Raw genomic sequence first — 72,089 nt, forward strand, 5'->3', positions numbered from 1 at the left:
AGAATATTAAGTATAACCTAAGGTTTGATTAAAGTGACTGATATTAAGGGTTATATTTATTATATTATAAGGTTTAGACATCAACCAATAGGATTTTAAGCACATGTTATGAATGGTGATTAAGGATTAAGTATTTTTTAGGATTAAATCTAATAAGGAGTAATGTTTGAATGTTATAGGGTCAGTCAGCAGCTTTGAGTACGTTGAGGGCTTAGTCAAGGCTGTTTACTCCATTCAAACTTAGCTAAAAATGTGTAATTTCGTGTTTAAATATTCAGCGTGTGCCGATATATCGCAGCTATAGGGGGCGATATATCGCAGCACGCAGATACGGAAAACACGAATCGATGCACGGTCGCCTTGGGCATACTGGCCCAGGCGATATATCGCCTACAGGGGGCGATATATCGCCTCCTTCAGCATATGTTCAATTGTTTTTGAATTCTTTTCCTTTCAGCCATTCAAACTTCTTCATAAGTCCAGCATCTTTTGAACGAGTCTTCAGCCTCTGCTGAACGATTATTCAAATGATTTTCACCTAAAAAGCCATTATTTTTATTCAAGTAAAATCAAGATCTTTTCATCTCCAAACTCTATAAATAGGACCTAGTACCCAGCCATTATTCACCTTTTGCTCTAAGTTCAGAAGCTGCTAGTGTTAAGTGAGTGTGAGAGTGTAAACACCTGGTTTGGGAAAACTATAAGCTTAAACATCATAAGCTTATCAAACACTTTGGGAAGTGAGTTCTATAGTATTTCGGTGGAGGTTAGATTGATCTTGCAAATCTTTGAGGTAACCAAAACTCTAGTTCCTTTCTGTATTATGTTTCCTTTCTCTTAGTCTTCTACTCAATTTCCTAACCTCATTCTTATTTTGGTTAGGGAATCCAAGTTCTTAAGCACTTAAGTTGTGGTAAGCATATTTTCTTTTAATGGTTTAGTCTTCCTATTCTCTTTCATTTCATCTCCTTTCTTTAGACTCACTCTTGTTCATTATGGTTTTAGGAGTGTTCCAAAAAGTCCCAACTCAGTCCATTTTATCCCGGTAACTTTGGTAAGGAAAATAGGCTAGAATCTATATGTTTATGTTTATGTTATCTTATGTGTTATGTTATGATATGTTATGAATGTGTTATGAATTTGCTATGCATGTGTTTGTTGTAGGCTTGGGCTTATGCCCTATTTGACTAACAAGACCCCAAAAAGATTGTGGGCATATGCCTATTTAGCTGGTAGGACCCCACTAATCTAATGGGCATAAGCTTGTTTAGTCTATGGGACCCCAAGTAATAATGGCCATTATAATAAGTGAATTATGTGTTATGATATGTCTTTACGTTATTATGAAATTATGTTTATGTTTATGACTATGTGTTAGATTTTTCCTTGCTGGGCATTAGGCTCATTCCTTTCTATTTATGTGCAGGAAATAAGCTTTAGAGGTGGAAAGATTCGTGACGCTTAGAGGATGTGTATCGATGGTGAATGGAGTCAAGGGGCCGAGCGTTATTCGATTCGAGGATGTAGTCTTGTTTATGTTTTTTTTATGGTTTTAAATGTATTTTTCCGCATTTTCTATGTAACTCTTTTTAGGTTTTAAGTTATTTTTTGTTTTAAAGACAATGGGTACCCATATCCTACTTATTTTATGAAAGTAAACTTTGTTTCTACAAGTTTCTGATAAATTATGGTATTTTCGCAAAAATGTAAGTTTTATGTATAGTTTCGTTAATGGTCCAAGAAGTCTAGAGTAGTGGGTCATTACAATACCTGCACCAAAGGAACCAACACAAGCAATAAGACTAAATGGCCATGCAGGATAAAAGAATAAAAGTAAAAGGATTACAAGTAGAGTACCCGGGCTACAACTACTGGTCGTAGCATTATTTACTGAACTACCTAGTTCCTGGAAGAAATCTGAGTTTAAAGAGGGAGCATTCCTAAAGTTGCCATCCCCATCGAATAGATGAGAGGGAATTGGCAAATGATTTAAAAGCGAGATTATTGTACCGTTTTCGTCCGACGAATCGTCAGAAAGTTCGGTAGGCTCAGCAGCCTTTTGTTTTCCTTTGCCCTCGGGGACCAAGGGTTTCTCTGCTCGATGAGGGACGGCAGGTTCCCTGATCGTAACCCCAGTTGGTCTTCTCTGCAGAGGAGACGCCTGGGGTTGCTGCTTGGGTTCCACTTCGGCTTGGACTTCGCCCGCCGAAGGTTCACTCGTCGTGGGTTGGGAACTCCAGAGGCCAACCAGCCTAAGGTTAACCTCAGTAACTAAATTTTTGACACTCTTATCAGCATTTGGCATGCTCGCTAAGAGTGTTGCCCTTGACTCCATCTCTGGAGTGGGGATTGGACGTAACCATGGGCCTGGAACATAGCGGAAATGTCAAGACATTGTGACAGAAAAGCACTAAGTGAAGAAGCTAGTGACAAAAAACCAAATTTTTACCTCCTCGGGTGAAGGCCAGGTTGTCTGCGACTAAGTCAGGAGTAAGGAAGTATTCATGGTGGTACCTCCCCGCTAGGGCTGTGCAGAAACGATCCGATCCAATACCAAACCGACCGATCCAATGTCAACCGACCGCTAAAAATTGGATATCCAATTATGAATGGATTGGATCGGATGACATTTTTAAAAATCCAATATTGGATCAGTCGGTTCTTGGATGACATGTAAATCCAATGGATCCAACCGACCGATCCAATCCAATAATGATCCAATACCATCCAATTAATATTCATATAAAAAATATATTATATATTTTTTTTAAAGTTAAAATATATTATATTTTATTACATTTACTGTTTACATATATTATATTTGATGTACTAAACTTTTTATTTAATTATGATTTATTATTGTAATTTTATGTTGGATTCCTACAAATTATTAAGACTTATGTTTTTAATTTTATATTAGATTTGTGTTGTAAACTTCTAAATCATAAAATATTTTTATTATTTGAATGAGTAATTAGTGTTTTTATAATTGAAATAATATTTTTTTTAAAAAAATCAGCCTAAATAAAGGTTTTAAAAGATCGGATGGATCCGATCCGATCCAATGGATAACCAATGGATGGAACCGAACCGATCCAATCATCCATTGGATCGGATATGATCGGTTGGTTCAAGATGATTGGATCGGATCGGTTCCAAAAATCCAACATCCAATTGGATGATTGGATCGGATCGGATGGGCTTAAAAACATTGGATGTCATCCAATGAACACCCCTACTCCCCGCATTGGAAATGTGAGTAGTGTCAAACAAGAAAGTGTGCCCGGTTTCTTGATGACAAAGGTGGAAGAACCCCGTCCCTTCTTGGTTAGGGTTAGACTTAAGGTCGAAAAGAAAGTTGACCTTGTGGGGGGTAGGTACTAGCCATTTTTTGAGTTTATAAAGGATATAGAGTGCGGCCAGCATTCTATATCCATTTGGGGTGATTTGGAAGGGGGCTACTCCGAAGTAATTTGCAACGCCCTGAAAAAAGGAGTGAAGAGGCAGGGTGGCACCTGCCTCAATGTGAAACCTCGACCAGGCGCTGTAGGCTCCGCCTGGCAGGTTGGCCCGCTGGTCGATAGAAGGTGTGACTAAGGTCACCCCCGTCAGGTTGTATTTGTTTAAGTAGTTGGTGATCATCCGCAACGTCACCTTACTCTGGGGAACAACGTGCCACTCAACATCCGGCTGATCAGGATGTCGAGGACGGGCACGCCTTTGAACATTGGTGTCAGGATCATATTCACCTCGACCACTGGTCGAGGGTGCATCAGCAGTAGGCTGGCCTGAGGAGTTAGAGGTTTTCCTTTTTTGAGCTTTTGTTTTTGTTCGAGCCATTCTCTGGGTTGGGACTGGAGGAAGGTTTGGGCTAGGGCGAGAAAAAGGGATATCCGGTATCAGAGTAGATGGGTTTTCTTCACCTTCAAGCAATTGAGCCAGGAGGTCGTCTTCAATGGGTCTTTCTCCTTCCCAAGGGTCTTGCATATGAACTGCAAACAGACAATGGAGGAGATAAGACACATAGTCTGTGAAGCAGCGTGGGAATTTGGGATAACGTTGCTCGCGTCTATTGACCAGCACCATCCTACCCCTACACTAAGTTTGGTGCTAGTAGTTTGAAAAACGGATCAAAAAAGAAATAAAATGTTTTCTGAAAGGGAACTTTTTCAACTCCTAAAGGGTGGGAAAAAACCCAGTTTTTTCAACTAGCTTAAAGATTGAATTTTTACGTCGATCTTACGCCCTAAGCCTATGATCCTTACTATCAAACTAGTTCCTAACTTATATAAAGCAGAAATACACTCTCTGACCAAGCATCAGATGGTTTATACAAAAATCATCATAATTTCTACTCAAGAACGCAGCAAATCACAGAGTATAGTAACGGCATGCAAAGCATAATGAAAAGTTTGAAAGACGAAGTAAATACCTGGGAAAAGCGTGGAGATTCGGCAAAAAATAGAAATTTCGAGTCGGAAAAGACCTTTGGCTGGACGTCTGGATGGTTTCGAAGCTCTGGGTTCTGAAAGCAAAGTTCTTGAAGTTCTTGATAAGAATGGTGAGTAAAAAATTACAAGGAAGAAAAATAGGTTACTTATAGAGGCAGAGGTATGGCAAAAAGTGGCAATCATTACTTTCCCATTTTCGAAACGTGGGGGAGTGTATAAGCCGTCAAATTGTTTTCTTGACAACTGAAGAGGCTTGATTAGACATAATTATGTCACAGTTTTCAAAAATGCACGAGGATCCTGACAGATTTCGTGGGGCATATGAACGGTTGTTTCCCTAAAAGTTTCTTTATTGCTGGTCGCACTAAACAAACTTGGGGGGCAAATGTTATCCAAAAAACAGGCATGGATGACATAGCAAATATTTAAATACACGTGGCTGACATCTGGCAGGAGTCTTGTTCGTATATCGACCAGAGAGATGTCTATGGCGTGGCGCTTAATCTTTATATACGACCAGCCTGGTCGTATACTCACTATATTTGGATAGAATCTTATGCAGTTATAACCATATCCGAAATTATCTCCCATGATTTCCTGAGTATCCGATTATTTAGGAAAGAATATCTGTAACAAATTAATGTAATCCTCCTTGAGCCTATAAATAGAGAAAGAGAGCTCAAGGAAGGGACTTTTGGCTTTGGAATTATCTGAGATTAGAGCTGTTACATTCGAGATATTGTATTGTTCTTCAGAGGTTTGTGAAACTCATTGAACCCTAGTTCTTTGATCACTCCTTTGGATCTTATATCAATAACAGTTCAAGTGGACGTAGGTTATTACCAGATTCTAGGGCCGAACCACTATAAATTCTTATTTTCTTTATTTTTGTCATGACATTCATTTCAACGTATTTGTCCACATCAAGCATTTCTGACTCCGTGTCAGTTGACCAAAATCAGGGTCAACATTAAGCATCAGACCAGTTTGCCCAGCTCTAAGGCTAGTTATATGAGGAATCAAGCAATAGGCCCTGGAGTGACTCTAAGGTCACCTATATGGATTGATTGCATGCATGCATAGAATTATTACTGCTAGGCATGCTAGTTATGGATCTGTAATATGATAATGTACTACTTATAAGCGTGATTATGTTTTCTTGTTGGGCCTCGACTCATGGGTGCTAAATGGTGCACGTAAAGGAAAGGAAAAGTTGAACCAGCCATGAGTTGGAGAGCTTCAAGGGTGGAGTGTACATATGCGGCCTACTCGTTCGCCACAACCGAGGTTATCAGTTGGAACTAGGGTTGGACCTTGATTTTGCCGCCTAGGTCGGCTTTTGTATACATTTCTAGGTTTGTAAACCTTTTAAACTATGTTGGGACCCTATGTATGGAAGTCAAACTCTTTTAATGAAATGGTTGAATTTTGACCTAAATGTTTAGTACCTAAACCTGTGGTTGGTTTTGATTACACGATTTAAGCCCAAATGACTCGTTTAGCAAGTTAAACACCATTTAAATTACACAGTGTAACGGTCCTGGATTAAGAGGACGTTACAACAAGCACTTTATCATAATGGTTAAGGGCTCTCGCATATCTGTTCTGTGAGCCCCTCGACGTGCCCCCCAAGTGGGCCCCTCCTGAAATGGTCCCTACTCATTTGTTGACCGAAGGTGGTCCATGGGGCATTGGGTGTAGAGACATTTGGCCTTAAGCTTGTGGAGGTGCCACCTATTGAGGTGGGGGTTAAACTCCGGTCGGAGCCTGAGCTGGGTGTGCTCCAATCCTAGAATACTGGTGAAGATGCTCTAACTTTATGAAATTCTCAATCTCATCACGAAGTTGTCTGCATTCGTTGGTATGGTGTCCAATGTCGTTGTGAAACTTACAAAACTTCATAGTGTCCCTTCGCTCCCTTTCTCTCTGAATGGGCTAGGGCCTCCATTAGTGTACCTATTGCTCCATGGATGTGAAAATATTTTCACGAGTACCAACTAGGTCTATGTACTCAGAGTATTGAGGAGTGTATTTTTCCTCGAGAGTGCCAATTCTCTTTGGCTTTTTACTCCCTCTGTTCTTTCTAACGTGTTTGCTTCCGCTCAGGTCCTCACTGGGTGCAACTGACTAGACGAGAGCAGATGTTCCACCACTGAAAGAAGGCTGAAAAGCACTGAATCCAGTGAGAGCTTCTCCATACCTGGCGGGCGTGGTGTTGTAGCCTGCTTGAGGAACAACTAGATTGTATTGCGGGGCGCTTATAACACTCGTTTGCACTAGAGTGTAAGGCGAGAACTGGGAACCCGGAGCTGTGGCGACAAGGACTGTAGGAGCTGGAAAGGAAACTGGTCCTCCGAAGGCTCCAAAATGGGCATCCTCCCAATGTATATATTACTAGGCCCGACGAATGAAGTCATCGAGCCTGTGGCATCCGCGCCTCTGCATGTCGTCCCATAGTGGAGAACCTGGTTGGATACCAGCTTGTAAAGCCATCAACTGTTGGCCATCGTCGACCCTCTTGTCCCTTGCAACTTCTTCTTTAAAGCGTTTTATGTATGCCTTAAGGGTCTCGAAAGGCCCTTGCTTAATGTTGGCCAAAACATTGACCTCGAAGTGCACCTTTCGAGCAGCTATGAATTCTCTTCGGAAGGCGGCGGCGAGTTGGTGCTAGGATTGGATGGAACCCGATCTGTATTTCTTAAACAACTCTTCAGCTGGTCCAGTGAAGGTTAACGGGAAGCAGTGGCATCTGGCATCCTCAAAGACACATTGCACAAACCTCAATTTGTTGAATTTGGACAGATGAGCGGAAGGGTTTGTGACTTCAGTGTAGGGAGGGATGTCTAGCATCTTGAAGCCTTGAGGTAAAGGGGCTTCGACAATATGTGGGGCACATGACCCCCCATCTCCATCCTCTGAATTGGAGTCTTGGCCCTGTCTCTTGGCCATCTTGAGCATTTTTTTTTAAGCTCTTCAACTTCGTGCGGTGAGGGTTGTGGTTGACACTTTGTGCCGGGTATGCCCCTGTTCAGGCATGGCTTCTCGTCTCCGAGAATTGAGATTGTCTCGGAGGTCTGGTTGTGGGTATCTCCCGGAGAGGTCTTTGGGAGCTACCCTGTTCTTGCGAGCATTTAGATTGTCTCGCAAGTCAGGCTACACACTTTTGTGGCAGCCGCCCTCGAAGAATCCTACCTTTGTCTCCCCATCTGACTCTACATAGTCATTATTAACTGAGATACTTATTTGTTGTCCTCAATTCATGGAGACTTCTCTTCTATAGGCTCCTCGCCTAGGGTTTCCACATGGCTGGTGAGGCATAAAGGGAATTTCTCCTCCAAGCGTGACACTATCAGTTGCAACGTGCCTGGGTGGAAGGCCTTGGGATCCGCAGACATTTTTGGACTAACAGTTTCCACGAACCTCGTGAGCTTCGGGGTCATTGGCCCTCATCAGGACATCGATGGGCTCAGAAGCCCGACGAGTCATTTTCCGGTTTTGGGGGGCCTTAGCCTTATCTTTTCCACGAGCTGGAGGCACGGGTGGTACTCCAACTAGGTGCACAAGTGGCATGTCAGTTGACTGTTCTTGTGTCACGTCAGCAGGGTGTGCGGGAGGCATGCCCGCTGGTTGCACAAGTGACCCTCTAGTTGGGTGTGCAGGTGGCATCCATCTAACTTCCTAGGTGGTACTTCGCCTTGAGGATCCACTTGCAGCTCTTAAGCCACCAAAGTGGCCTTCGTGGTGTTAACCACTTTCTGTAAGGCGGCGATGCTACCCTTCCGAGCCTCTATTTCTTGTTGTTGTGAGACTACTTGACCTTTAAGGGCTACCACTTCTGGTGGCTCCTCCGTCTGGTACGACTGAGAATACTCACTCTCCTCCATCCTCACCGACATAGCCATCATTACCATCGTAATAGTCATCATGGGCCACCTCTGGATTAGCTGCTGGAGGTGGTTAGCTTGGTTCTCTTCCCACAATGGCAGTGGAGGGAGCGTCGCAAAGAGATTTCTTCTTGTGGTTACCATTGCTGCAACTCAAGCTTTCTTCAAGCTCTCAATGAAAGCACCAAAATGTTGATTAGTGTAATGTCCCAAATTTCCTAATAAGGTTTAGGACCTTGATTAGGAGGCCGGGAGGGCCATAATTGATTTATTATAGTATTTAATGATTATATGCATGCTTACGTGGATTATATTATTATATGATGGTGAATGCAGGCATATGAGCTCATATGTTAATTATAAGGGTAATTTGGTAATTTGGCCACTGTGGGCGTAATTGTATATTTTGGGTGCATGATTGTGATTAATTAATATAGCCACATTATAAGGTGGATTGGTTTGAGCTAATCGACATGAGACGATCATGAGATATTAGTGTTCGGTCTAGTCATAACGGGTTTAAGTTCGGGGCTCGGGGAGAGTCTCGGGGTGAATTTAATGATTAGAGCATTACCAGGAATTAAAGGGTAATGAGATATGATTTATTGGTATTTGGGAATATTAAGAATAGCGGGAATTAGAGAGCGTTAATTATAATTAACGAGATAAACGGGAAATGACGGTTTTACCCTCGGAAGCTTTTAGAGGGGTTTATTTGGCTTAGGGGCATTATGGTCTTTTGACCCTAAGGATATATATGACTTAGGGGGGCTGTAGAAAGAACAGGGCAAAACAGAGTTCTCCTCCTCTTCAACCCGTACACCATCCCTCACCATCTTCTCTTTGGTGTTCTTGAGACCATCTTGGGGTTTTGAGCTAGGAAATCAAAGGTGGCAGCTATGGGACTTATTACAACCATTAATGGGAACTCAAAACAGGTTCCAAGGTGAGTTCTAGTCACTTACTTCAAGTGGTGCTCTATTTTCAAGCTTTGGTTTTTAGCTTTTGATTCTTGTTAGAAGTTTGGATTCAAAGGGGTTTTGATGGACTATAAGATTGGGTTTTGATGAGGGGAGGTTATGGGTGTTGTCTAGGGGTTTAATTGTATGTTAGGAAGAGGTTTGATGAAGGTTTGAAGGACTGGTTTGAGAAGATGTCGCACAGGGGAAAAATTGGTTCGTGCGTGGGCATATTGCTGATCTGGGCTGGGCACCGCGGCGCAGCAGGGGTGCGCCGCGGTCCTTGGCGTTTGGCAGAGGGGAGCCCTCTCTGTTTGAGGGCGCGGCGCGGCAGGGGAGGGTCGCGGCCCTTAAGGCCATTTTGACCAAAAACATGTTTTTAAGCTTGGGGATTCAAGCCATAGGCCTCGGGGTTGTACCTAGTACCCGGTTAAGTGGGGATTGATGTCCCGGAGGCTAGATATTGATTTGGGAACTTATGTTGATCATTTTTATTGATGATACCTTATATTTGGTTATGACTAGGTGACCGCTAAAGGACTAAAAGTTGATCGTTCTCAAGGGTCGTTCTTTTAATCGTTCTAGCTCGAATCTGAGGTAAGAAAACTGCACCCTGTGTATATGTGACATGCATGGCTATTATGATGCATGTTGGTTGATTAATGAGTATGACATGCGTGGTTATTATTGATGCATGTCGGTTGATTATTATGTATGACATGCATGGCTATTCTTGATGCATGTTGGTTGGCTATTAAACGTGACATGCATGGCTGTTATTGGTGCATGGTGGATTGTTGAATATATTGCATATGATGCCTAAGAAACATGTGATTAGGACATGCTTTGTATACTGGGTGTGATATCGTTCAGAGCTTGAGCCTCTGTGTTAATGCATAGTCCTAATTGTACTAATATCTGTTAAGTAAGCATGCTGAATACCTTGTTTATGGATATTGGACATGTGATATATGTTTGGTGGCATGGCTTACCTGTGTATGGTGCTGACTTATTAGTCAGAATCGACAATGGTGTCAGATCCATCTGTGAAGCTGTGACTTATTAGTTAAGTTCACCACGGGCTAAGCACTGGTCGTGTTTTACAGACCCAAGGGTCAGAGGTGGCAGTGCGTTGTGAACGCCGGGCCAAATAAAGATTAGATCTAATCGAGGTCGGTATTGAATGACTCATATGGGGTATTAATGCTGGTCCGACCGGAAGATCAATGAGAACTATAAGCACTTGCCTGGTCTAAGACCAGATGATTTAAGCCAAGGTATATGACCCCGGTGACCGTTTGTCACATGGCTAAGGGACGTTGTCCATAGTTTCGACTCTAGATTCGTGAGGAAGGTTATGTTGGTGACTAATCACCTTGCACCTGTCCTAATCAAACTTAAGAAAGAATCACTTATCGATTAAGCCCTGGTGACCTTATCGTCACATGGCTAGAGGGAGCGATGCTCATTATTGTGACTTTTGGCTATTGTCACCTACTTGCTTGGACTGATAGTCGCGAATGGTTATTATGATCACTGTTGATATTATATCATGCTCTATTGTGTTTTCTTGCTGGGCTTTGGCTCACGGGTGCTACGTGGTGCAGGTAAAGGCAAGAGGAAGCTGGACCATCCTTGAGTTGGAGAGCTTAGGTGATGACGTGTACATATGCAGCTGCTCATCCGCCACGGCCGAGGTTTAAAGTGGAACTAAGGTTGAACCTTGTTTTGCCGCTTAGAACGGCCTGTTGTAAATATTTTCTGTAATAAACTCTAAAATTGTATTTTCGGGATCCCAATGTATATATTAAACGTTCTAGTGAAACGTTACATCTTAACCAAGGTTTTAATCCCTAAACCGCTAATCATACTTAGTTCACGATTTTGGCCAAATGACTTGGTTAGCGAGTTTAGCACTGTTTACAAGGCACACCGTAACGGTCCCTAGAGTTTGGGGCGTTACAATTAGCATCTTCGCTAACGACTAATTAAATGAAGCTTAAAGAAAAATAAAGATTGAGACATGAGATTTTATGTGGTTTAGGTTATAAATTAACCATGCTCCATGAGTTAGTTGTATTTAGGAGGCTCGAAGCTTGCAAATGTAAAGCTTCTATGGAGGTTTTTAGGCATCCTTTTGGCAATGCTCTGAAAACCAGAAGTGAATCAAAAGTCCTTTACAAAGTGTGCCCTAGCTCTATTTATAGATGGCTTAGGGTAATTAGTTCCCTAATAAGAGCTAATAACAATTATCCTCCGTTAATGGAGGCTTAAAATGTATAATAAATGGTAAATTCCATCATTTATAATGCTTGTGGGCCCTTGCGTATCTCAGTGGGCGCAATTAGGAGGTTTCAACCCACTACTTTATGGGGTAACACACTTCTGATAGTGTCACGTTTTCTCATGTTAGATGGCGTCGTGAGACATTCTGCTTGTACGGAATCGACACCATGATTTGTGCAACAATGAATGTCAGATGGCTGCTTGTGGTCCGTGTAACGCCCCAACTCCTGGGACCGTTACGGTGTGCCTTGTAAATAGTGCTAAACTCGCTAATCGAGTCATTTGGCCAAAATCGTGATCTAAGTATGATTAGCGGTTTAGGGATTAAACATTTTGGTTAAGATATAACGTTTCACTAGAACGTTTAACATATACATTGGGATCCCGAAAATACAATTCAGAGTTTATTACAGAAAATATTTACAACAGGCCGTTCTAAGCGGCAAAACAGGGTTCAACCCTAGTTCCACTTTAAACCTCGGCCGTGACGGACGAGCAGCTGCATATGTACACGTCATCACCTAAGCCCTCAAACTCAAGGATGGTCTAGCTTCCTCTTGCCTTTACCTGCACCACATAGCACCCGTGAGCCGAAGCCCAGCAAGAAAACATAATACTTTTCACATATATTATCAAATGATTATCATTATAATCACACTGAACATAAAGCTTTCAAACCAATGGGTGCACATCACATGATTCTAGCGGGAGAGTGGCTGCTAAGTAAGCCACTAGCCTCCAAGCTCTATTTGTTCATCGACCCTCTGGGTCGGTCAGGCATTAATGCTCCTTGAGTCATTCAATGCTAGTGGTCGATTAGATCTAATCTTTGTTGGCTTGCGTGATACACGCTAAGGCCGTCCTGACTAATAAGTCAGCTCAACGTGACCAGTGCCCAGTACCACTGCCGAACCTGACTAATAAGCCACAGCTTCACAGTTGATACTAGCACCTTTGTCAAACCTGACTAATAAGTCAGTACCATGCACAGGTAAGCAATGCTATCAATGTGTATCATATGCCAATTAACCAAGAATAGGGCATTCAGCATGCTTACTTAACAGTTGCTGGCATAATTATAATCATGCACAAACTCAGAGACTCAAGCTCTGACCAATCTCATATACATCATTCACGGCATGCCCTCATCACATGTTTATCATGCATCACATGCATCACACTTAACCAACCAGCATGCCTCAATAATATTCATATGCAAATGGGCAAAACTGCCAAGCATTCATTACGTTAACAATATTCACATCCAACATCCAACATGCATCAATCATAGCCATGCATGTCATACTCAACAGCCAATCAACATGCATCATAATAGCCATGCATGTCATGCTCAATAATCAATCAACATGCATCCATAATAGCCATGCATGTCACATATACACAGGGTGCAGTTTTCTTACCTCAGATTCGAGCTAGTACCAATATAAGAACGATCCTTGAGAACGATCAACCTTTAAGTCCTTAGCGGTCACCTAATCATAACCATATATGGAACACCATTAATAACATGATAATCAAAGGTTCCACACCAATATCTAGCCCCCAAGAGATCAATCCAAACTAATCCAAGTAGTAGGGACACTCCCGAGGCCCATAACTAAGTTCCCGGGGTCAAAACGAGCAAACGGGGCGAAAACAGGGCAAGGGCTGCGGCCCTAGCACCTTGGGCCGCGGCCCCCAGGGTTCTCTGAGGCAAGGGCCGCAGCCCCCTCTATCAAGGGCCGCGGCGCCCAGCGAAGACAAATTCCTGACACCTGCTTCTTCGAACTAGGGCCGCGGCGCACAAGAACAGGGCCGCGGCCCCCAACCCTGGGCCATTCCCAAACGTGTTTTAAACACTCCAAATCCTCCAAAAACATACCCAAACATTCCCCAATCATCAAATCAAAGTTCCCAAGCTTCCCAATACTCCAAAACCCTCAAAACCCAAAGCTCAAACTGACCAAAAACTCAACAATCAACAAAGTCCAATTCTAAGCTTTAAAACTGTAAAAACTTAAAACTTCAAACTTAGATTACCTTCGATTGGGTTGTTCCTCGTCAAATCCTTCGGTTAAGAAGCTTTTAATCTTTCCTAGGATCGCTATGCCTCGACCCTCGCTTGATTCCGACTCCTAGAACTCAAGATTTCCTCAAAAAGGCTCAAACGGTAAAACGGACTGTTTTGAGAGAGAACGAGAAGTTTCTAACGTATGTTCTTATCTGTCAAGCTACTTCAAGCTTAAGTAACCTTAAATAAAACCTTGTGCTCGGGGTCCCGAAAACACCCCCGGGGACACTATAGTCAAAACTTCCAGAATTTCACCCTGATCTCAAATATTCTCAATCTATCACCAAATAAACATTTCTATTACCCCAAAATTGACCCCGTTATGACAAAACCGCTAATCCATTATATATGACCGTCTCATGCCGCATAGCTCGAATATATCTCCATAATAATGAGATCTCATTCACATATTACAATATGCACCCAATTTACAAATATGCCCTCAACAGGCCAAATTACCAAAATGCCCTTATCATTTTAAATACTCCCATACGCATCATTTATCATCATATAATAATATAATTCACATTAACATGCATATGATCATTAAATATCATAATAAATCAATTATGGCCCTCCCGACCTCCTAATCAAAGTTCTAAACCTTATTAGGAAATTTGGGGCATTACAGTCCGGGTCACTATGCTTGACACCTGGCAGCTCTACTTTAGGTCCGGATGATGATTCTCGCCGACATGGAGGACATGAGTAGAAGAGACGGTCTTGTTAATGATTTGGAGCAACATCCGGAAATATGGTCCTCGGGGAGTAGCTTTCCACGAGGACATACTCCTCCAGTGGTGGTGAACGATGCTTGGAGGTAAGGCTTTCCTTCCGTGGAGCTCAAAGCAAGCTCCAGGGGACTTAATTGGCTTCCATGAAAACTTAATTACTCTTAAATGCATGTCACGTGTCACTTGGTGAAAACACTGACAACCATAGCAATGTTGAATAATATGAAATCCTTGAGAAAAATAAAAAATAATGATTAGAAAATATATATTGAGTGAGAGAAAAGTTGACAAGAGAGCAAGCATGGGAGTTGGGCAACAATGACGATGCTGAGGAGAGATAGTGAGTGTCGGGTGAGAGTGACAGAGTTGAGCGATAAAGGGTGTCGAGGAGAGAAAGATGGCAACACATGGGAGTCGAGGAAAGAGAGACAACATTAAGGGGGAGTGGAGGAAAGAGAGGGTGTCAAGGAGGAGTGAGAGAGAGCGTGAGGAGAGTGAGAGAAATCTAATTTGGTTTTAAGAATAGGGTATTTTGGTCCAAAAATAGACTTACGCATATATTTAAAATGCTTTAACATGAAATATATATTTTAATTTATTGCATTTGTAAGGGTCAAATTTCTCTTAAAAAAAATTGTCGAAAAAACAAATCTCCCAAAAGATAGATGATTAATTTTAGTTATATACCTTTCTATATAATAAGTGTGTAAATAACCGAAATTATTGGTTTTAACGGTTTTTTATTTTTTTTAATATTAATTTTAACGGAATATTCTTATATTTAACAGAATATTCTTATATGTAACGGTAGTTTGTAAACACTTAAATTTAAATAAAATAAAATAAATAATTAAAAAAATTAAAATAAAATATTTTTGAGATATTTTACCATTACAATGATAATTATTTAAAAATAATAAAATCATACATTTTATAACTTAAATAAAATTTAACTAAACTTACTCACTTATTAGAATAATATCATATTAAACATATAATATAATCTACTGTGAATTAATTAGCAATAAATTGTTTTTTTTTAAAAAAAAAAACTAGTAAGAAACTTAATTTTAAAATCTACGTATAATATTTAATATTATATTAAACATATAATATATAATCTCTTGTTGTCACTCCTAAATTCAAATTAAAAAATTAGAATAAATATAAACTTAAACAAAAATAAATAAATAAATTAATTAAAATAAAATATTTATTTCAAAATTTATATAATATTAATATAAATATAATAAAAATAATTAATAAATCTAAACAAACGTCCATTTGTATGTAATATATTACAAAAAAAAATGAAAAAAAAAAGAAGATAAAAAAAAGTATGTTCTCAAATGGTCGAATCATGAAAGTTTTGGTTTTGTCTTAAACGGAACCGAGTTTCACTATTAAAGCTCTAATGCCCGCACTTCTCCTTCTCCCTGCTAAATCTCGTTACCCCTTTTTTCCTCACTATTAAAGCCCTAACCTTCTGACCCATTTTCTTTTTTCTTTCTCTTTTCTGTTTCATACTCTGTAATTAGATTAGGGTTTTATACACTTCTTCTTGTACGCTTAGGAATTAGGATTTATTGATTTCTCTTCCCTTATATATATTTGTTAATTCTGTTAAATTTCAGAGTCCCTTGTGGGTAAAGTTATTGTAGTTTTATTTTCTATATTATCAAGATTGAATTTGGGATTTTTTTCCCTTTCTTTGAGCTATTCTGTAATGGAAGATTTAGATTAGAGTTTCTTGTTATCTTGATTTGTAATATACGGTAATGGAAATGGAAAGCTCTCGAAGACCTTTCGATAGATCAAGGGAGCCAGGCTTGAAGAAACCCCGATTAAATGAAGAACCAGAGCGAGGAGGTCTCAATTCGAATCCAAATACCCGGGCTTTTCCGCAAAGACCAACTGGGAGCAACCCTTTGGTTTCAAGTCGCGGCAGCAGCGGCGGCGGAGGAGGGTATCAGCCACAGCCTTTGTCGCAGCATCAGCAGCAGCAACAGCAACATCAGGAGCTTGTGAGCCAGTACAAGACTGCGATTGCGGAACTGACTTTCAATTCGAAGCCCATAATTACCAATCTGACTATAATCGCCGGAGAGAATCTCCATGCTGCCAAGGCAATTGCTGGGACTGTATGCCACAACATTCTCGAGGTGAATCCAGCTCTACACTGTTGTAGGTGTTTTGTTGTGTTGATTTCTTTGATTGTACAATAGAAATGGAAATGAAAGAAACCAACGAAAAAGTAGTGGTAGTGTGAAAAGGTTGTTTTATTTATGATGCGTGTCTTATGTCCCATAATATAGTCAACACAAGTAGTAGTCTTGTACATGTTTAAGTTCAAATTAATGGAATCTATCTTGGATGTGAAGTGCTTGTTTTGGTTTCTGAATCAACTTACTCTGTCCGGAAAGTATATATAGTCTTGGTGCAAGCAAGAAACCAAAGCGTTGCTATTAGTGTGATTGTTATGTTGATTGCGAATGACTTGATTGAGGGACGACGACGAAGCAATGCTGATTTAATTGGTTTTTTCAGGGTAAATACTAAATAGTTGCATAACGAGTTCCTTCTCGTAACCTTGTGAGTCCATTGTACTCATATCTGTCCTGCAAATAGCTTGAAAGTAGTTCCAGCAATTCTAGAGTTGTTTTCTTTTCCCTCTGGTTGAAGAAGGTGCTATTCTTCTTGTTTGGGTTCATAGAACTTGGGTTGTAGCACGTCTAGAGCTGAAAAATCTACTATTTAGTTTTGGTTCAGATAGCTCAGTATACTTTCTCCATTTTGATAATATAAGATCAAACTTCATCTGGAGGTAAAGCTGTTTCTGTCATGGGCAAGAGCTGACTTTGTTATAGTAGGCTTTGGATTTCGATAAAATGTTGTTAAACTGTAATATTCTATTCCCTCAAGAGACCAACTTGCATGTTTGAGCTCTACAGCTTTAAAGACCTCATATGGTATAACTTTTTCTTTCCAAAAGCTATTACGTTGGCTCTGCAAAAGCAACTAAACTGCAGGACTGATGGGTATTTGCTTGTATGTTGTCAGTATTAAAGATGGCAGCATGTTTCATCTATTATCTTAATGTCATTATGATGGAGTGGCAATACTTCTTATGTTCATGTAGCACTTCATCATGTTTTTATTGCATGTTTGGCTACTGTCTTTTAGCACCTTACGATTCATTTTAGTGCTTTCTTAAAAAACAAGAATGAAGGTCACTCCCGAAATCTTTATCTGCAAAACAATTTCCTAAAGACCTTCCCTTTGTTGTTTCCTCTTAGTTCTGGTGTTAGGCCCATTTGCTTATTTGTTTGAAGAAGATTGGTATACATATACATTATCTAATTTTGAGAAGTAATGTGCAGGTCCCTAGTGATCAAAAGCTACCATCGCTTTATCTTTTAGACAGTATCGTAAAGAATATTGGGAGGGATTACATAAAAAACTTTGCTGCCAAATTACCTGAGGTTAGATTTTTTCTCTGCTTTTACTATCTGTTTTTTTCATAGCATTTAAGTTGGTCAGTTATTCATTATATAAATATAGTCTTATGAATAAATAACTAAAACGAATTTCTTATTGATACTGAGTGATGTAAGTCTTAATTTTACTAATTGAGATTAAGATTAGGTATATGCAGCCTTTGTTCTTGCATTTATTGCTCATCCATTAATTGCTTCCCTACCAAATAAACAACCTTCCCTGGCTAGCTCATCTGCTGCTGCTATAGCTTCACTTTTATTTGTAATCACTCTCTAGTTTTCATTTTCCCTTTTTCAACGCATTTCCAGGTATTCTGCAAGGCATATAGGCAGGTTGATCCTCCTGTACATACGAGTATGCGGCATCTTTTTGGGACATGGAAAGGAGTTTTCCCTTCTCAGACACTTCAGATGATTGAGAAAGAACTTGGTTTTGTTCCTGCAGCAAATGGTTCTTCTACAGGTAATGCAACATCTAGGCCTGATTCACAATCAAATCGTCCACTGCATAATAGCATTCATGTCAATCCCAAATACTTGGAAGGGCAGCGTCTTCAGCAGCTAAATAGGGTAAGCAGTGTTAATGGCAATGACATTTTACTTGTGGAATTATGGTATTGAGGTTCTATACTTCTATCTATTGTATATCTCTTTGTTGCGTTATTATAATTTCCATCACTTTTTTTTTATTTACTGATGTTGTTGTGAAGTTATTATATATTATTAGCATGCTGTGAATAACATGAATGCGTAGAACAGCCCAATATGATGACGAGTGCAGCTTACAACTTATGAAAAATAAACTTCCAGTTTTCTTGCCAATAGAAATTTTAGTTTTGATGATCTGCTAATTTTCTTACTAATTTATACATATGTTGATTCTATACTGTGATAAATAATCATGTAAGAGACATATAACATATAAACTTATAGAAATATGATCTTTAAAATACTTGCTAATGAAGAAAAAGATTGCAGTTTGTGGCTCATTGCAACAGTGACGGAACCAGAAAATCCAGCAAGGGGGCTAATTGTGTATAACAAATTTAGGGGGTGTTTTATTGCTATTTTATTTAAAATTTTACATTACAATATTTTTTTTTTGAATGATTTAAGCACACTTAGTACTTGGCTCCGTGCCTTGATTGGATTCTTATTCAGGACCTTGCATCTATCAACTTGTCTTGCCCCCTGACAATCAAAATTGATTTTTGAGAATGAATGGATATAGGAGCAATAACATAAAATGTGTATCTATAAATATAACTAATAATGGTTGTTAATTTTAAAGGAATTTATTTTTCTCGTTTGCTGGTTTTCTTTCTTTTTTTTTTTTATGAAGGCAAAAGGACTGGCTAGTGATGTATCTGGGTCTATTGCAAACTCAATTGAGGATGCAGAGAACATGGACAGAGCAACCAGTATCAGTACTGGACGAGCATGGGCTGATCCATCTGTTAAACTGCATGTATGTCCTGTGAAGCAATTGATCCAGTTTATTTTTTCCTTACTGCTATTGTGATTTGATGTAAACTTGCAGAATACGCAGCGTTCAAATAGAGGTACATCCAGTGAGGGTATTCATGAGAAGAGCACTGGTGCAGAGTATGCAGACTATGACTATAGCTCTGATTTTTCAAGGAATTCAGGCTTGGGGATTGGAAGAGGTGGTGGGAGGGTTTCTGAGCCAGTACATGATAAACTTTGGCATGGAGATGGTAGCAACTTTGCTGAATCAGTATCTGGTCAAAGAAATAGTTTCAGTATCAAGCATGGATTTCCAAATTACCCAGCTCCTAAATCTACAAATGTTGTTAACACTAATCTTCAGCCAGCACAAAACATTGTAAGTAGAAGCAGTGGTGGGGTGTCTAGCAGTAGTTGGAAAAATTCTGAGGAAGAAGAGTTCATGTGGGATGATATGAACTCTAGATTGTCAGACCATGGCGCATCTGGAATTTCTAGTAATTTGAGAAAAGATTGTTCAGCTTCTGATGATTCAGACAAATCAGTAAGTTTTCTTTGATTAAACCCCAACACGATCTAGATACCTTAGCGAGAAATTTATTAATGTTCTTTATGGGATTGACTCTATTTATTAGAGGTTTGTTTTGTTACTATTCAAATTAATCTTAAATTTGCACATTCTTTCACGAATTTGTCTCTAGTAATGTTGACCTCCCATGTGCAGGGGTTTGAAGATCACATCCATAAACCACACAGTGTACATGAGTATACACCAAGGGGTGATAAAGAGGCTTCTATTGATTCACTTTCTGTTGAACATAAAGATCTACCTGGTCTTGGACCCCGAATATCATCTCCGTGGTTGTTGCAGGAACCCCAATTAATTGATGGACTGCCGCGTCCTGTAAGTTCAAGCATTGGCTTCACAACAAATGCTGTTTTAGGGTCTTCTGGAGCACTAACACAACAACGGTTTCAATCTTTAAAGTCTGGGCAGTCATCACTGAGACAGCGGCCGCCCTCACCTACATTAACTGCACGCCATCCTCTCCTTCCATCACAAAATTCAACCGATCAAGAACGTACAAAGGCACATTCTCTTAGTCATCCTGATTCTAAAGTATTTTCAGGGCAGTTGAATGTAGGGGTGCATAACATACATACTCAGGATTCATTGCCCATCTCATCCTCCCGTGTTCGACTGGGAAAAATGGCAAAATCACTGCCCCATGATGTACAAGCTTCTTCTCCTTCACTTCCCACTTTTCCGCTGAGGCATACTTCCTTTTCACAGCAAGTAGAAGATTCTACAGAGTCTGATCCTTTAGGTCTAATTCAAAAATCTTCTCTACCTCAGGCCTCTATTGCGGGGATTCCTTCAACGAATAGTAGATCTGCATCAGACCACTTGAATGCTCCTCTTACTGTAGAAACTTTGGGAGACTCAAGTACAGCTAGTCTACTGGCTGCTGTTATGAAGTCTGGAATTCTTTCGAACAGTTCAATTACCAGTAGTAGTCTACCTAACCTGAAATTTCAAGACTCAGGGCAGTTGCCATCACAGGCAAGTCAGCCTCCTCTTCCCACTGGACGTACTCCTACTCAGGTCATGAGCTCAGGGTCCAGGGCTGCATTGACATCTTCATTAGGTCATTCCTCCTATGATGGCTTGTCAGCATCCTCTAAGATACCTAGAAAGAAGGTAGAGCAGCCGTCAATTTCACCTGTTCTACCACTGTCTTCGTCTCCTGCTGGTGGTGCATCAGAAAATGCTCCAAATGCTGCAAAGAAAGCCTCAGATCCAATTTCCAACCTCCTTAGTTCTTTAGTTGCTAAGGGTTTAATATCTGCATCAAAGACAGAATCACCTGCTGTGATTCCACCTGAAGTTCCTGCTGAAACTCAAAAGAAGAGCCGGAGCGTTACTAGCACCAGCTCTGTCCCATTGTCCTCAGTTTCAGTTTCCCCTGTTTTGTCTACCAAGGATGATGGTGTATCTCTCTCAGAACCTGATTCCAGTACCCATGTTGCCAATCCTCAGTCCACAAAACCCGAGAAACCCCAGTCAACCAACTTGGAGATTAAGAATCTTCTAGGGTTTGAGTTTAAGCAAGACAAGATCCGGGAATTTCATTCATCTGTTGTCAGTGAACTCCTTGATGGCTTTGAACACCGGTGTGCTATATGCAGTCTAAAACTCAAACATCCAGAACAATTGAATAGACACTTGGAGTGGCATGATTTGAAAAAAGCTAATGATTCTACCAAGGCATCAAGAAAGTGGTATGTTAATTCAAGGGACTGGGTCACTGGAGTAGGATTTCCATTGGGATTTGAGATTGCGAAATCAGTGGACAAGTATGAGCCAATGGTTCCTGCAGATGAAAGTCAATGTGTATGTGTTCTATGTGGTGAGATTTTTGAAGATTTCTATTGTGAAGAAAAGGATGAATGGATGTTCAAGGGTGCAATGCACATGATCATTCCTTCTGGGATTGGTGAGTTAGAAAGTAACAACAAGAACGCTAGTGAGGGTCCCATTGTACATGCAAATTGTGTATCAGAAAGTTCACTCCCTGATTTGGGACTGGTCAGCAGTGTCAAAATGGTAATGTGCTCCTACTCTTGTACCTGATTTGAAGAACCAAATGATTTTCTAGCTCTAAAGAAATGTTGGTTTTACTTTTGTTCTCAACAGGAACCGGACGTATAATGCTCTGAGATGGAGAGAACCTTTTTTTCTAGTCTGACAGAATCGGGTGAATGAATCCAGGTTCATTTCTGTAGTTTAAATCTGTATGGTCGTCAGATGCTAATTTTTTGTGCCTCAGATCAGAACAATGGTGAGAGCTCTTTGTTTATGTTCTTGCTCTCACTCCCTTTTATTTTTTTGGTTCTTTTTATCTTTCCTTTTGTTTTAAATCATAGTATGAGATGGAAAAGTTACACAATGAAGGAAGATGATTGGTATATTGAAGGTCTCTCTATTCTCTAACGTGGTTGATATGTTCCTGTCTTTCATTCTCTTTTCCGTTTCCCATTTCTTACACTTTTGAAGCGACTACTACACTTGATTGATACCATATACCTACCAGGCATAGCAAAACAAGGAAAACCGGTTTGTGAACATGTCGTTTCGGCAAAGCAGTGACTGACAACTGCCTCTGTATCACTAAAACAGCGACTAGATTTATCTTTCTTTACACTTCTATTTCATTTTTGGCTTTGGTTTAATCACATTACACTACCTCTGTTAGTTGAGCTTCTTGAGTAAAAGCTTTCTTGCTGCAACGTTTTTGGGATAATGAGAAATATATGATTGGGACAGTAATGAAATATGTTGTTTGAGAATTGATATTCTCTTCACTTGCATTTTTGTCTTCACTTGCATTTTTGTCATTTATATTAACTCTTTTTTATTTTATGTTCTGAGCTTTCTTATTAACTCTATGAGAGGCTTATTGGTTTGTTATTATTATTTAACTTGAAAGTAAAATTGACTTCCCATATTGGTCTATCATGTTACATGTGTCAATCAGAATCAGCGTTGTAATATACACAGAATTATTACATTAATTAGTGATTGTTGTACTTATTTTTCATGTTTCTTTTTCCTCTATTTGTGATTGTTGTGAAAATTTTCGTTTCTTGTTTGTTTTAATTTTCCGTTAGTTTTATACATGTATTTTTAGATTTCTCTCTCTCTCTCTTATAGATATGTATTTGTTTATATAATTCTTATAGTTTATCAAACATAGAAAGATGAATAAAAATTCCCAACTTTAATGTCAGCTTTAAAATTATCTTAACCCTTTATTTATTTTAAATTTTGTGGTACTTTTAGCTGAATATTTGGTTTTAGATCACTAAAGTTATGATGGGGTGAAGAAATTAAGTGGGGATGGGAGCAAGAAAGGAATGTACCATAAAAGATTCCCATTCCTTTTCCTAGTGTTTGTGAACAATTCCTTTTTGTTCTCATTTTTACTTATTATTCTATTCTCAAAGCACGAACTCAAATGTTATATATATATATTTATATATTTCACATTATTATTTCTCCCGTGTGGGTCCAATAGTAGGGTCTACGTGAGTCCTCTCCCAATGAGAGGTAATTGTATTAATGCATTATTATGTCCCTATAATTCATCATCTGAAATCGACTACTTTCGCTTTCCTTTTGTCTTTTTTTAAGCAAGAAACACTACTCAATATACGATACTATTTAAATAAAATGGGACTTGCCGAAATTACTATATAAAATACTTTCTATTTATATATTTAGCAAAAATTCATTAATGAAAAATAACATGCTAATTAATATGGTATTCGTACAGATGTAATAGTTACACATGCGATTCTCTTATTTATTCCTAATAGATAGATAAGTATAATAATACAGCTTATTTTGTTCTTGAAATCCTTGTACACATCATAGCTAGAGAAAGTACTTTAAATTTCTATTATATATATATTTATATATATGAGTAACTTTCAATATGTATGTATATATATATATATATATATATATATCAAGGCTTGTGTTGTTGGGTGTAAATATAATCCAAGTGAGCCTCAGCAATCATCCTTCTCTTCAGGCATTCTTCATCTTTGTAATCACATACCTTTGATCCCATCAACTGAAAAAAGAGGCGATCTTGAAAGTTATATTTACTTGCATATATTTATAAACAGAGATCGATAGAAGAGAGCGAAGCCTTACGTCTAAAATATCATCTTTAGTTGCTGTGATAAACGATTCTTCATTCACAATCTCTTCATCATAATTCACCTTTTTATCAACTGTTGACCCTGTCCAACCGGAATATATATATTCAAGTAATTAAAATCAAAACCATGCACATATATATATATATATATAACGAAATAATATTCAATCATGTTAAAAGAAAAACTACAGTTAATAGTTAACGTTTACAATTAATACCTTGTACTTCCCCAGCTAGAAAACGAGCATCCGAGTGGAAGCAAAAAAGGAAAATAAGGAGTGAAAAGATGAGAAACACAGTGAGATGCGACTGTTTCATCATCTTAATTTGTAGTTACACTTAGCTTATATAGTTATTAGTTCGTCAAAATACTATATATATAGTTTTTGAGGAGTGAGAAACAAGAGAATTATTAAGGAGTGTGTTGAGAGAGAGATTGAAAGAGATGAAGAAAGAGTCATGGACGTGTGTATATATATATAAATACCAAACATGGGCATGCTTAGTTAGTTACTAATATGCCCCTGATCATTCTCACAGCTCAATATATATATATATATATGTGTGTGTGTGTGTGTGTGTGGACCCTAAAAGCCTCTTCCTCAAACACAGTTTGTACATGTTACTTCTTTGAGGGTACAATTCCATTTTGAGTATTATTTATATAAATGTTAAAATACAGTTGAATTACCACTAAAGAGAGAGCAATCTTTTCCATTCTTTGGGGTTTGAGTTTTAGTAACCAATAAGCTATTCTGTTTTGGTTAAAGTCCAAAAAGTTGAGAGGGTTTTCTTGCATGATTTCTGATCATTAAAAAAAATAAAGAAGAAGATATGTTTTATTATCTTGTGATTGTGGTAAATGAGCATTACAATAGACCACATAAATATTTATAAATTAATATCATTTTTTGTTCAAATATATTATAACTGTGTGTGGTTGTCATTGTCATATTGGTGGCCTTATTCATTGTAATATTATTTTAGACAAAAACCATTGTAAGAGTCGTACATGTAATAATTATATAAGAAATGAACAAGCTCTTCTTCACGCTTCATATACTTTTAATGTAGAATTATAATGGAATGTTTTTCTTCGTATTATTTTTTGTGTCGTTTTTCTAAGATGCATATGCAATAGGTTACGTATATACTTTTAATTAAATTATATATATAGAAAGAGATTCAATAGTGGAATTTTATTTTATTTTATTGTTGAATGAGAAGTGGATGTTTACAAAGTGTGTCAATAAGAGTCAACCTGTGGACTGTCCATGGTCGACAGCTGTTTCCCATTTGATAACTCTTTCTTTATTTAGCTTTCCACCAATTCCATCTCCATGCACTATACTTGTTTTTCTACTCCAATTTTCAAGTCTATTTTAAACTCTCTCTCTCTCTCTCTCTCTCTCTCTCTCACAGTTTCTTACCCTATTTGATCTCAAGGTTAAAGTAGTAACTTTAAACATTGAGCATAATATACCATGTTAGATTTCTCAAGTGCTTTTTTTTTTGTTTAAACTTATCTACATATATGTCTAGCTAGTATCCATATAAACATGATTTGCTATCCTACTTAACATGTTTCCTATCTTTGGGAAAAAGAGTAACAACTTGTGTAGCAACTTTATTGTGCATCAACTTTAATATGTTTGCTAAACTACTAAATGTGATGATCATGATGACAAGATGTCATATGTATTTTGTCACATTAATATATATGTCATCTTTTTCTTGCAACATAATGTTTGGTACTTATATATATGTATATATCTTTATCGATTATACTGACCCCTATAAATATATAACTCTTATAGGAAATAATTCAGTTAAAGCTAGTCATTGCAATAGCTAGCAAGTTATAATAAAGTATAGATAGCTAGAAAATCTGATCTCATGATTCTAGCTAGCTCCTCAGACCTCTTTAGCAATTCTGGCTTAGGAATCTTAGGTTAATTACTACAAAAATGAAAGTATAATAATTGACCTAGCTATACCTATTCCTTTTTATATGATCTTGACAAATAAATCATGAAATAAAAAAAATAAATTATTGTGTCCTGAATTTCTGCATACATATATATATATATATTGAATAATGTGCAAGGAAAGCAAAATCTAATATGAACTTGTCACATAGTACAAAGTTGAGGTAGATAGGGTTTACTTTGTCTTAAATTGATTATTTTTTGTTCAAATTATATGTGATCTCATTTATTATTTTTTTTACCCTTCGATAGAGAATATAAGTCTTAACTATATAGCCCTATATTCACTAAGTATATACTCATTTTTTAAAAATGTTTGTGGACCCTTTATTATAATTTTTAAGATGTAATATATATATATATATATAGTCATACGATTGCCTGCTACATTATTTTGATTTGAATAAAGTATGTATATATTATTATAGGGAAGCAAGAGGTCAAATTTTTGTCATATACTCCTTATAATGTCTATAATGGCCAAGTCACGTGTCCCTCTTGAATGGGAATTAGCTTGTTAGTGGGATTTGATATTTTGTTTTTGTGTGAAGCTTTTACCGATTAGAACGGGAAAAAGATAAACCCTAGACATCTATAATAAACTAGATCTTCCACTTTCAATTCTATAGCTTCAATAGCTTTATCTTTAGGGCTTGTCAATTGTACTGAAACTAAGAAAATAATTTCTTTGATTTCCCCATCTCCAATGTACTCACTACTAGTCTATTTATTGAATGGCATTCTCAACTAGAGAAAATTAAAATTAAATGAGATATATAAATGATTGGTTCGTTGTATATATATGCATGAAATTGTGACAAGATTTATTTCTGTGATTAACTTTGACCCAACTTCACGATCAATATCAATTTTTGTGAAATTTCAAAATGATGGAATTTTGAAAATTATTAATTTGATGTATATATAATATAAGTTGGTTTGAATGGTTTGAAATTACTCTATTTCATATATATGGATAAGATTATTTGACTTTTCCCAAGGGAAAAAGTGAAATATATGAAAAGGTAGCCTTTACCATAACATTGAAAAAAGTGGCAATAGACCCTGATATGCGTCTCAAGATAAAAAAACATAGGCCCAACCCAACATCGTGACCTAGTCCAATACTTTTTGTTTTTTGAGAAATGGAGACTCAAGCTGTATGGCTGGTTATGAAAATTATTGTTAAGTTCTCAAACGTTGTGTTTGTCCTCAATACGTGTTTAGAATATTTCTAAAATAATTAATCACTAAATTTTCTAAAAATCTCTAAACATGTTTTAACTATTATTAAAACATATTAATTACTTAATATGTTATTATAAACTTTTATCTCAAATTTTGGAACGTTTCTTGTTGTTCAGGTTGAGCTTAAATTCTGACATTAATAATTTGTTTGGTAAGAGAGATGTGTGGAATGATGAAGATAAATAGAAGGAAAGAAGTGGAAGGAGTAATCAATTCCATTGTTTGGTAGGATTATAAATCGTATTAATAAAATAAAAGAAATTAGATTAAAGTAAAATTGAAAAAACAACACATAAGGGAGAAGTGGAGGGGGAGAGAATCCCTCAAACTCCTCAAATTCTAATCCTTCCATCTTTGAAAGGAAAAGAGAGATAATTTTTTTGTGATGAATTTACATATTTATCCTTTAATAAAATATTATGAAATATCTTTTAATCAATAGAGTTTTTTTTTTTATATATATTTACAATAATTTGATTATTTTTACTCTTTTCACCCTATAATATATACAATATAAATTTAAGTTTATATATTTTAAAACAATTTGTTTAAAATTGAGATGCTGATATTTAGATCTATTTAATATATGAAAGAAAATATTTCTTTTGAAAATTTTACATGTTAAAAAATCATTGCTAATTATTATCATTTTTTAATAACTACAAATAAAATGTTATATGTACGTGTTGGAGTAATTACAAAATAAATTAAATATATAAATATAAATTTTATACAATGGGTAATATAGTAATTTAAATTTCTATCAATCCTTTCAATTCTCCTTCTCATACCAAACAAAGGAATGAAAAATTGTCTTCTCTTCATCCAAACTTATTGAGTATATATTAGATACTAATAACAACTTGGACTGAGTCAACAACTAAATCTGTTTTGTGTACTAATCAGTTTTGTAATTAGTTGTTAGAGTTAGTTGGTTAGTTCTTGATCTGTTATGGTCTTAATGACACTATAAATATTAGTGTCTTCTCCTCTTATAATTACAACTCATTACTAGAGAAATACAAATCATATCTTGATTTGATTCTTCGTTTCCTCTTACTGTGTTTCTCAAGTTGGTATCCGAGCCTAGGGTTTGACGATCATGGCGTCCTCGATTGCATCATCCAGCTCCTTCACTATTCCCACCACGATGTTCCTCTCTCCCCTGAAGCTTGATTGCGACAATTATTTTTTTTGGAAATCGCAAGTTCTCCCAGCTATTCGAGCCCATGATCTCGAAGATGTTATTCTCAATCGCAATCGTCCTCCTCAACAAATTCCTGAATCCACTAGTTCCACCATAATGGTTAGTAACCTTGAATTCACTCGCTGGACTCGTTTGGATCAATTTCTACTTTCTTGGCTAATGTCCTCTCTTTCTGAGTCCATGATTGGACATGTCGTCAATTGTTCTTCTTCGGCCGAAATTTGGCGTCATCTTGAGCAAATCCTTGGAACTCAGTCCAAAGCTCGCCTCATTCATCTCATGAATCAACTTCAGAGTACCAAGAAGGGGTATCTTCGCATCGATGGGTATATGTTGAAGATGAAGGGCTTTGTCGATGGTCTTCACACTGCTGGAAACACTATTAGTGATGACCAATTGATCCTGTATATTCTTGATGGAGTTGGGACTAAGTACGAGTCTATTGTCGTTAACCTCACCTCCAAAGATCAGTTACTATACCAGAAGTTTAGTATCTTCTCCAGAATCATGAAATGAGGTTGGAACTACATCAAGCTTCTTCGATTTTTGATTTTTCTGGCGCTGCTAATTTTGCTCAAACAAAGAAACCATTCAATGGCCCTCCACAGAACAACAACAACCATGTTTACAATGGGAACAATCGAGGAAGGGTAGAGTACACACAAATGGCAGAGGACGAGGCCGAGGCTACAATGGCACTGGCAATCGCCCAATTTGTCAGCTATGTGGTAGAATAGGTCATGCAGTTCAGCTATGCTATCACAAATTTGACATCTCCTATAATGGTCCTGATGAGTCTACTTCCACACAAGGATCACAAGCTCCACAAGCCTATGTTGCCTCGCCTTCTACAGTGGCTGATGATGCATGGTATTTAAACACTGGTGCCTCCAACCATGTCACCTTTGACGGCTCCAATCTGATGCAGAAAAGTGATTACAAAGGGAAAGAGAAGCTGGTTGTAGGTAATGGTTCTCATCGTTCTATTCAAAATATTGGTTAAAGTTATTTAATTGCTAGCAAATCTTTACACCTCAAGAATATTCTTCATGTGCCTTCTATTACCAAGAACTTGATTAGTATTTCTCAATTTACCAAAGATAATGATGTTGTCATTGAATTTTCTTTTGATGTTTACCTTGTTAAGGACAAATTCACCAAGACCCCTCTTCTTTAGGGCACTGTTAGGGATGGCCTTTATCAGCTTCAGTCTACTCCCACTCACTCGTCCAGCCATTCTTTCAACTCGCCCTCTGCAAATCACGTTCATGCTGCCCTCGTGTCACAAAAGGCTTGTAATCCAAGTTCTTGTAATAAAATTTTTGAGTCTGTATAGTTGTAGCATACTCGTCTTGGCCTCCCCAGTAATACTGTTTTGAATAAAGTTTTACTTTCACAACAAATTCCACAAGCAAAGTCTGAATTTTGTCATGCTTGCCAATTTGGCAAATTACATCAGTCACTTTCCCTACTTCTCAAAATAAATCTGTCAAAACATTTGATATTGTTCATGCAGATCTTTGGGGTTCATCACCTTATCCCTCTCCAAAAGGATTCAAGTATTATGTTTCTTTTATTGATGATTTTACTAAATTCACTTGGATTTTTCCCATGAAATTGAAATCTGAGACAACCAAAACATTTCAGCAGTTTAATACTTACATAGACAGACAATTTTCTACTAAAATAAAATGTCTTCAAGCTGACAGGGGGGGGGGGGGGGGGGAGGTGAATATCAACCTCTAGAATCTATTCTAAATGACCTTGGCATTATTTTTAGACACCCTTGTCCTCATACTCACCAACAACAAGGCAGGGATGAGCAAAATAATAGGCACATCACAGAGGTTGGCCTCACTTTACTTGCTTAAGCATCTATTCCTTTGAAATTTTGGTGGGATGTGTTATCCCTCAAAAATACGAGGATGACATGGCGAATGAGAATGTGACACGTGACATTACAAATCAGGGAAAAAACGACAAAGTATTGAGAAAAGATCGACGAGAAAAAAAGATAGGTCCGGGGCCTATGGGAAAGTCGACTAAGCCTAAACCCCCTAGGGGTGGTCGGCCTGACCCCTACCCCTAGGGGTGGTCGACCTAAGCAGGCCAAGAGCCCTAGGGGTGTTCAGCCTAACCTTTACCCCAGGGGTGGTCGGCCCCAGTATGTCCAAGGATCCCTAGGAGTGGTCGGCCTTACCTCTACCCCAGGGGTGGTCGGCCTCAGTATGTCCAAGGATCCCTAGGGGTGGTCAGCCTGACCCCAACCCCTAGGGTGGTTGGCCTGACCTACTCAAGAACCACCTGGGTGGTCGGCCCACCCTATTCTTCATAGGGTGGTCAACTCAAACCCCCAAGTACACTTCACTGAGAAATACTCACTCTCGTTCAAACTGAGATCAAAAGGCCAAGCACCTAGAAGGTCACAGGCCTAGCACCCAGAGGATCAACAGGTCCAGCTGATGGACCCAAAACAGGTATGTTTTAAAAATTTATAACTCACAAGCGCACGAATCATATATGAAATATAGTGTTCGTGTAAGCATGAGATCGAACCCAAATGAGTTGTCTAAAATAAAAAAGAAAATTATTTTAAATCAAAATTAATAAATTCTAACATAGCTCCAAAGATTGATGAGATTTTTGTATTAATGAAAATAAAATAAAAGATAATAATAAAGAAATTAAAGACAATATATATAAATAAATTACTAGTAGAAATCAAGATGTTAAAATAAGATTATTAAGATATTAGAATCCATAAAATATAAGTTCAATAATATTTATAAGTGCATTGATTCCCAAGTTTCATTAATAATATAAATTAATCAACTATCACTTATTCAAATTAGACATTCTATTTAAGCACAAATTATCATGGAATTGTAGGATTTATCTTCACTTTTAAAATTATAATTTTAAAGTATTTAATGTAAATCAATCTAATGAAATAACAAATAAAGCAATGAATATTATTTATAAGACAAAACATAATATTTTTGTTCTAAGCATTTGATGTGCACAATTTAATGGCACACCTTAATAAAAGAATAATATGATTGTGCACTAATGAAGAACTAAGTGTAAATATGTTCTAACAATCTAAAATACAAGATATTTAAGATGAAAGAAAATATTTGAAGAAGAAAATCCATAAACTTTATTGCACAAAATGGGAAATCAACACACAACATAAATACTATCTAGTTACATATTGTTTCATCATCACCTTAATAATCTTAAAAAGATTAGAAACTCATAACTAGAATATAAATTACAAACCAAAAAATTACAAACATAAATAGGAAAATTTGGAGGAGAAACCCCCAAAATTTTCTTCTAAAAACTCATAGAAAAAATGATCAAAATGAAGAAAAAGATAAAGAGAATGGAGTGGTCTTCCAAGTGTAGAAAATTTGTAGTGCAACCTCTCCAAATTAAGCACACCAAAATGAGAGTATTAAATTCCCTATTTATAGCCAAAATGAGAGTATTAAAACAATCAACTTAAATTAATTAAATTGATTAAATTAATAATAATATGGCAAATAGAGGTAAATTTTAGGTGTAATGATGATTTTGGGGTAAAATGTGTAGAAAAGTTTGGGTAAAAATGTGGTATTTTGGGAAAAAGGGACAAGGGTGAAATTGTTGGGCTCAAAACACATTTTGTTCTTTTGTTTGCTGGGCGGGTAGCCAGCTTAGGATGCCATTGGGCCGAGAAAAGGGCTGGTGGCCCGTGGCTGGGAAGTGGAGCTTCAGGAGGCCGCTGGTGGGCCGTGTAGGTGCTGGTGGGCCTTGGAGGAAGCTTGTGCCTGGTTGGGAGCAGCTGGAGGAAGGGGGGACTTCGGTGGTGGTCCTGGAAGGCTGGTGGAGACGGGCCCAATCCGCGACTAGGCCGAATGGACAGGCAGGCCCAGGAGTACGGGTTGGGGAAGCTGAAGGGTGCTGGGAGGTGTTTTCGTTTTTGCCATTTTTTTTTTCTTTTTCTTACTTTTCAAGCACAAAAATGCAATAAATTCTCTACAAAATAAACATAAAATAAATCATAATAAAATATTTTCAACTATAAAATAAATCAATTTAATTCTTTGAAAATATTAATTATAACTTAATTTATATTTAACATTTAAGTTCAATAATCCAACATTTTTTTACCTCAAATTAAACAACAATAATTCCAATAATTAACTACAATATTTTACAACAAAATAACTATAAAAACACATAAAAATAAATAAAATCAAAATAAACCCAATAAATTCAAAATTACTTAAAAACTTAACAAATCAATTAAAAACTCAAGAATTAAGCAACAATTAGCATATAAAAAGTGGTAAAATAACTCTATTTTGTAGAGTTATCACAACCCTAAACTTAGTATTTTGCTAGTCCTCAAGCAAAAGAAAAATAAAACACAATTTTTTTTATTGGTGATATCTTAAGTATTTCCTCAAGAATTGCCCAAAGATAATAGTTCTAAAAAAAATTATGAATATAGATTAAACTTATAAAATAATTAATCTTGATTTCTAAGAAGATTTAAGCAATATTATTTTTCATATAAACTTAAAAGAAATAGAAGTGTTCTATTATGAAAAATATTTAAAAAAAAAAACTTAGAGAACTTGACTCAATAATTAAAAACAAAGCTTAAGAGCTATTCATATTTTTAAGAGAACTATAATAAAAAAAAATATCACCAATTTTTTTTTTTTTTGAATTTTACAACAAATGAAAAACATGTAAAAACACAAAGAAAACACACATACACACTACCCGCAACTTAAATGAAACATTGTCCTCAATGTTTAATAAAATGAAAAAAAGTTAAGAACTACTCCCTTTGATGTATGCTTCCTTGATTTGATTCCTTTGTTTTCTTCTCTTCTTTTCTTTTTGGGCAAGAAGTTTCCTTCAAGCTTTTGAAAAACATGAAATAAAAACACACAACACAAGTGAAATATAAAATGAAACATGAAAGTATGGGTTACCTCCCACAAAGTGCTTTAGTTTATAGCCTTTAGCTCGACTATAATTCATTTTTTTCTTTTAACCTACACCTAATTGATGGTGTAAAATTTCATTTGTAGGGTGAGTTATGACTTTGATGCAAATGCCATAAATAATAATTGATAACATCACACCTTCAAGAAAATTAGAAATATGCAATTTTGGTGGATTTTCAATCAAGTATGAAAAATTGCACATCTTTTTTACCCGTGCTCTGGTGGCCCGTGGCTGGGAAGTGGAGCTTCAGGAGGCAGCTGGTGGGTCGTGTAGGTGCTTGCGGGACTTGGAGGAAGCTTGGGCTTGGTTGGGAGTAGCTGTAGGAAGGGGGGCTTTGGTGGTGGGCCTGGAAGGCTGGTGGAGACGGGCCCAATCCACGGCTGGGCCGAATGGGCAGGCAGGCCCAGGAGCACGAGTTGGGGAAGCTGAAGGGTGCTGGGAGGTGTTTTCATTTTTGCCATTTTTTTTCTTTCGTTTCCTTACTTTTCAAGCACAAAAATGCAATAAATTCCCTACAAAATAAACATAAAATAAATCATAATAAAATATTTTCAACTATAAAATAAATCAATTTAATTATTTGAAAATATTAATTATAACTTAATTTATATTTAACATTTAAGTTCAATAATCCAACATTTTTTTTACCTCAAGTTAAACAAAAATAACTCCAACAATTAACTATAATATTTTACAACAAAATAACTATAAAAACACACAAAAATAAATAAAATCAAAATAAACCCAATAAATTTAAAATTACTTAAAAACTTAACAAATCAATTAAAAACTCAAGAATTAAGCAACAATTAGCATATAAAAAGTGGTAAAATAACTCTATTTTGTAGAGTTATCACAACCCCAAACTTAGTATTTTGCTAGTCCTAAAGCAAAAGAAAAATAAAACACACAATTTTTTTTTATTGGTGATATCTTAAGTATTTCCTGAAGAATTTCCCAAAGATAATAGTTCTAAATTTTTTTTTTGAATATAGATTAAACTCATCAAATAATTAATCTTGATTTCTAAGAAGATTTAAGCAATATTATTTTTCATATAAACTTATAAGAAATAGAAGTGTTCTGTAATGCCCCAAAATCTCTAATGTGGTTTAATGGCTGAATTAACAGGCCGGACGGGACATAATTATTTTATTATGTCATTAAATGATTATATGCATGTTTATGTGAATTATATTATAATATGATGTTAAATGCATGCATGTGAGTCCACATTTAATTATTAGGGCATTTTGGTAATTTGGCCCGTTGAGGGGATATTTGTATATTTTGGTACATGTTGCGATTAATTGTTGAGGCCACATTATAATGTGGATTTGTTCGAGCTATTCGGCATGAGACGATCTTTGAGTAAAAATTAGCGGTTTGGTCATAACAGGTTTAAGTTCGGGGGTCGGGGTGAGTCTCGGGGTGATTTTAATGATTAGAGTGTTGCCGAGAATTAAAGGGTAACGAAATAGAATTATTGGTGCTTGAGTATTTTGAGAATAGCGAGAATTGGAGAGCGCTAATTATGATTAACGAAATAGGTGGAAAATGTCGATTTTGCCCTTGGGAGCCTTTAGAAATCTTTATTTGACCTAGGTGTATTTTGGTCTTTTCACCCCTAGGATAGATTTAAGCCATGAAGGCTGTAGAAACCTGAAGAAAACAGAGCATAGAACAAACCTTCTCCCGTACCTATTTTCTCTCTTTTTCTCTTTGGATTTTTGAGCTTAAGTTGAGGAATCAAGCTTGGGAAATAAGTCTTGAGAGCTTGGGAGCATGTTCCACCATTGACGAGCATCATAATCTGAATTTGAGGTAAGTTTCTAGCCATTAGATTCCTGGTTTGCTCTGTTTTTTCTTTGGTTTTTAGTTGAGATTTCTAGGTTGGTTGATTGGTTTTGTTGGGAGTTTTTGGCTAAGGTTCTTGTGGGGATGGTTTTTGGGTTCATTTGGCACCTAAAATAAGGTTTGGAAGCATTGGAATCGGGTTGGAATTGAAGGAGTCGAAGGAAGAAGATTTAGGGGTTGATCAGGCTGGGTGTAGCGCTACAGCGCCCACAAGGGGGCGCTACAGCGCTACCCAGGGTTGTGATGGGCAGTTTTTGGTTCTGAGATTAGCGCTGGGGCACTAGTGAGTAGCGTTGTAGCGCTACTCTATTCCTTCAGAATCTCGTTTTGAGTGTTTTTAAGAGGTTTTGGCTCGGGGTTTCAATCCTTAAGGCCTGGGATCGAATCTACTCACCGTGTGGATACGTTTCGAGGTCCCGAGAGTGGGGTTTAGTTCAAGACCTTATTATTGTTGATTTTCATTAATGTAGGTTATAATTGGTCATGATTAGGTAATCGCTAAAGGACTTAAAGTCAGATCGTTCTCAAGGGTCGTTCCTTTATTCATTCTCGCTCGAATCAGAGGTAAGAAAACTGCACCCTGTGTATATGACATGCGTGATTGTTGTTAATGTTAGTAAAAAATAGATTTCCTCAATGGAAAAGATAAGATAATACAACTCTACGCAAAATATTACAAATAAATAATAATTGATTAAAAAGAGTGTTACAACTCTATAACTGAAAATACAAACAAACAAAGAAAGGAAGAGGAAGAAGGAGAAGAAGAGAATGGTGAAAGATACAACTCTAAACAAAAGATTACAAGTAAAGGAAAGGTGTTTGAAAAAGAAAAGAAGATTACAACTCTAAACAAAAGTTACAAGTAAATATAAAATGAAAAATAAGAAGAAAAGAAATAGAGAAAATGCAAGAACAAAACAATAGTAAACTCTCACTTACACAACCTAAGTGAAGAGGGTTGATGATCACCAACTTAAACAAGGTTTAAAACCTTTGTCCAAAAGCTTATTTCCCCCTAACTCAAGCACTAAGGGATCTCTCACATATTTTTGGAAATGCTTTCTGGAATAATCAAGCCTCAAGGTGTATTTTCCAGCCAAGTCCTTTGTGGATGGAAAATGATGTATCTTACAAGTGAGCATTAGGCTCCTATTTATAGAGTTTGAGACACCCCTTTGAATTTCAAATTCCACCAACCCCCATGGCTGTTACCAATGTTTAATTCGATGTTTATGGAATTAAAATGGAGATTTGGGAGTTATTTGGGATGTTAGAACCGTTCAATTTGGAAAAAAACTGAAAAACCACATAGGTTGTCAGCCTCACTGGCCGCGGCCAGAATCATCAGTGGCCGCGGCCACTGGCCTCTGTCCCCCAGGCCGCGGCCAGGGAAAGATAGTGGCCACGGCCACAACCTTTTTTCAGCCAAAAATGTTATTTTTCCAAAACATTCCAAAACGTCCCAAATCCTTTCCCTCATGATTTTGTAACCTCCAAACACCTATTGGGAGTTAAAAATATGTCTCCAACAATCATATATCATCATGACTTTGTGAAATCCAATCTCAAATGTGTAACATATAATATACACATTATTGGGTAATATTTGGGAGTTACAAATTTGTAACTGATTTTGTAACTCCAAAATATGTCACATTTGGGCACACACATGTGTCCAATTTTGTGACTCTCAATAATATGTTACAAGGTGTGACAAATCACATTTGTGTGACAAATCACATTTTGTCACATTATTTAATCTAATATTATATTATATGAAATAATATAACAGTTAAGGCATGTTGGTTATTAAATGTGGACATTGATTGCATATTAAATGCTTATCAGATTTTGCTTACTTGTGCACAACATTGATTATTCAGAATCGGCACTGGTCGTGTATTACTGACCTGAGGGTCAGAAACGGCACAAGCGTCGCGTATGCATGGCCGATAAAAGATTAGATATAATTGATATCAGCGTTGAATGATTCTAGGAGCATTAATGCTGGATCGACCCTAAGGTCGATGAAAATTATAAGCGCTTGACTAGTCTAGGACTAGTTACTCAGAGCCAGGGCCTAAGGCCTAGGTGACTGCTTGTCACGTGGCTAGGGAGCAGAATCCCATGGTTGTGACTCTATGGTCATGCGGTAGGTTATATTGGTGACTAGTTCATCGAGCACCTATCTTGATAAACTAGTGAAAGGATCACTTATTTATAAAGCCCATGTGACCCTATCGTCACATGGCTAATGGGAACGAAACCCACTTTAGTGACTTGTCACTCCTCTATTTTGGACTGGAAGTCCTGAATGATTATTATGATCATTGTTGATAATATATTCATGCGTTATTGTGTTTTCTTGCTGGACTTTTGCTCATGGGTGCTATGTTGTGCAGGTAAAGGGAAAGAAAAGCTCACCCAGCCTTGAGTGGAGAGCTTAGGTGGTGTTGTGTACATATGCGGCCGCTTGACCACCACGGCCAAGGAGTTCTCAGAGGAACTAGAGGGTTTACCCTATTTTTGCTGCTTAGGTCGGCGGGTTGTAAATTTAAACAGCAATGATCATTTTGAGTTGTAAATAACTTGTAAACGTTTTGATGGGGCCATGAGCATTTTTATGTTTTAAATAAAATATATCCTTTCCTTTTGATTGATTTTCCACCTTAACCTATTAATAATACCTAGAAGCATGTTTTTAACCAAAGAACTCGGGTAGCGAGTTAAATTCACTGTTCATCGTTCACCGTAACTGTCCTGGGGTAACTAGGGCATTACATGTTCTATTATGAAAAATGTGATCATATAGTAAAGGCAATTTACTGGTACGGTACTCCTGTGTTTTTGCAAAGTATCATTTTAATACTCTTTTTTTTTTGATAATGCTCATATGGTATCTTGTATTTTAAAAACCATACATATTTGATATCCTAAACTCAAATTTGATTAATAAAATTTTGTCAATACGACAAAATTGTCACTGGTTATATGTAATTATGTAATTAAATTTGAATTTGGAACTCATATAATTGAGAGCAGTTTGATTAAATTAGTAAAATTTTATTAATTAAATTTGAGTTTAGGTTACTAAATATGTACGATTTTAAAATACAAGGTACTAAATGTTGGGAAAAACTTATACATGATCTTTATTTATTTTCATGTATATCTAATATTAAATAAATTAATACGAGATAGCCTAAAATGTTTCTAAACTTGAATTCAAAGAGAAACAATGAATAGAATACTTACAATATACGCAGCGGAATTAAAGAATCCTTCTTTCAGTTTCTCTAACTCTTGTATCCTCTCTGTCGCAGAGTATTATCAAGAAACTGAACCGATCTTCTATTTTCTTCACAATCTTCCAATGTATCCTTAGAATCACCTAGACTAGTGTGGGGCAATTCGCAACACATGAGATTGATACAGAGAATAATAAGAGAAAATAATCAAAGAGGCTTAAAAAATGACTTGTGTTTAGAGAGAATCTAAAACTATCTGAAAACCAGTGATTAAACTTATGTTTTGACTTCTCTCTAAGCACTCCTTTTATAGACTCAATTACGCCATTTAATTTAATTAAAAAATTAATAAAATAATAGCCATTTTAAAGCCATAGGTCGAAATTATCATGGGCTTTAGGCTCGTGAAATTTCCCATTTGATTATAACCCCATTGGACTTAAAATCAAGGCCTGTATTATTTTCTATTGATTTAATTAATTAAATAATTATTTAAATCCTTTATCAAATTAATTATTTATAATTTGAACCTTGATTTAAACTTATTTATTAATTTATATACCAATTTATCTTAATTAATAAATCTGCCATAATTTCTCTTTTCTTCTCAAAATTACACAACTCTATGAAACTATCCAAAATTGACCTGGTCAACTTTGATAATTCTAATTGATAATTAAATCAATTAATTGAGACTATCTATATGATTTTATCCAAGGTATAATGGGGACCATGAGCCTATGAAATCAAGCTCCAATAAGTTATCATAAATCTAACAAATAAATTTACTAACTTATTAATTCCTCGTGACTCCACTATAGACTCGGAATTGCACTCTTGAATTCATAGAATGCTCTATAACAAATATAGATACGCTATTAATTATCCATTGTTACAACCATAATTGTCACTCAATCCTTTATAGATGGTCTACAGTGAGATAGCACTAAAATACCGTTTTACCCCTCATTGTATTTTATCCTTAAAACACTTAGTTCCTTGTAAATGATATTTAAGTAAACTAATTTAATTACTGAAATGAGATCTCTATCATTTAACACCTTGAACCAAACTAAAAGGAAACCATCGTTTCACTTCTTCATCAGAAGCTATAGATGTTCATATCTATGATTAACACTCCCACTCAATTATACTACCGAGTTCCCAAGATGTAAGTATGGGCTAGTCCGTAGGGTAAGCTGGTAACGAACAAGTCAAAGAACTCAAATAATACAATCAGTTAGAATACTAACCACTCAAAATTGAGATTGAATTGACCTATGGTCATCTATATGATATGAGTAGAATAGATAATAATGGTATGTTTACTTATCTTATCAACTGTCAATATCGGTCCTGTCCGATGTAACAAATACATCCGATCTTATCTACTTTGCTAATGTTCTGGAAAGAACATAACACTGTAATGTGTAAGTAGATCATATCGTAGATTGGCAAGTCAGTGTAAATCTTGTGCACTGACTAATCTTATGACCAACTTATTTTGAACATATAATCATATTTATATTCCACTGTGATTACGTCACTATAAATAAGATTAGCTATATGCTCGGGATTTAATAGAAGTTTATATTAAACAAATAATCATGAAAATAAAACATGTGAGCAAAGTGATTGACCAAGTCAAAAAATGATTTCTATTCTTTTATTGATAATAAAATGAGATTACAAAGAATTTGGGTTTTAATTAGGGCATAAAACCCCAACACTAAATATGTATGATTTCAAAATACATGGTACCAAATGAGCATTATTGTAAACACAAGGTACCAAAACGATAATTTACAAAAACACAGGGTACCAAATGGTTAACTACCCTATAGTAAAATCGTTATATAAGAATAACTTTGGGATCAAACTACTTGTATTCCAATTGAGAGGTTATAACTAAACAAATGTATTGCATCGTTTTTTTCCTAACAGCCAAAAGAATTAATTTCAACAACAATAACAATAAGAACTTCTTAATGATTTTTGACCCAAATTTTTGTCAACTATAAAATATAGAAGAAAGTTTATATATAAAAAAAAAAAGAGAAAACATACGTACTTTTACGTGGCTCGACCGTTAACGAGGTCTAGTCCACGAGACACTTGTATTAAGGGAAGCTTGCCGAAATTACAAGCTTCTTAGGGTTTTACAGCTTGGGTAGAAGAATGTCTTGCTCCAAGGTAAATGAGATTCCAAAATGTAGGGTTTTAGAACCTTACAAATGATCCATTCACACCCTATTTATAGGCGGCATGAGGAGATTATGTAATGAACAATTAATATAAAATGTTTTCCTTAATTTCCCCATTAGGTGGGAATTATCCATTTTACATAGAATACCTGACACGTGTTGTCGGATGATTGGGCCAATTGGGCGGCCTTCAGTGTAATGTCCTTCTAATGCAGGATCATTACACTGTGTAATTTAATTTGTGTCAGACTTGCTAATCATGTCATTTGGCCTAAAACGTGTAACTATGGTTAATGTCAAGGGTTAGGGTTAAATTTTTTTGTCAAAGGGATCGTTGACTTTTATTTAAAAAGTTTCATATATTCGTCGGATCCCAAAATATTACAACCAAATTCTTACAGAAACATAGGTATATAAAAAATTTCATCCACCTGACCTAAGTGGCACAAACAGGGCTATGAACCTAGTTCCCCTAAGATAAACCTCGACCGTGGTGGTCGAGCAGCCGCATATGTACACGCTGCCATCGAAGCTCTCCTACTCATGGCTATTCAAGTTTTCCCTTCCCCATACCTGCACCACAAAGCACCCATGAGCTAAGGCTCAGCAAGAAAATTATACATGTGCATAAATAGAACAAAAATAAATTCCCAGATACTTATCTAGCATGTCTAGTTATAATAGCCTACACATACAATCAATCAGTTACAAAAAAATGGTCATTGGATCAATTTGGGGCCGCTGCCCTGAATAGTTGACCATAGAGACAACCTCGGGGCCTATGCCTTAGCTATGTGACCATAGAGTCACCTGGGGCCCTCGCCCTTAGCTCTGAATAACAAGCCATAGAGCTAGCCTAACACCTTTGGTTTTCCAACGACCATAGAGTCGACCGGCACACAACGCACTTTTGCCATCCTTGACCAATAAGTCAAGCCCTGATCCAGGTACTTAAGCTTTCATACAGAAGCAGATATGAATAAGTATATCCCAACAAAACAAGCCTGCATGTATATTAATGACATAGTATTATTGAATAATCGTACTCACGATACTAATCATATTTATTTAACGGGGCCTCATGCCCTAACCACATAATTCATACAGCCAGCACGAAACACTTAATCATGTATAGAACATTCAAGTAAGATCACTCAGCATGTGAAACAACAGCTTAAACATAAACGTCCCCAAGGGCCCAAGCTGTAATCATGATAATTGATAATAGTTGGGCCAAGCCCTAATCACATATAACACATATTGGGTGCAGTTTTCTTACCTCAGGTCCGAGTATAGCGTAAAATAAGGATGACCCTTGCGCACGATCCCGGTTTCGAGCCCCTAGTGATAACCTAGTCACAGCCATAATATAGGATTCCATCAATAACATGCAAATAAAGGCTTCCTGACTGAGTCCTAGCCTCCGAGGCCTCGAGTTCCACTAAACCGAGTAGTGGAATCAATCCTGAGCCCTAAGGAAAATGTTCCCATTTTTAAAAACTCCCCAAAGCCAAAAATTCCGAGGCAGGCTGTGACCTGACCTTGAGGGTCGTGGCGTGCCCCCTCCCACCCTAGAGCCTCCCCCTCTGTCAAAGGGATGCGGGCCGCGACTTGCCGTTGAAGGTCGCGGTGCGCCTCCTAGAAAGAACCTTCCAAGGCCTGGGTTCAAGCTGAGTCACAGCCCCTCAAGAACAGAGTCGCAACTTGGCCCCACGAACCCATATTTTCTTCAATTTTCAATAGCCAAATTAAATCCAAACTCACCCAATTTCACCCCAAAACCATAATTCAATTACCCCAATAGTTCTAACATCTTCCCAGCAGTAAAACCCCCCAAAATTCTACTCTTAAAACTCATCAAAGCACCAATTCCAATTTTTGAGCTAAAAGTTTCAAAACACTTTAAAACATCCAAGCCAACACAGAATTTTAATGGAAAACATGATCTAGAGCTTACCTCAATGGGAAGTTAATCTCTCAAGTTGCAACAAAACTAATCCCCCAAGTTTAGACATTCAATCTTCAAGCTTCAACTAGAAATTCTCCTTTAATTCACAAGGAATTCCCTAGGAAAGTTTAGAGAAAAACAACAAGAGGGAAAGAGAAAGGAGAGAGTCGATTTCTAAGAAGTGAGCTCCTGGAGGTGTTTACGTGTTCTGTTTTTGTTTCCTAAGGCTTAAGTGACTTAAGCTAATCCCGAGGCTCGAGGTACCAAAAACGTCCTCGGGGGCAAAATGGTCAAATTCCCCAGTATTTCCTCCTGAACTCCCTAACTCCAAATATATCTCAAATTATTCATTTCCATTACCCGATAACTCAACTAAATGCCAAATACCCTAAATACCCCTTGACTCGCTTCGAGTTGGGTATTGGGTCCTGTTGTGACTTTCCCACTAACTTGCTCCCTAGGATTGTCTCGTGCCGAGTAACTCAAATAAACCCACATAATAATGTGGTCTCTCACATATATCACATATATGCATATATATACAATTATGCTCGCAATGACCAATTTATCATAATTGCCTTTCTAATAAAGAACGGGTCCGCATGCATATTTAATACCCCTAAACATGCACAACTAATCATATTATCACATAATCTAGATAATTACAATTAAATATAACAAATAAACATATAACTCCAAATATTGCCATCCTGGCCCCTTAATCAAGGCCTTAAGCCTTATTAGGTAATTTTGGGACGTTACAACTATCCCCTCCTTACAGAAATTTCGTCTTTGAAATTTTACCTGAACAACTCGGGATACCGAGTCTGCATATCTACTTCCAGCTCCCAGGTCGCTTCCTTGACCTTGTTGTTCCTCCATAATATCTTAACTAAAGGGATAGTCTTGTTCCTCAGGACCTTGTCCTTCCTGTCTAAAATTTGAATTGGTTATTCTTCATAGGACAAGTCTGCCTCTAGTTCCAGATCCCCATAACTTAGTACATGAGTTCCATCAATTACATACTTACTCAGCATGGAAATATGGAATACGTTATGCACACTAGACAGTGCAGGGGGTAAGGCCAACCTGTAGGCCACCTGCCCGATCCTCTCCAGGATCTCAAATGGTCCCACAAACCTAAGGCCCAGCTTGGCCTTCTTCTCGAACCTCTTCACCCCTTTCAGAGGTGAAACCCTAAGGAAGACATAGTCTCCCACCTGGAACTCTACATTCGTCCACCTCGGGTCTGAATAGCTCTTCTGTCTACTGTGAGATGCGAGCATCCGAGCTCTAATCTTCTCGATAGCCTCAATGGTCCTCTGAATTGCATCAGGACTTAAATATTTCCTCTCACCCATCTCATCCCAATGAATGAGCGATCTGCACTTCCTTCCATACATCATCTCATAAGGTGCCATCCCAATGGTAGACTGGTAATTGTTGATATAGGAAAATTCTATTAGAGAAAAATATTTACTCCATGACCCTTCAAAGTCCAACACACATGCTCTCAGCATGTCCTCCAATATCTGGATAGTCCTCTCAGACTGACCATCGGTCTGAGGATGATAAGTTGTGCTGAACTTCAGCTATCTATCCATCGCCCTCTACAAACTTCCCCAAAAATTGGAAGTAAAGATAGGGTCCCTATCAGACACGATAGACCTCGTAGTCCCAAGAAGGCGAACTATCTCTCTCACATAGAGATCTGCATACTGGTCAACTGTGTAATTTGTCCTCACTGGTAGAAAATGAGTTGATTTCGTATATTGATCGACGATGACCCAAATGGAATCATGCCGGCCCACTATCCCGAGCAACCCTACCACAAAATTCATCGTGATATCCTCCCACTTCCACTCTGGGATATCCAGAGCCTATAATAGCCCTGCCGGCCTCTGATGCTCAGCCTTGACCTGTTGACAGGTCAGGCACCTTACCACATACTCAGTCACGTCCTTCTTCATCCCAATCCACCAATATAAAGCTTTCAGATCCTGGTACATCTTTGTGGTGCCCGGATGTAGAGAATAATGGGTAGTATGCGATTCATCCAGAATCTCTCGCCTAATCCCGGTGTCCATCGAAACGCGAATCCGATCCTTATATCTCAACAAGCCCATACTTGACACCGTATAGTCCTTAGCTATTCCCGCTAGGACCTCTCCTCTAATCTGCCCCAATTGTGGGTCATTCAACTGCTTCTCCTTGATTCTCTCCAAAAGAGTAGATTGTAAAGTGATGTTGGCTAACTAGCCCACCACTAACTCAATTCCTGCTCTAGACATGTCATCAGCCAACCTCCTCGATATCTGCCTGGCACTATATAACTGTCCTGGACCTTTTCGGCTTAAGGCATCTGCTACCACGTTGGCTTTCCCAGGGTGATAGAGGATCTCATAATCATAATCCTTTACCAGCTCTAACCAACGTCTCTGTCTCATGTTCAGATCCTTCTGGGTGAAGAAGTATTTTAGACTCTTGTGATCAGTATATATCTCACACTTCTCACCATACAAGTAGTGTCACCACACCTTCAGTACAAAAACTACTGCTGCAAGTTTTAAATCATGTGTAGGGTATCTCTGCTCATATTTCTTCAACTGACATGATGCATAGGCAATCACCTTCCCTGACTGCATAAGTACATAACCCAGACCCTGCCTTGAAACATCACAATAAACTACAAACTTATCCAGGTAGTCTTTGAACACCCTGTTCATCAAATCCATAAATGTTGCCGGGGCATTACTCAACCCAAAAGACATTACCAAAAACTCATAATGCCCGTACCTGGTACGAAATTTTTTCTTTGGTATATCATCCTCCCTAATCCTTAGCTGGTGATAACCAGATCGAAGATCTATCATAGAGAATACTGTTCTACCCTGCAACTGATCAAACAAGCCATCAATCCTTGGCAATGGATATCTGTTCTTGATAGTCAACTTGTTCAGTTCTCTGTAATCGATACACATCCTTAGAGAACCATCATTTTTCTTCATAAAGATAACTTGTGACAGTCAGATTCCCGTGACCCGCAGTGGGAAAGACTGGGTAAAAAACTGTGCAATCACACATCGCCTGGGGAAGGTCAAGTGTGATGATTCTAAGACTGTGTAGGTATGGGACTACACAGTTGAAGAGGGATTAAATGGATTGATGGGTACTATTTATGCCAACAAGATGCATCTTCTTTTTCGGTAGCCCATCACTTGAGAACTCCAAAGTTAAGCGTGCTTGACCTAGAGAAGTCTCATGATGGGTGACCTCTTGGGAAGTTTTCCCAGGAAGCGTGCGAATGAGGACAAATCATGCTGGAAAGACTCGTGTTGGTTTGTAGGGCCAACCGTCATTCCAGGAAGTAGCCATAGTGACATGGGGCGTTACAGAACTGGTGCACCACATGGCGAGAAACTGAACCTGATAAAACCCAAGTCTAGTAACTCATGTAGTTGAACCTTTAGTTCCTTTGGCTCGGCTGGAGCCATCCTATAAGGTGCCCTAGACACTAGCTCTGTCCCTGGCGCCAATTCAATTGTAAACTCAATCTCCCTATGTGGAGGTAACCTTGGCAGATCCTCTAGAAACATGTTCAGAAACTCATAGACTAATCAAGTCTATTCTAGTCCCACTGGCATGACCTGAGTGGTATCCACCACGCTAGCTAAAAACCCAATGCATCCCCCCTGCAATAGGTCCCTAGCTCTAAGTATAGATATCATAGGTATACAGGGTCCATGCACAGTGCCAACGAATACAAAGGGGTCCTCACCCTCGAGCTCAAATGTTACCATCTTCTTCTTGCAGTCTATCGTTGCCCCATACTTCTCTAGCCAATTCATACCCATAATTATATCAAAATCAATCATCTCTAGCTCCACCAAGTCAAATGATAACTCCCTGCCATCCACTGTAACTGGTAGTGATCTAACCCATCTCTTGGAAACCACTAACTCCCCAGTAGGCAACATCGTACCAAACCCTATACAATAAAAGTCACATGGTCTACACAATCCATCTATAACCCTACTAGCAACAAAAGAGTGTGTAGCACCTGAATTAATCAAAACAGTATAGAAGGTTCCAACACTAGAAAGCTGACCTGTAACTATCAAGGGACTAGCCTTGGCTTCTGCATGGGTCAAGGTGAACACCCGAGCTGACGTCAGGCTATCCACCTTCTTCGACTCCTCTTTTCTGGCTCTTAAGAAGCCTTTCTTCAGATGCCCCACACTACCACAAACAAAAAAGGCTTTCGCCCGACATTCCTCAATATGGTGCATTCTGCACCTAGCACACTCTGGGAATGTTCTCCAGGTCTCACTGCCACTCTGGCGGCCCATCTATATGCCCCGTGGCCTCCTATCCGACCCTGTAGCTGAAATTGTATCTGGAGTCTTCCTCTTCTGATCACTGGGGCCTCCACCCCTACCAAAACTTGTAAATGGAGGTCTCGGCCTCCTAGAATCCCTTCTGGCTGCATTGTCACACCAGATCTTATTCTCTGCGTTCTCAGTTGTAAGCGCCTTCTCCACAACCTGTGCATAGGTGGTCAATCTCGGCACAGTGGTAATACAAACATCCCGGGATATCATAGGTTGTATCCCCTGAAGAAACCTCTCTCTTCTGGTCTCATCAGTGGGCACCAGATCCCTGCAAACTTTGCCAACATATCGAACTTCAGGGTGTAGTCAGTTATTGTCATGTTACCCTGAAGTAACTTGTTGTACTCCTCAGCCTTCGCATCTTTAATTGTGTCGTTGTAGTATTTCTCATTGAACAAGGTTTTGAACTCTTCCCATTCCATAGTGGTTACTGTTCTGGTCTGGGATACCACCTCCCACCATATTCGGGCATCCTCCAAAAACATATAAGTGGCGCAGTTCACTCTCTCGTTACCACCTACCCTCGTAAAATCCAGGATAATGGTTATCATAGTCATCCACTACTCAGCCTTCAGTGGATCTGAGCTGCCCTCAAAGACTGGAGGGTGTTGCTTCCTTAACCTCTCATACAGGGGTTCCCACCTATCTCCTCCTGCCTAGGGCTGTACAACTGTTGGTACCTCTGGCTATATCACGGTCGGTACCGCGGGCTGTAGGTTCCCTGCTGGAACCTATTGCTGTCTCAAGAGGTGTATCTCTTCTTCCTACCTCTCTAATCTGGCTTGCATACTAACAAGCACTTGCTGCCAGTTTTTTGGAGCTAGCAGTGGGGCCTGGACCTAGTCATTCCCTTCACTGGTCTGTAACTCTTGGCCAGCCAACCTCTCCGGCCTTCAAGGATTCATATTGTTACTCAATCCACCCTACAGTGATCAAATCAGCCGTTAGGTAAGTAATAACTATTCCTCTTGTCGCCTGACAGTCCAAGATCAACAAATAAACAAACAAATGCAATGCTAATAAACATTCCATCACTCAATATATTCATTCATGGTGCTAATGAGCACTTCCTGATATCCATCAATAATAACAATGCACGTAAATATATCCAAGCATTTATGCAAGTATAACATAGCTAATAAGCATGTCCTGGCCCATCTATTAATAATAACGCTAATAAGCGATTTCCTTGCATTCATAAGCGGTAACGATGCTAATAAGCACATTCTTTATCATTCATGCAGCAGTCAAGGGCCAGGCCCTATCAGATTATCTCATGCTTCCTAGATAGGCACACAAATAAGGCATTCATATCATGTTTAAGCATTTAAACAGATAAACACATAATAGTTACCGAACCCTGAGTCGAGCTTGTCTTTAGTGGCGAGTGTACATGCCCGACCAGTCTTTAGGAACCCTTAAACCTTGGCAGCTCTGATACCAAGTTGTAACGTCCTCCTAATCCAGGACCATTACACTATGTACTTTAATTTGTGTCAGACTTGCTAATCAAGTCATTTGGCTTAAAACATGTAACTGTGGCTAATGTCAAGGGTTATGGTTAAATTTTTTGGTCAAATGGACCGTTGAATTTTATATAAAAAGTTTCATATATTCGTGGGATCCCAAAATATTACAACCAAATTCTTAAAGAAGAATAGGTATATCAAAAATTAAATTTAGCCGTGTTACACCCAGATTTCGAGCCATAAAGATTGTGACCTCGAAAGATGGATTCGTAATAAATGAACTCGTAAAGTCTGGAACATGTCCGAAATCTAAGCATTGAGCCGGCGAAGCAGAGACGACTTCAAAGATGATAGCCTCGAAGATCCTCACAAGCTTGAAAGACAGACCCTGAGGTACGTCTATTCTCGGGATGGCCTCGGATCAGGGCTCCGAGCCTGACGCGCGTATGAGCTCGAAGTCATGTAGCCTCGGGAAGATGCTATAGCTCGAAAGTCAATAAGAAACCTGGGTGAACAGGGCCTTGGTGATATAGGATAATAACTTCGAATATCCTAATGAGTCATTTATAAGAGACGCGGTCTACATTGATTACTATAAATCCCCTATAATCAAGGGATATTATTTAATCAGTTATACGCCCCCTGATCTTCAGGGGACGTTTCCTTGTATATAGGATTGCTGGATTTTAATGCCATTTAATTTATTTGCATATACAGAATAACTTCCCGAAATATGTGGGATAGTATTCTGAAATCTTCTCTATAAATAGAGAGGTCATGCACCATTGTAAGGGACCGAATTTTTGTGATCTTGAGAGAAAACTCTGGAGAATTCATCCTTGAAGAATTTTCAGAGATCATCTTAAGTTTAATAACAAAGACTCATGGACTAGGCAGATTTAACTGCTGAACCACGTAAAAAATCTCGTTGGTATTATCATATTTTTATTGGCCATTACTAATTATTGTTTTCGTGCTCTTCTTTCACTGTTGGCGAAAAACGACATCAACAAGCCGACCTAAGTGACAAAAACAAGGCTACGATCCTAGTTCCCCTGAGATAAACCTTGGTCGTGGTGGTCAAGCAGCCGCATATGTACACGCCGCCACCGAAGCTCTCCAACTCATGGCTGGTCAAGTTTTCCTTTCCCCTTACCTGCACCACAAAGCACCTGTGAGCCAAGGCTCAGCGAAAAAAATATACATGTGCATAAACAGAGCAAAACAAATTCCCAAATACTTATATAGCATGTCCAGCTATAATAGCCTACAGATACAATCAATCAGTTAAAAACAAATGGTCATTGGACTAATTTAGGGCCGCTGCCCTGAATAGTTGACCATAGGGCCAACCCCGGGGCCTATGCCCTAGCTATGTGACCATAGAGTCACCTGGGGCCTTCGCCCTTAGCTCTGAATAACTAGCCATAGAGCTAGCCCAACACCTTTGGTTTTCCAACGACCATAGGGTCGGCCAACGTAATAGTACGTTGCTGGTTTAGGCCTAAGCCTTTCGACCAGCACACAACACGCTTTTGTCGTCCTTGACTAATAATTAAAGCCCTGATCCAGGCATTTAAGCTTTCATATAGAAGCAGATATGAATAAGCATATCCCAACAAAACACGCATGCATGTATGTTAATGACATAGTACTATCGAATAACCGTACTCACGACACTAATCATATTTATTTAACGGGGCCTCGTGTCCTAACCATAGAATTCATACAACCAGCACGAAACACTTAAGCTGGTATAGAACATTCAAGTAGGATCACCGAGCATGTGAAACAATTACCTAAACATAAAAATTCTCAGGAGCCCAAGCCGTAATCATGATAATTGATAATGGTCGGGCCAAACCCTAATCACATATAACACATATTGGGTGCAGTTTTCTTACCTCAGGTCCGAGTATAGCGTAAAATAAGGACGACCCTCGAGCACGATCCCAGTTCCGAGCCCCTAGCGATAACCTAGTCACAACCATAATATAGGATTCCATCAATAACGAGCTAATAAAGGCTTCTGGACCGAATCCTAGCCTCCAGGGCCTCGAGTTCCACTAAATTGGGTAGTGGAATCAATCCCGAGCCCTAAGGAAAATGTTCCAATTTTTAAAAACTCCCCAAAGCCAAAAATGGCCAGGCAGGCTACGACCTATGTGACAGTCAGAATCCCGTGATCCGTGAGGGGAAAGATCGGGTAAAGATATGCAATTCCACACCACCTGGGGAAGGTCAAGTGTGATGATTCTAAGACTGTGTAGGTATGGGACTACACAGTTGAAGAAGGCTTAAATGGATTGATGGATAGTACCTATATCAACAAGATGCATCTTCTTTTCAGTAACCCATCACTTGAGAACTCCAAAGTTAAGCCTGCTTAACCTGGAGCAATTTGGTGATGGGTGATCTCCTGGGAAGTTTTCCCAGGAAGTGTGCAAGTGAGGACAAAGCACGCTGGAAAGACTCGCGTTGGTTTGTAGGGCTAGTCGTCATTCCAGGAAGCAGCCATTGTGGCGTGGGGCATTACAACCTAACCCTGAGGATCACGGCACGCCCCCTCCTACCCGAGAGCCTCCCCTTCTGTCAAAGGGACGCAGGCCACGACTTGCCCTTGAAGGTTGCGATGCGCCTCCCAGATAGAACCTCCCAAGGCCTGGGTTCAAGCTGAGTCGCGGCCCCTCAAGAACAGAGTCGCGACTTGGCCCCACGAACCCAGAGTTTCTTCAATTTTCAATAGCCAAAGTCAATCCAAACTCACCCAATTTCACCCCAAAACCATATTTCAATTACCGCAATAGTTCTAACATCTTCCCTGCAGCAAAACCCCACAAAATTGTAGTTCAAAGCACCAATTCCAATTTTTGAGCTAAAAGTTTCAAAACACTTTCAAACATCCAAACCAACACAGAATTTTAATGGAAAACGTGATCTAGAGCTTACCTCAACTGGAAGTTAATCTCCTAAGTTGCAAAAAAAAAATAATTCCCCAAGTTTAGACCTTCAATCTTCAAGCTTCAGCTAGAAATTCTCCTTTAATTCACAAGGAATTCCCTAGGAAAGTTGAGAGAAAAACAACAAGAAGGAAAGAGAAAGGAGAGAGTCGGTTTCTAAGAAGAGAGCCCCTTGAGGTGTTTACGTGTTCTGTTTTTGTTTCCTAAGGGTTAAGTGACTTAAGCTAATCCCAAGGCTCGAGGTACCAAAAACGTCCCCGAGGGCAAAATGGTCAAATTCCCCAGTATTTCCTCCTAAACTCCCTAACTCCAAATATATCTCCAATTATTCGTTTCCATTACCCGATAACCCAATTAAATGCCAAATATCCTAAATACTACTTGACTCGCCCGAGTCGGGTATTGGGTCCCGTTGTGACTTTCCTGCTAACTTGCTCCCTAGGATCGTCTCGTGCCGAATAAGTCAAATAAGCTCACATAATAATGTGGTCTCTCATATATATCACATATATGCACATATATACAATTATCCCTGCAATAGCCAAATTATCATAATTGCCATTATAATAAAGAATGGGCCCGCATGCATATTTAATATCCCTAAACATGCACAACTAGTCATATTACCACATAATCCACATAATTATAATTAAATATAACAAATAAACATATAACTCCAAATATTGCCATCTTGGCCCCCTAATCAAGACCATAAACCTTATTAGGTTATTTTGGGATGTTACATTCAGGTTCTAGAACGTCTTTACTGTAGGGTGTGGCCCCCAAAATCCTAACGAAAAAGTATTATGGACCACTCCCAAAATGAAGTCCGCACTGGGTGTATCTTTGGTGGTCCCCAGGTCTTCAAAAAATTTGCTAGACCGTCACTTAATTAAACTCCTCAGGCTCTCCAAGATGTCGACGTGATGCCTCCTCCCAAACTTGGTTTCGAGGACCTCCTGAGAAGGTCTACCATAACGATTTACAGATGGTTTAGAGATTCCTTCTTGGGTACTTAGCTATTCTGGGTATGAGGACTTCTCGGAGATTGTTGACATGGCAACATCCAAATTAGGACTATTATATATATATATATATAATAAAATAGAGGTTATTATTGTATAGAGTATTCTTATATATGTGTTTTAGTGTATATATTTATTGGGATTACTTTTAATTGTTAGATTGGCGTTAATAGAAATCTGAGATTGAAAGTTTCAAATATTGATTTTGTTTATATTATTTTTAAATATTTATTTGTATTTGATTCTTTTAAATTTTGGGAGAAAAAAATTAGTTTTTAATTATTTAGCTTTTTTTTTGTTATTAGTTTTTTTTAAATTTACTCGCAAAATTATAAAACATTTTAAGTCAATGGAAAGTTGCCACGTGGACTGATAGTCAAAGTTAATGGCCAAAAGAGAACAATTTCAACACAACGTAAAGACGTAACATTTTAATGTTCAACTATTTAGAGCAAAGGACGACTAAAATATTTATATTTTCAATATTTAATTTTTTTTGTAGTAAATATATTTGATATTTTCAAAATATTGTACTTTTACACTTAATTTCTTTTGTAGTAAATATACTTAATTTTTTTACAATGTAGCACTTTTATACCAAATTTTTTGTTTTTTGTAGTAAATATACTCAATGCGTTAAAACAAAGTTGAATTATCTTTACTATGTATAGAAGATTAGGTATAAAAGTATAATATTTTGAAAATATAAAATATATATACCGTCAAAAAAATAAATTAGATATAAAAGTACAGCACTTTGAAAATATTGAATATATATACTTCACAAAAAAAAAAAAATTAAGTATAAAATGTAATATTTTAAAAATATTAAATATTTTAGTTCTATTAACTAAAATATTTAATTGAGGATTTTAGAGCAATGATGTTAAGAGAATAAGGATTTTGTTGCGAATTCCCCATATAATTTTAATCAAAAAACCATTTCTATTGATAACATATATGTTGGAGAAGTTGACAAATCAATGATAATAGCATACTATTTTTTTTTTTAAATTGTTAGACTTATATGTCAAATAAAAGAGTTTGTGGCATAAGTACATATATAGTATTTAAAAAATGTTTGTCATCACGCTTAAAACAATATCACAAGTGTTTTTTGATTGGTTACCATTGTTTGCTCATCAATTTTTTTGACACCCGATTATAAAAAAAATTATATTTTTTTAGAGCATGTGTTTTGTCTCATTACTTATTTGGAGCATGTGTTTTGTCAAATTATTTTTTGGACTCTGTGTTTTATAAAATGGTTCAAATAGACTCCTAAACCTGATTTTGGTTAAAGTTTTTTGAACTAAAATCACAAATAATTCACCAAACTAACAATTCAGAACAAAAACGCAATCGTTCTGCCTAACTGATATGTTGTCATATTCAATTTTTTATTTATCAAAATTAGGTTTAGGGGTCTATTTGAACCATTTTAAAAAACATATGGTCATAAAGGTAGTTGTCTAAACACAAAGTCCAAATAGATAATAAGACAAAACACATAATACAAAAATATATAATCTATAACGTCCTAAATTTGCTAATAATGCTTAGTGTCTTGATTAGTGTGCCGGGAGGGCAATAACTGTGATTAGAAATGATTATGTGATTATAAATGCATGTTTAGGTGAATTAAATATACATGTGGGCCCGTTTTGGTTAATAGGGGCATAAGTGTAATTTTGGCCCGTTGAGGGCATAAATGTGAATTATATGTATGTTATGCTTGATACCACAAGATTATGGTGATATATTTGTGATGTGTGATCCAAGACGGTCCTAGGGAGCGAAATAGTGAAATAGTCACAACGGAGTCGAATACACGGCTCGGGGAAGCTTAGGGGTATTTTGGGAACATAGTATGTGTTCGGGATTTACCGGGTAACAGGTAGCAATTTAGCGATTTGGGTGTGTCAGGATTAAATTGGGAATTATAGGAACACTCGAGGAATTAGTGGGATGTGGCAAATGACGGGATTGCCCTTGGTGGCATTCAAGGATTAAGGATAGACTTAAGGGCATTTTGGACATTATGTAGCTAAGGATATGCTTAAGCTGAACATGATACTAGAACTAAGGAAAAACAAAACAGAAACCCCCAGCCTTGTCTCCTTCTCTCTCTCGGCTCTCTCTCCCTCTCATTGGTGTGCTTGAAGCCTTGGTGAATTCTTGAGGTTTTGGCTGAGAATTGAAGCTGGGAACTTTGGGAAAACAAGCTAAAGGTGTTGGAAATCTAGTCTAAGGTCAGAATTATCACTGAGGTAAGAGTCAGAAAAAGTTTCCTTACTGAATTCTTTGGTTTACTTTAAGTGTTTTAAGGTTTTGAACTCAAGTGTTTAAGCTTAGGCTGTAGTGAGGTTTTAGTTAAGCTTTTTGGGTGCTTGTACCAATTATGTTGCTTGGATATGGATTCTAGACTGAATTCTAGGTTTAAGGTTCGAAATTGGTGAATTTCAGGAAGTTTAGCTCGCCAAATTCATGAGGAAATCTGGGTTTCGGGACTTACCCCGCGGCCCTGTTCTTCAGGCGTCGCGGCCCGTGTGTGCAAAGAGGCCTGGGAAACCTCTAAGTTTTCCCAGGCGCCGCCACGCAGGTGAGGCACGCTGTGGTCCGTGTCCCTCGGCTGAGAGAGCCAATGCTCTCTGACATGCAGCAGCCTACCCCGCGGCTCAAATTAGGGGAAATGACCTATGTTGGGTTTTAAGCTCGGTAACCCAAATCTTAGGGCTCAGGAAGGATTCTACTACCCGGTTTAGTAGGATTCGAGGTCCAAAAGGCTAGTATTTCAATTCGAAGTTCTTAATTGGTTAGAGATTGATGGATATCTATTTATTATGGCATTGTGACTAGGTTTTACGTCAAAGCCCGGGTTTAGGAGAACGTGCTCGGGATCGCGTTAATCGCGTTAATCTATTAGCTCGGGACACAGATAAGAAAACTGTTTGTGCCCGTAGAGCAAGGCATGACCCTATTATTTGTGTTTCAGGGCGTGGCCCTAATATTTGTATTTAATATATGTGTGAATACTTGTAAATACTATGCTATGTTGTGCATGATTATGAATGAACAGCGAAGGCCGAGAACAACAAAGGGCCGAGAATGGGGAAGGCCGAGAACGACAAAGGCCAGGAATGGCAAAAGCACGCTGAGTGCCTGCTGCTAGGGCGAGACCCTCTAAGGATGCTATATCCACCTGCTCGGTGAAGACCATGATGGTAAAGCACTTAGATTGACATATGCCGCTACATGTTTAATCTATTGACTGTTTATGTTGTATATCATTGGATAAAATTGTGATTTGTTATGCGTTGAGTTTTCTTGTTGGGCCTTGGCTCACGTGTGCTCTATGATGCAGGTAAAGGCAAGGGAAATGTCGATCAACCATGAGTTGGAGAGCATGGAGCGGCATGTACATATTCGGCTTACCTAGCTGCCACGGTCGGGGTTGTTTGGGGAATTTGATGTAGATGGCTGATTTTGTCGCTTAGGTCGACTGCATTCACAATTTTGAGTTGTAATACATTTTCCAACAGTATTTTGGGATCCCAAATGTATAACTTCTACGATTTTAATGAATATCCAAATCTTTTATAATTAATGTTATCAAATGAGTTTTTATTTCAATTTAATCACACTTTTGAACCTAAAACTCCGATTACCGAGCTAATAACACATTTATAAATCACATGGTAACGACTCTAAGATAGTAGGGCGTTACATAATTCCTAAAAAAAAACAAGTAACTTGTGTTGCGGCAACATTTCTCTTAGCTAGTATTTTGATGTAGGTGTTAGTACTATTCCATTAAATACCTATTTAGAGATTACGAGCTGGTTCAATTATTAAAATAAGAAATAATTTTTATTTAATTTACCAAAAAAAAAGCTGTAAAAAGGTTATCAAAAGAATTAGGCTTTTTTTTTTTCTTATATCCATTTTCACCAACTTCAAAATTTTGGGAGTTAGAATGTAATGGTTGCAATTTAGTTTTTGAATCAATCTTCTTCTCTTTACACGTCTTTTCTTCTACTTTTGAAAAGGCTCAAGCAAAACCTCTTTGAAGAAAAGCTTCAATGGCTTCGCTTATGAGTTTAAGAGTACTAAATGGGCACTAAAGATTCCATAGTGACAGATGTTTTTTATGCATGCGGGACTAAGATTCTATTGTTATTATAACATCAACATGAAAACTCGTGTGGTGGGTAGAATCCTTAGCATCTTGATGCTGGATAACGCAGTTTTTGTAGCACTCAAAATAAGTGAGCAACCGAGTTTGCAATCTAAAGCATCACCAAGAATTCAACGAAGAAGATCTTTCTAAATTTAGAAAGTCATTGTTATTGGAGATTTTAGACCCAACAATTATAATTAGATTCAAAGTGATTGAAACAATTCATCAAATCTGATGGACAGTAGAGTAGACCAAAAATCTTAGATGGGGAGGTTGATATTGTTACACATAACACATCTGAAACTGAAAGTCTGGTTCCTTCATGGCTTTTATTGGATATAAAAGACTTTACAAGAATGAAAGTTTAGATACCAATTTCTTGAATTGTTTTTACAAGCAAAAACAATGGCAGAAAAATCAAATAAGAAAATTATATGCATTTTATAATGAAAACATAATTTGATATATTATTTTATAAGCTTATTGAGCAAAAAAAAAAATTCTTCCAAATATGTGATATTTTTTAATTGATTTTTATAATGTTATATTTGTTAGTTTCAATTAATAAATATTTATTTATTTATTTTTATTTTTTAATTTATTTAAAAAATTCAAATTATTTTAAAAAACTTTAAATAGTTAAACCAATCATTTGATATAAAAGTAGACATTTAACAAAGTGGTATTTTTGTCGCTAATATCTATAAGAACAAAAAAAAAACTAGCTACATAGTATAGAAGACATGATTACATGAGGTATATATTGTCTCACAAGGACCCTTAGTTGCCTAGGCTCTCCACCTTTCGCCCTATTACACCTTTAAGAAGCATTGGTGATAGTTGGAGGGTGAATGACCTTATCATTGAAGGACAGTGGAATGAAGAATTTATTATAAAATTCTTTTGGGAGGTGGATTATGATGAGACTTTAAATATCCCTTTGATGTAATGCTCTGATTAGCCAAGACCATTACACTGTATATTTTAAATAGTGTTTAACTCGTTAAACGAGTCATTAGACCATAAACGTGCATCTAAATGTGATTAATGGTCCAGTGTTAAAAATTTCGGTCAAAAGGGATGGATATTTCATTAAAACATTAAACTGTACATGTGATGTGATCCCATAATAAACGTTTACAAAGTTGGTTACAATTCCAAAATGGTCATTACAACTCAAAAGTTACAATCCGCCGACCTAAGCGGAAAAAATAGGGTTTAACCCTAGTTCCTCTGAGAAACCTTGGTCGTGGTGGTAAAGCGCCTGCATATGTACACCTCGCTATCTAAGCTCTCCAACTCATGGTTGGTCCAACTTTCCTTTCCCTTACCTGCACCATATAGCACCCGTGAGCCAAGACCCAACAAGAAAACTTAAGATGCTCATAAGCAGTTAATAATATATTACCAAATCATAATAAGCATGCCTAGCAGTAATAACCCTACTCATCCATGCATACCATTCAAATAAATGACTACAACGTCATATGGGGCCAATCGCCCTAAATAAATGATAAACTGACTCATATCGGGGCCCGTTGCCCAAGTACATGATTAATAAATCACATCGGGGCTCAGGGTCCTAGGATCTGGGACTAATAGGTCACATGGGGCCCATTTCCCTATCCTTTGTATAACCAGCATTGGAGCTGGCCCATCGTACTTGGCGCTTTAGTTTTCCATGACCATTGGGTCGGACAAGCGTATAATGTGCTCCTAATTAGATTTAATCATATCGACCAGCGCTCAACAAGCTATTGTTGGTCTTGACTGATAAGTCAATGCTTTTTGACCAGCACTCAACGCTATTGCCATCCTTGACTCATAAGTCAAGCCTTTCTCAATTATATAATGCTAACAGACATTCATTATGTAGCAAATATCCATATACAGAGCACTAAACATGCTTAATCAATAATCACAGGCATAATCATAATCATGCCCATTTACAAGGGTCCAAGCCCTAATCAAATCTATATTCAACATTCGGGCCAAGTCCTAATCATGTACATCACATATTGGGTGCAGTTTTCTTACCTTTGGTCCCAGCACAAGTTATATATAAATGACCATTGAACACGATCTTGTCCCGAGCCCTAGCGGTATCCTAGTCACAACCATAAACGGTGTTTCAATAAGTTTAAGTTCCAAAACCCAATCCCGCGCTCTCGGGACCTCCAATCCCACCAAAAAGGGTGGTGGAATCGGCCTCCAAGCCCTTGGGCCAAACCCCAAAAAGTACAAAAATTTATGCCCTGGAAAAGAGTACAGCGCTATGGCGCTGCCTACCAAGCGCTATGACGCCATAGTCAGAAATGGGATCCAACTACCTGACTAGCACTGTAACGCCACCCACCTAGCGCCATTGCCAAAGAACCCAAAATTCTGGGTTTTTTTCCCAGAATTTCTCTTAATCTTAAACATCAAAACGGGTTCCCAAACCTATCCCAATCCCATAAACAGACTACAAGGTAGCTATAGTACCTCCAACATAACTAAAAAACACCATAATCCAACCAAAATAACCACTAATACTTAAAATCAATACTTGAGTTTTTAAATACTCAAGAACACTAAGAACACCACCAGAAAAATTAGAAACTCAGGGAGATCAAGGTCGAAATCATTACCTTAATAGCTTAAATGACTTCCAAGCTTTACCCTAACAAGTTCCTAGCTCGAATCCTTCAAAAACCCAAGCTTTTCAATCAATTTTTTCAAGAGACAGAGAGAGAGAGCTAGCTGAGAGGTGAGAGAGAAAGAGAGAGAGAGAGAGAGAAGTAGGTTGTTCTTTTTTGATATCCCCTATTTGAGATTTCCTTCAGCCAAGGGAAAGTGACTAAGTCACTAATTTGGCACCAAAATGACCATTTTGCCCCTTAGCCTAAGCCTTGCCCTCTAGGGTAAATTTTTCATTAGCCACATACCCTGTTAATCCTAATTAACGCCTTATAATTCCCGTTAATTCCAATATCCTCAAATAATTACCAAACAATTTACCATTACCCGATCTATCCCGGTAATAACTAAATTACCAAATTACCCCTAGATTCACCCCGAGCCCGATATTTGACCTCGTTATGACCAAACTGCTACTATGCTCGCTAAGATCGTCTTGTGCCGAATAATCCAAATATATCCACATGATAATGTGGTCTCAATCCATATACACACACATATACAAATATGCCATCAACATGCCAAAATTACGAAAATGCCCTTCTAATAAGAAATGGGCCCACAAGCATGCAAATACAGTCATATAATAATAAAACTCACTTAATAATGCATATTGTCACATAATAGTACCATAAACCCATTATCGTGCTCCTGGACCCCTAATCAAGGCACTAAGCCATATTAGAGAATTTTGGACATTACAATTATCCCTTCCTTACAGGAATTTCGTCCTCGAAATTTTACCTAAACAACTTCGGAAACTGACTCTAGCTCCCAGGTCGCTTCCTCGACCTTGTTGTTCCTCCATAATACCTTAACCAAAGGTATAGTTTTGTTTCTCAGGACTTTGTCCTTCCTGACTAATATTTGGACTGGTTGTTCCTCATAGGAGAGATCTGCCTCAAGCTACAGATCCATGTAACTCAACACACGAGTCACGTCTGACATATATTTTCGAAGGACCAATTTATGAAATACATTGTGTACGGCCGACGGTGCCGGAGGTAAGGTCAATCTATAAGCCACCTGACCAATCCTCTCCAAGATCTCAAACGGTCCTACAAATCTATGGCTTAGCTTGCCCTTCATCCTAAATCTCATCACCCCTTTCCATGGTGAGACCCTAACGAAGACATAGTCTCCCACTTGGAACTCCACGTTCTTACGTTTGGGATCAGCATAGCGTTTCTGCCTACTTTGAGAAGCGAGCATCCAAGCACTAATCTTCTCAATAGCCTCATTGGTCCTCTAAACTGCCTCAGGACCCAAGTATTTATTTTCTCTTGTCTCATCCCAATGAATGGAAGATCTGCATTTCCTACCATACAACATCTCATAAGGAGCCACCCCAATGGTCAACTAATAGTTGTTATTGTAGGACAACTTTATCAAAGGCAAATACTTACTCTAGGACCCCTCAAAGTCCAGCACACATGCTCGCATCATGTCCTCTAATATCTGAATTATCCTATCAGATTGTCCCTCTGTCTGAGGATGATAAGTAATATTGAACTTCAGTTGCATACCCATAGCCTTCTGCAAACTTCCCCAAAACTTGGAAGTAAATGTGGGGTCCCGATCTGACACGATCGACCTCGGAGCCCCATGAAGGCGTACTATCTCTCTCACATAGAGATATGGATACTGTTCAACTGTAAGTTGTCCTCATCGGTAAGAAGTGAGCTGACTTGGTGTATCGATCCACGATAACCCACACTGAATCATGTTAACCCACAGTCCTGGGTAACCCCACCATGAAATCCATCATGATGTCCTCCCATTTCCACTCTGGGAGGTCTAGAGGCTGTAATAACCCTGCTGCTGGTCTCTGATACTCAGCCTTGACCTATTGAGATGTCAAGCACTTAGCCACATATTATTTCACATCCCTCTTCATCCCAGGCCACCAATAAAGCGATCTCACATCCTAATACATCTTCATGGTGCCTCGATGCAAAGAGTAAGTAGTATGAGATTCATCCAGAATCTCCAATCTAATAACAGTGTCCATCGGAACACAGATCCGACCCTTGTATCTCAACAAGCTCAAATCTGACACTGTATAATTCCTAAACACTCCGGCTAAGACGTCCCATCTGATCTTTGTCAGTTGTGGATCACCCAACTGACCTTTCTTTATCATTTCTAATAGCGTAGACTGTAGAGTAATATTGGCCAACTGGACCACCAAAAACTCTATACCAGCTATGGTCATATCCTTTGCCAACTTCTGGAAATCTGTCTCGCACTGTATATCTGTCCCGGACCTTTCCGGCTTAAGGCATCTGCCACCACGTCGGCCTTCTCTAGTTGATACAGGATTTCACAATCATAATCCTTCACCAACTCCAGCCAATGCCTTTATCTCATGTTCAGATCTTTCTATGTGAAAAAGTACTTCAGGCTCTTGTCGTCAGTATATATCTCACACTTCTCCCCATAAAGGTAATGCCTCCATACCTTTAATGCAAAGACCACCACTGCCAACTCCAGATCATGAATGGGGGTATCTCTGCTCATACTCTTTCAACTGACATGACGCATAGGCAACCACCTTCCCCGACTGCATAAGAACACAACCTAAACCCTGATGTGAGGCATCACAGTATATCACAAAATTCTCCTGATCTGTCGGAAGACTCAGAACTTGACCTGTAATCAATCGTTGCTTCAGTTCCTGGAAGCTGTTCTCACACTTATCTGACCACGCAAATTTCTAATTCTTGCGTGTCAGTTCAGTCAATGGAGTAGCAATCCTTGAGAACCCTTCCACAAAACACCGGTAGTAACCTGCTAATCCAAGGAAGCTCCTGATCTCTGAGGCATTCCTTGGCCTTGGCCAATCTCTGTCTGCCTCAATCTTGGCTGGGTCCACCTTGATCCCATCTCAACTAACAATATGACCAAGGAAAGTTACCTCATGTAACCAGAACTCACATTTCTTGAACCTTGCAAACAGTCTATGTTCCCTTAGTCTCTGTAGAACCAACCTCAGATGTTGCTCATGTTCTGACTCTGACTGAGAATAAACCAGAATATCATCGATGAAGACGATCACAAATCGGTCTAGGTAATCTTTGAACACCCTGTTCATTAAATCCATAAAAGCAGTTGGGGCATTAGTCAACCCAAAGGACACGACTAAGAACTCATAAAGCCAATATCTGGTATGAAAGGCAGTCTTCGGAATATCTCCCTCCTTGATCCTCAGCTGGTGATAACTAGATCGAAGATCTATCTTTGAGAATACCATTTTACCCTGCAACTAATCAAATAGGTCATCTATCCTTGGCAGAGGATACTTGTTCTTAATTGTTAACTTATTCAGTTCCCTGTAGTCAATACACATCCTCAGAGAACCATCTCTCTTCTTTACAAACAGGACCGATGCACCCCATGGTGAGAAACTGGGTCTAATAAAACCCAAGTCTAACAGCTTCTGTAGTTGTACCTTTAATTCTTTTAACTCTACTGGAGCCATTATATACGATGCCCTTGACACTGGCTCTGTCCCTGGTGCTAGTTCAATCACAAATTCAATCTCTTTGTGTGGCGACAACCTTGGAAAATCCTCTGGAAACACATCCAGAAATCCACAGACTATTCTAGTATACTCTGGTCTCACTGGCACGACCTGAGTGGTATCTACCACACTGGCTAAGAATCCTACGCAACCACCTTGCAATAGATTTCTAGCCTTCAACACAAATATCATAGGTACATGGGGTCCATGCACAATGCCAACAAATACAAAAGGATTCTCACATTCAAGCTCAAATGTTACCATTTTCCTTCTACAATCTATGGTTGCCCAATACTTCACTAACCAGACCATACCCAGAATCATGTCAAAGTCGGTCATAACCAACTCTATCAAATTAGATGATAACTCTATGCCCTCCACTGTCACTAGCAATGATCTGACCCATCTCCTGGATACTACTAACTCCCCAGTGGGGTCTCGAACCCCACAGCATAATAATCACATGGTCTACACAATCTATCAATAATTCTACCAGCAACAAAAGAATGTGTAGCACCAGAATCAATCAAACCAATATAAAGGGTTCCAGGACTAAAAAGTTGAATTGTGACTACTGGGGGACAAGCCTCAGCTTCTGCCCGTGTTAATGCGAACACTTGAGCTGAGGTCGAGTTGTCCGCCTTTCTTGGTTCTTACTTTCTTGCCTGCAGGAAATCTTTCTTTAAGTGTCCCACTATCTCGCATAAAAAGCAGGTATTTGCCCGACATTCCCCTATATGGCGCCTCTTGATCTGGTGCACTCTGGAAAAGTCCTCCAACCCTCATTTCCTCCCTAGTGACATATCTGAATACCACGAGGTCTCCTGTCAGGGTATGGAGCTGGAAATACATCAGGAGCCTTCATTTTCTGATCATTGGGGCCCCCGCCCCTACCTGAACTCATAAATGGAGGTCACACCCTCTTAGTGTCTCTTTTGGCCATGTTCTCGCGCCAGATTTTGTTCTCTGCGCTCTTAGCTGTGAGCGCCTTCTAAACAACCTGTGCATAGGTAGTCACTCCTGGCACAGTGGTAATGCAAATATCCCAAGCTATCATAGGTTGTAGCCCCTAGAGAAACCTCTACCTTTTGGTCCCATCAGCGGGAACCAGTTCCCCAACAAACTTTGCCAATCTACCAAACTTCAAGGCATATTCAGTCACTGATGAGTTACCCTAAAGTAACCTGCTGAACTCTTCAGCTTTTGCAGCCCTGATTGCATCATTATAATATTTTTCATTAACCAGAGTGCGAGACTCTTCCCAATCCAGGGCATTAACATTTCTAGCCTGGGATATCACCTCCCACCAGATTTGGGCATCCTCCCGAAACATGTATGTGGCACAGACCACCGTCTCATTACCAACCACCCTCATAAAGTCTAGGATGGTGGTAACCATGCTCATCCATTGTTCGGCCTTAGCCGGATCTGCACTACCCTAAAAAACTGGAGGGTGATGTTTCCTGAACCTTACATCAAGAGGTTCCCATTTGTTCCCAGGCTCTAGCGGCTGCTCAAATGTTGGCACCATCACAGGTGGTGCCTCTGGCAAAATGTTCCTTGCAGGAACCTGCTGTTGTCTCAAGAGGCGAATCTCTTCTTCCTGCCTCAATAACCTGGCTTGCAAATCAGCAAGCACCTGCTACCAGTTCTCAGGAGCTGGCGGAAGGGTCTGACCCTGGTCATTATCTTGACCCTGTCCATCATTCTGGCCCTGATCTTCCTGGCCAGCTGATGACTCTGTCTGCCTTGGAAGCATACTTCTAAGCTTATACCTTGCTGCAATAGGTAGTGATAACTAAACCTCTTGCCGCCTCACGATCCAAGACCAAGCATATAATCATTCACATTCAACAGTCATGCTAATAAGCATATCGATTCATATTCATATCCAGGTCTGGTGCTAATAAGCATGTTCTGATAATCATAACAATTAACGATGCTAATAAGCATTTTATGGCATTCATAACCATATAACAATGTTAATAAACATTTTCTAGCATACATGTGTCTATGATAACCCTAATGAGCGTGTCCTGACCTACATGTCCATATAACAATGCTAATGAGTGTTTCCTTTGCATTCAGAAGCAATATCAGTGCTAATAAGCACATCCCTTTATATCATGCAACAGTCAAGGGTCATGCCCTATTAGTATATCTCATGCTACCTAATAAGGCGGACATATAAGGCATTTATATCATATTTAAGTAGTTAAGCACATAACCACATAAATAGTTACCAAACCCTGAGTCAAGCTGGTCTTTAGTGGCGAGTGTACATGCCTAGCCTATCTTTAGGAACCCCTAACCTAGGCACGCTCTGATACTAAGTTGTAACGTCTTGGTTAGCCAAAATCGTTACACTGTGTATTTTAAATAGTGCTTAACTCACTAAACGAGTCATTAGGCCATAAAAGTGCATATAAATGTGATTAATGGTCCAGGGTTAAAATTTTTGGCCAGAAGGAATAGATATTTCATTAAAACATTAAATTGTACATATAATCTCATAATAAACGTTTACAAAGTTGTTTACAATTCCAAAATGGTCATTACGACTCAAAAGTTGCAATTCGCCGACCTAAGCGAAAAAAGTAGGGTTTAACCCTAGTTCCTGTAAGAAACCTTGGCCAAGGTGGTCAAGCTGTTGCATATGTACACATCACCACCTAAGCTCTCCAACTCATGACTAGTCCAACTTTTCTTTTCCCTTACCTGCACCACATAGCACCAGTAAGCAAAGGCCGAACAAGAAAACTTAACATGCTCATAAGCAGTTAATAATATATTACCAAATCATAATAAGCATGCTTAGCAGTAATAACTCTACTCATGCATGCATACAATTCAAATAAATGAATACATCGTCATATGGCGCCAATCGCCCTAAATAAATGATAAACAGAATTATATCGTGGCTCGCTGCCCAAGTACATGATTAATAAATCACACTAGGGCTCAGCGTCCTAGGATCTAGGACTAATAAGTCACCTAGGAGCCCATTGCCATATCCTTTGTATAACCAGCCTTGGAATTGGCCCAGCGTACCTGGCGCTTTAGTTTTCCATGACCATTGGGTTGGACATACGTATAATGCGCTCGTGATTAGATTTAATCATATCGACCAGCACTCAACACACAATTGCCACCCTTGATTGATAAGTCAATGCTTTTTGACCAGCGCTCAGGGCTATTGCCGTTATTGACTCATAAGTCAAGCCTTTCTCAATTATATAATGCTAACAGACATTCATTATATAGCAAATATCCATATACAGAGTACTCAACATGCTTAATCAATAATCATAGGCATAATCATAATCATGTGCATTTACAAGGGTCCAAGCCCTAATCAAATCTATATTCAACATTCGGGCTAAGCCCTAATCATGTACATCACATATTAGGTGCAGTTTTCTTACCTTTGGTCCCAACACAAGTTATATATAAATGACCCTTGAACACGATCCTGCCTCAAGCCCTAGCGGTAACCTAGTCACAACCATAAACGGTGTTTCAATGAGTTTAAGTTTCAAAACCCAATCCCGCGCTCTCAGGACCTCCCATCCCATTAAACAGGGTTGTGGAATCGTCCCCCGAGCCCATGAGCGAAAACCCCAAATAGTAAAAAAAAATTATGCCATGGAAAAGAGTACAGCGCTATGGCGCTGCCTACCAAGCGCTACGATGCCACAGTCAGAAATGGGGGGCAACCACCTGACCAGCGCTGTAGTGCCACCCACCTGGCATTATAGCGCCACTGCCAGAGAACCCAAAATTCTAAGATTTTTCCCAGAATTTATTCGAACCTCAAACATCAAAATGGGTTCCCAAACTTGTCCCAATCCTAGAAACAGACTACAAGGCAGCTATAGTACCTCCAACATAACTCAAAAATACCATAATCCAACAAAAATCACCACTAATACTCAAAATCAATTCTTGAGTTTTTGAATACTCAAGAACACTAAGAACACCACTAGAAAAATCAGAAACTCAGGGAGATCAAGGTCAAAATCATTACCTTAATAGCTGAAATGGCTTCCTAGCTTTACCCTAACAAGTTCCTAGCTCAAATCCTTCAAAAACCCAAGCTTTTCAATCAAAATTGTCAAGGGATAGAGAGAGAGCTAGCCGAGAGGTGAGAGAGAGAGAGAAGTAGGTTGTTCTGTTTTTATATCCCATGTTTGAGGTTTCCTTCAGCCAAGGGAAAGTGACTAAGTTAATAATTTGGCACCAAAATGACCATATTGCCCCTTAGCCTAAGCCTTGCCCTCTTAAGCCTTCAAGGGTAAATTTGTCATTAGTCACATACCCCGTTAATCCTAATTAACGCCTTATAATTCCTGTTAATTCTAATATCCTCAAATAATTACCCCTAGGCTCACCCCGAGCTTGATATTTGACCCCGTTATGACCAAACTGCTACTTTGCTTGCTAGGATCGTCTCGTGCCAAACAATCCATATATATTCACATAATAATGTGGCATCAATTCCATATACACACAAATATACCAATATGTCATCAACATGCCAAAATTATGAAAATGTTATTCTAAATAGAAACGGTCCCACAAGCCTGCAAATACAGCCATATAATAATAAAACTCATATAATCATGCATATTATCACATGATAATACCATAAACTAATTATCTCCTCCTGGCCTCCTAATCAATGCACTAAGTCATATTAGAGAATTTAGGATGATACAATTGAGTTGCAGGGACATCCTTGATCAAATAATGTGGCATTTCACCAAGAATGAGATGTATAATATTCGTTCGGGTTATAGAGCCATTGTTGACAGCATGAACAAAGCTTCCTCGTCGACATGTACGACATCAACATGGTGGAAAAGACTGTAGAAACTAAATATTCCTTCTAAGATCAGTTACAGCAGTTGTAAATTATCACAATTTGTAAAATATAAAGAATATGTGGTAAAAAAGTGCTCCAGCAACTCCGTAACTCCTCTACATTTATAGAATACTATAGATGCATCAAAATATATTTTAATAATTTCTTTCTCTTTTCTTTTTTCTCCCTTTCGTTCCCATTTTTCTCCATCATTTGGTGCCAAAAATTTTCCTCTCAATCTTTCTCTGTTGCTTGGTGCCAAAGAACAGACTATCTCGGTTGGTTGGGATATGGCTGGGCAAGGTGGCAATTTTCTTTATTTTTTGGGTTTCTTCAGCTGCTGTGAGTGTTCTTGGTTATTTATCTCTCTTTCCCTTCCTCTCCCTCTCTCCTATCTCTCTCTCTCTCTCTCTATATATATATACGTATATATTCAAAACTGTGAAAGCTTTGGTAGAGTAGGGAGTAGGTGAATCGATTAGTTAAATATATATATAAATATATATGTATATGGGCAGGTGGGGTTTTCAATCAATGCCCAGCTCCATGTGGGAAGGGAAACAGAGAGAAAGATTCCATATAAAAACTATTCAAGAGGTGAAAGTGAGCCAAAAACCTATCCTCAGCCATTTCTATCCGAGATTTTAGAGTCATAGCTTCAATAGGAAAAATCCCCCTGTTGTCACAACTCACATCATTAGGGGCGGATGTGCAGGCTCAAGCCTACACTGAAATATTAAAAAAATAGGCATAACCATAAATATATTGTATATAATATTTAATTATTGTGTCTATATTTATATATATTGTCATATTATTAAAATTTGAAAAATATGGTAAAAGGATATTGCAAAAATATAAAAGATTAATCACTTTCTAGTTATAATAAAGATGAATTATAAAGATAATTTATGTAGATTTAACGTAAATTCTCAATATTTTGAAAATAACAAGAATTAAGAACATTAATTTTAAATTATTTTGAAAAATTGTGATGAAGTTCAACAAGCATACATACTAAAAATTCTTTATAAATCTTACCTCAAGACATTTCCATTGATAAAATGTAGAATTCAATCAAGAGCATTAAATAATGTTTGGTTAGAGGAATTTTAAAATTGATACTATTATAGTAGAGAAAATATTATTTTCTATGATTATTTTGAAAAATCAATTGTAAAATAAAATAGAAGTTTAATATATTATTTACTTGTGTATATTGAAATATACATTTTTTTTTTATATCTTGACAATAAAGTAATCCAATGATTTCAAAAAATGAATATTCGTAAATGTAAATTTTAGTTTATTCTTATGACAATATTTTTTTTTCTTTAAATGAACATATATATAAATATTTGAAAAGATAAATTTAGTATTAAAATATATTAATTGTGAATTAATTTTTTGTTTAAGCCATCACTGAATATAATTTCTAGCTTCGTCACTTTGACTAACAATATCCTATATGAAAAATGATTTCAGTATAGTCATACAATGTCAAGGCATAGCTTTTTCTGAAATTTTTCATTCTTGCATGTTTGCTAAAGTTGTAGAACACATTCTTTGTTTGATTAATTTGGTTGTATGTTGTGGTGGGCTGTTCTATCATATATGATTAATATCATTTTGCTTCTCTTGTTTAGGAAATGGAAGTTTGTTCACTTTTTCTTTCATTGTTGTTATATTTTTTACCCAACCAGTACACGTGTGATTTTGGCTTAATGGGTGTTTGAGTTTGGTGTTGGAGATTGTTGGCAAGGTGTTTGATAAGAGGCAGTACTATTTTAAAATCAATTTGTTGTGTGAATTTATTGTAATCCCAATTTTTGGGACCTGAATTTCTTGCAGACCTTGTAATTAACTAACTTTGTGTAAAACATCTAAACGTGCATATAGATATGGTAAAAGTCAAAGCAGTATAATGCTTGTATGCTATGGTGGGATTTATATTTTATATGATGGAATACCATTTTTTTTTTCTCTTTGTTTAGGTAGTGGATGCTTGTTCACATTGCACTGGACATTTTGCTTACAAGAACTCAACACTTGGATGATTCAAGTTATGATTGAAACAACAAAATTATTTTTATGAGTATTAGCCACTGCCTACCATATATTTGCAATAATGCTATAATGAAAATTAAGAAAACAAGAGTAGAAGATGTTGTATTATTTTTTGTTTGAAATAGCAAAATCGTATAAGCTCTCTACTCCATGTGCAGCTATATATAAGAATTTTGTTATCTATAATTTTGTTCTCGTGGTTATCTATAATTTTGTTCTCATTAAAAATTTACTAGTATAAGCTATCTACTGCATGTGCAGCTAAATATTGTTTGTTTAGAGTACTTTTTAGACTATATGTATAATTCATAAGCCTTAATATCCATCACCATATTTTCTTGTAATCATTCTTTTTCCTTTGAAAGGGAGAATTCTTGTAATATTGGATGTGTGAACTTTAAGTTATAGAAAAAAAAATGTATGAACAACTAAGTAGTCGTGTTGTTGATTCAATCCTTTTTTCTTGAAGGGGATTCTTGAGTAGTATATTTTTAATATCTACTGCACCACTACACAATCTACTAGACTCACAAGTTGAGATAGTGTATACTTTTATTCACATGTTTCTTTTTTGGGCCTGACTTTGTAGTTCTATGCTATATATTGTTTTTTAATTAAACTTTTTTGTATCATTCTTAAGAACAATGTACAAAACGAGTATCTTCTCTACTACTTCAGGGACATTTTTATCTGATAAGCGATGTCTGTTCACTAATGGCCCATCAAATTACCAAACTTTTAAAACAGAAAATCATAATACAAAGACATTGAAGTGTGAAGAATATACTATATCCACCAATATTCTACCAAAAAAATTATTACATTAAAAGTACCAGCAAATTATTCCATTTTCTACCATATTTTATATTATTTTTTTCTTTTCATTTATTTCCATTCACTTGCTTATCATAAATTTATTGATATGCTTATTGCGAAAGATAGATTTCCCAACATAATTTATTGATATGTTGCCTAATACTTTTTTTTTTCTTTCTTTTATATAGTTTGTATGGATCCAACTTATAAGTTATTCTTTGGCTCTTCATCATCTGACGAGGAGTTTGATTTATATTTAATTCGTGTCATTAAAGAAGAATGTCCAGGTGATAAAAGGGGCTCAACACACGTATCTCCATTCGAAGAGATTTGCTTGAGGGCCACCAATGTTTTTTTCAAGATTATTTTGTTGAATCGCCTACATATCCACTGAATTTATTCCATAAGAGATTTCGAATGCAACGTCATATTTTCTTGCGAATTAAAGATGAAGTTGAAGCAAACGAACCATATTTTTTCCAAAGAAGAAATGCTGCTAGAAGACTTGGTCATTCCTCCCTTGCCAAAATAATTGTTGCGACTAGAATATTAGCTTATGGAATATTTGGCGATTTTGTAGATGAATATTTGAGGATTGCAGAAAATACAGCAACCGAGTGTTTGAAGAAATTTGTTAAGGCTATCATTGGCATATTCTTCAACTAATACTTAAGAACACCACACGACGATGATATTGCTAGATTGTTGACTATTGGAGAAAGTCGTGGGTTTCCTCGAATGTTAGGAAGTATTGATTGCATGCATTGGAAATGGAAAAATTTTCCAAGTGCATGGAAATGAATGTATTGTGGTCATATTCACGAGCCAACGATAATTTTAGAAGTTGTAGCATCATACGATCTCTGGATATGGCATGCATTTTTTGGATTACTAGGATCTCATAATGATATTAATGTCCTAGAAAACTCTTCAATTTTTAAGGAGCTTACTGAAGGACATGCTCCAAAGGTCCACTACTCAATAAATGGACATGACTATTCAATGAGATATTATCTTGTTGATGGTATATATCCTTCATGGTCGATGTTTGTCAAAAAAATTCCTACTCCATGAGGTCATAAAAGGAAACATTTTGCGGCAGCTCAAGAATCAACAAGAAAAGATGTAGAATGAGCTTTTGGAGTGCTTCAAGCTATTGTACGCGGACCTACATGATTTTATGATCGAAAAACACTAAAGGAGATTATGATGGCATACATAATTTTGCATAATATGATTGTAGAAGACGGGTGACACACTTATCTTCGAGTAGAAGATTTTGTTTATGAACAAAGCCATGAAATACCCCAAGGGCCTATGTCC

At 37.8% G+C, this 72,089-nt stretch overlaps 2 protein-coding genes across 4 annotated transcripts; one reads left to right on the forward strand and one right to left on the reverse strand.

Moving 5' to 3' along the window:
- The first annotated feature begins 15,730 nt into the window (after nucleotides 1-15,730).
- On the forward strand, nucleotides 15,731-22,721 carry LOC133831287 (uncharacterized). Of its 3 annotated transcripts, none has more exons than XM_062261533.1 (7): nucleotides 15,731-16,547; nucleotides 17,766-17,867; nucleotides 18,192-18,452; nucleotides 19,225-19,350; nucleotides 19,423-19,893; nucleotides 20,074-21,957; nucleotides 22,048-22,721. In XM_062261533.1, the coding sequence occupies exons 1-7, from the start codon at nucleotides 16,164-16,166 to the stop codon at nucleotides 22,060-22,062; spliced, it is 3,243 nt and encodes a 1,080-aa protein (XP_062117517.1). In that variant the 5' UTR covers nucleotides 15,731-16,163; the 3' UTR covers nucleotides 22,063-22,721. The 3 variants fall into 3 exon arrangements, with proteins under 3 accessions (XP_062117517.1, XP_062117518.1, XP_062117519.1); XM_062261534.1 differs by having other exon boundaries at nucleotides 19,432-19,893; XM_062261535.1 differs by lacking the exon at nucleotides 19,225-19,350.
- A 923-nt stretch (nucleotides 22,722-23,644) lies between these two features.
- Nucleotides 23,645-24,514, reverse strand: LOC133831288 (putative phytosulfokines 6). The gene is made up of 3 exons (XM_062261536.1): nucleotides 24,298-24,514; nucleotides 24,073-24,161; nucleotides 23,645-23,989 (listed from the first exon to the last, which is right to left on the reverse strand). Exons 1-3 carry the CDS (start codon nucleotides 24,398-24,400, stop codon nucleotides 23,882-23,884), a joined length of 300 nt encoding a protein of 99 aa, XP_062117520.1. The 5' UTR covers nucleotides 24,401-24,514; the 3' UTR covers nucleotides 23,645-23,881.
- Nucleotides 24,515-72,089: the final 47,575 nt, after the last annotated feature.

Source organism: Humulus lupulus, chromosome 4 (assembly GCF_963169125.1).
Source record: "Humulus lupulus chromosome 4, drHumLupu1.1, whole genome shotgun sequence".
Classification (NCBI taxonomy): domain Eukaryota; kingdom Viridiplantae; phylum Streptophyta; class Magnoliopsida; order Rosales; family Cannabaceae; genus Humulus; species Humulus lupulus.

Coding starts and splice junctions, on each gene's coding strand:
- LOC133831287 (XM_062261533.1), top strand. CDS start 16,164: ATGGAAATGGAAAGCTCTCGAAGACCTTTCGATAGATCAAGGGAGCCA. Junction 16,548..17,765: donor TATGCCACAACATTCTCGAG/GTGAATCCAGCT, acceptor AGTAATGTGCAG/GTCCCTAGTGATCAAAAGCT. Junction 18,453..19,224: donor GTCTTCAGCAGCTAAATAGG/GTAAGCAGTGTT, acceptor TTTTTTATGAAG/GCAAAAGGACTGGCTAGTGA.
- LOC133831288 (XM_062261536.1), bottom strand. CDS start 24,400: ATGATGAAACAGTCGCATCTCACTGTGTTTCTCATCTTTTCACTCCTT. Junction 24,162..24,297: donor TCTAGCTGGGGAAGTACAAG/GTATTAATTGTA, acceptor CCGGTTGGACAG/GGTCAACAGTTGATAAAAAG. Junction 23,990..24,072: donor CTAAAGATGATATTTTAGAC/GTAAGGCTTCGC, acceptor CTCTTTTTTCAG/TTGATGGGATCAAAGGTATG.